Here is a 72,089-nt window from a genome sequence, read left to right as displayed (position 1 = left end):
GACAGCTTCTTAAGTGAAAATCCAGCCTCAAAGAAAACTGTTTCAACAGGTTTTCTCCACATTTCTATTTCAGGAAGCAGCGATATGTTTTCACATTCTATTGCAGTGAAAGAGGACCTTAACGAGTTCAGCAGAGTTGATGCAAAGGGAACATTTTAGGGGTTGGTGGGTTTCTTAAAAATCAGCAATACAGCATAAGCCATTCAGATAAAGGCTTCCTTATTCTTACATACAAACACATCTTCTGGGAGATAATTAATGTTATTTGTTTTCATTTATCCACCTTTATCTTCTACTTTACTGTAGTTTTGTTTCTGGCTGTCCTCGTTTCAGGTTGCAGCATATTTGAGAACTGTAAACGCTGCAACAATGGGACATGGGGCCCCAGGGATGATTTCTTCATTAATGGCAAATACTGTGCAGAATGTCGACCTGGCTGGTCTGGTGGAGACTGCATGAGTAAGTTTTTTCATCCTTCCCATTAGCAGATCCTACGGCTTCACTCTAAATCATTTGTTTTACTTTAAGTGAAATGAATACCACGTACTATATGGTTTTTCCATCTCTGCTGATTTATCTCCATCTTGGGAAAACTGTGCCAACTTGGAATGCGGTCATGCCCAGGAGGTTTTCCATAAGGAGCTAAATGACAAGTCAGGAATCCTATAAAACTATTTAAGATGTTAGTTTTGGACACTGGGTCTAGCTTTTAAATGCAAATATTCTACCAGCGGGCACAACAAACATACATTTAATTAAAAGCAGAAACCTTCCAAAGCTGCTGAATGCATTTGTTCAACATGTCTGTGTGTCTGTGTGTGTTGTGATTATCCTTATTTATGTTGCTGTGTAGGCTCTCTGCAGTGACTTTGAAAGTCTAAATGCAATTACTGTTGTCTGAATGCTAACCAAAACATTTATAAGTGGCTCTTCAAAACAATAATTAAAGAAACTGAAGTAGCTGCCCAAATAAATATTTTCAAAATGAAATTTCTGTGTTTTCCAGGGTGTGGAGGGGTGATCCATAAACGACAGGGCCACTTGGTCCTGGAGAGCTACCCCAACAATGCTAGGTGTGAGTGGACCATACAGGTGGACAGGCCATTCACTATTGAACTCAGGTAAGATATTAAGATACTTTCCTCTGTAGGTAGTTACTGGTGTTCATTTTCCTCTGTGTTAATTTAGAATAGTTAGTAGTACTTCTGTTATAGGACTATGCAAAAGCCTTGAGCTACTCTTCTTTGTATTTTGTGGCTAAGTTCTTCAGGCTTTATGATGATCATTTCAATGTTTTCTTTTGACATTGGCTTCTTTTTCATTTTTTCGGTCCAGTCACTCGACCTATTTTCAGTTCAATTCAGTTTTATGTATACAGCGCCAAATCACAACAACAGTCTCCTCAAGGCGCTTTATAATGTAAGGTAGACCCTATGATAATACATACAGAGAAAAACCCAACAATCATATGACCCCCTATGAGCAAGCGCTTTGGCAACAGTGGGAAGGAAAAACTCCCTTTTAACAGGAAGAAACCTCTGGTAGAACCAGGCTCAGGGAGGGGCGGGGCCACCTGCTGCGACCATTTGGGGAGAGAGAAGGAAGACAGGATAAAAGACATGCTGTGGAAGAGAGCCAAAGATTAATTTTCACAGGAATGTTTTTGTTAAGCCACTTAACACTGACATATGAATCATTCAAGTATAAAAAGGCACCAGATTCAAGAGATGCGCCTGGTGCCTTTCTCAAGTTGTCTGTTATGTGTTTATCTATAACAGACAACTTAGCAACGAAAACATTTTAAATCGTATCTTAAGGCACTTACTAGCAACCTGCCGCAAAAACACATAATTGGTTTATTTAATTGAATATATGAAAAATGTCAAAGATAACACAGTTTTCCAGGCATAAGCTAGAGCTTCTGAACCAACTATAGTTGGTTTAGAAGTTGGTTCATTGGGAATCAACTATGAGGTGTTTACAGAAAACCTGGCAAACCTCAGCGTGATGCAGTGTGTCCTAAAAAATTAGGAAACTGGACAAGTGGAGGGCAGCAAAAGAAGTGGCAGGCCTAAAAAGAAATCTCTCTGCAGCATGGAAAGTCCATGTCTTAAGGGATAAGAAAAAATCCACTAAAGGCCAGACATATGCAATAGAATTTGGAAAACATCTGACTGGCAATTGTTTTGAGCATTTTTCATAAACAGGATCAATACAGTAAAATCATAACTGGATAAAACACAAAGAAACACTATCAGTCACAGATTGGCCCAGACCTCAATTTTATTGCTGCAACGTGATCAGAGAGAAAGGTAGCCAACATCCCCCCCCCCCCCCCCCCCCCAAAAATAAATAAATAAATAAATAAATAAATAAAATAAAAGTTTTCAAGTGTCTTTCAAGAAGCCTGGAGAACTACTCCTTAAGACTGTTCAGGCTGTGCTGAAGATTAATGATAGTCATAGCAAAAATTAATATTCTATCTGTCTCATTGGTTTTGCCTTATACACTGTATTTCCTTATAAGCTTGCACAAATTTCAATAAATTGCAGAACCTATTTTCCATTTTTCTAGCCACATAAAGGTTGGCTCAAGACTTTTTCGGATAGGTTTTGATTATATTTTGTAATGGCAGTCTTATTCATCTGAAATAATGACCTGTAAATCCACTGGTGGCTCTGGTTTTAGCTTCACTTCCATTGTAAATTGGCCAAGCAGTACTGTATCTGATAAACATAGTGACATTTTTATTGTGAAGATGCTAATATGTTGATTTTAAGCAGTTAAAATCTGTATAATGTGCCAACATTAGTGTCAACCACAGTAATACATTTTAAATCAAATTCTTCTGAATTAAAATTAAATTCTTTAGAATTGATGATTGTTGGCGGTTCATAATTAGACAGCCTGCAGCAGGGCTAAAATATTAAATTTAAGGGCTCAAAATCTAAGGTGTTGTAAAAGCAAACAAACAACAAAAAAACAGTGACCCAGTTATTCTGAATAATTTTCAGATTGTCAACAGTAGTGAAGTGCTTCCTACCTGAAAGTCCTTGGAAAACCATCCTACTGTTGCACACCAGCTTGTAAAAAAATTAATTAATATCAATTTAAAAGATATTTTGACAGCAAGACTTCACCAAAATAGCTGTTTTTGATGGGAACGAATAAATACAGAAAAGCTTTGAGTCTGTCAAGTCAAGTCTGATTGGCTCTCAATCCTCAGTTACTGAGATCTTCATTGTCCATCTGCAGTAAATATTATCAACTGGCCTGGTTAAGTCAAATTTCCACTCAGCTGGAAGATGTATGTTGAGGACTGATGGCAAAGAGTTTGGAGGTTTGGAAACCATAACACCATTTTTTTTGGTAAGATTATGGCCTCTCAGTCCTGTGATAAATTTCTATTTCTGTCATTTTCTCCATTACACATACAGATTTTATGGGCAAGTGTTTGTGCAGGTTTTTAGAAGAACAAAAGCTCCATACAGCTAGGTTCAGACCGAGCATGCAGTTCCTGATGTCTAGGCTTGAAGTGTGCGTGAAAGAGACTTAATGATTGCAAGGATTTTTTTTAAAGCTATGTATGAAGTGCTTCATTAAAATTTACAGCCATGATGCATGTGACAAACTAAAGAGAAGGGCCAAATCCTTCTTGAAGGGCAATATAAGTACAGCCATTGTCACATTTTAATAACTTTAACCAAAGTGTGTTTCTATTTTTGAACAGACTGTTGGAAAATGTGTTTCTGCCTGACTAACTTAGTAATTTCCTCTCTAAAAAACAAACAAACAAACAAAACAGCATGTTGATTTGAAATGGAATGGGTTACGCTGTTTATTAGCAATACATCCTGCCTATTACAATAATGAAATGGCATTGATATATGCAAATAATGAGCATTCACAATACACTGAACACTTTGAACTACTAGTTCAAACATTCTTTAGAGGTTTCAAGGCTCACCCAAACCACAGAGTTAATAATAGGCATCTCATTTGATTGATTATTGCAGATAATATAGTCAGATATAAACATGTACTTACCTGTCTTTGCCTGTATCCGTCATGACCTCTAGTGATCCCTTTGCTTTAAAATCTTTTTTTAGTTATTATGCATGAACACAAAGATGAAAACACAAAAATCAATTTTAAAACTAGCCTAAAGATAATTCAAAGCAATTGCCACAGTGATTCTACGGTATAAAAATGAACAGGAAGAAATGGAGGCTGTGAGCTCATCGCTGCCTTTGCTACCTATTGAAGTTCAGGCTCTGGAGGCTGGTCTGGGGTCAGCATGCACTCAGCTTTATCATCAGTCTGGGTTCATGGCTAGCTTTGTGTTAGCATGCTGTTTGTACAGAAGCTCGCAAAGAGCTGAAGTTCTGTTAGCAGTACAATGCAGTTGCTTCTTTCCTGGATGTGGTTTGTACTTTATTGTTGCACTCTGGTCCTGATATCAGCTGACTGTAGCAAAAATGTGCAGGGAGAAAAAAGCATGTTTGGTTGATTTATTTTCTTTCTATCTGCCCGGTATGCAAATAACTGAAGAAGATTTTTCACACAAGATTGTAACACAAGTAGCAAGATTTGTAACTGTAATGTGATTACTGAATTCAGTACAGCAATGCGTTAAATTACTGTATTTATGAAAAGTTAAATGTAAAACACAGTAATGTGTTACTCTGGAAAGCGTTAAATCCAACACTGGCTACAACAAAGCTTTTTAATCTGACTTTGTTGCACCTGACAACAAAAAACAAAACAAAAACAATTCAGAAATCTAGCTTTCTAAATGCTGTGCTACCTTGTAAAAATAAGATTCAGTGAGATGGAAAGGAAAACCATTAAGAACTGCAATTATTTTGTTAACTTTATTCACATCATCAGCATCATGTGGACACAAATAGCATCAAGACAAAAATAATGAATAGCAAATTTTAAGTCTAATGTTGAAGCACATCCCGACCCTTGATTGGATACACAGAAGAGAATAGATGGTTGGATAGCCTTGAGTCATTTGTTCTACTCTCTGCCATTTCAATCTGCCACGATTCTTGTATTTGCAGGTTCATGATGCTGAGTCTGGAGTTTCACCATTCTTGTCACTATGACTATGTGGAAGTCCGAGATGGAGACAGTATCCACTCGCGTGTTATCGGTAGATACTGTGGGAATAACAGACCTGCACCAGTTCACAGCTCTGGCAACAGTTTGCATGTTCTCTTTGTGTCTGATGGTTACAAGAATTTTGATGGATTCTTTGCCACTTTCCAAGAGAATTCAGGTAGGTTACATAACAAAGTAGTATCTCTTCTACTATAAGAACAGTGCTTTTCTCCTTTGCTTTAAAGTACCCTTGCCAATGTACCATACTTCCCAGCTGCAAATCTTAAGCCCTCTTAAATGAGCCGTCATGGAAGAAAGCTATTTTCTTTAAACCTAAAACAAAATCTTGATTTTTAGAGTGAGCTGGAATCTTTGCTTTTTTATATGGAAGAGATAAGAAGTCGTTTATAAATTCTTCATGAACAACGGGGCTCTTTGGAATCACAACAAATACAAACAAGAAAGACGTTTCCATGGTATTTAGTGTCCAGTACCTAATAAAAGCTCCTAATAGTGCATGACTAGCACCTACATTTTCTGGCAAAAGACTTTGTCATGGGTGTTGAGTCTGTTAACAGCCTGTTTACAAACCAAAATGCCCTCACTTCACAGAAATGCCCTCATTCTCAAGGTCTAGAACTCAAAAACAGACACACACACACATGTTACCAATGCCTAAGCCAGATGTAGTAAAAGTAAACAGTGGGCTTTGGAAATGAAGTTTTAATTATTTCAGCTTTGAGTATGATTCCTGGATGTAGCCTGACGTCTGCAGCCACACATTTCAGCTTTCTGTGTTTTTATTTTGATAAAGACAGTCTTTCTGTTTGTACCCTAATGTTGCCTGTATGTCCACAGCTTGCAGCTCTTCCCCTTGCCTGCATGATGGGACATGTATCCTAGACAGTTCTTACTCTTACCACTGTGCCTGTCTGGCTGGCTACACAGGCAAGAGGTGTGAAAATGGTGAGTCTGTAACATAATAGGGGACTTTGGTGAGCAAAATACTGATATTTTGGAGAAAATATATTAAAGTTGGAAATTAAAATAAAATCCATGCATGTTTTAATCACAGGAAAGACTAAACCAGTCTATTTTCCATCTTATGAGGCATTGGAAAGACATGTGTCTTAATGTACTGAGGCTTACAAAATCCCTAAATTATTTCAGTAATTTTCATCTGAAAATCAACACGCCTAGTCACAACGAATTTACAAAGAATTGATTTCTTCCCTGAGGCTTTTTTACTGTTGTTGCTGCCCCAAGGCAGGCAGTGATTCATTTTCACAAGGGAGAGGTTTGTGGTCTGGACTGAGATCAGGCCAGCTGCCTGCTACAGTCATACGGTCGGGACTGTCTGTGTTCATATGTGTTGATTTCAAGTTTCACTGGAAGAAACAGCAAAATCCCAAATGGCCACCTAACACATATAGATGTACAAAATTAAGCAATTTTCTTCTGTTGACAGATAAATAGGGTAAATGACAAGAAACTAACTGAGGAAAGAAGGCAGCAAGAGGAAGTGGACAAGGAGAAGAAACACATAATAGAATTTGTCGAGTGGTTATTGTCAAGACATTTTGTTACTGTACTGCCACTTTATACCACCTTAAATATTTGTGTGCCCTGGAGCTCTGGGGGTACTGCTCCCCCTAAGGGTCTGGTTAAAGTTACCAAACCTTAAGTTTGCCTACAAGGCACTACAAGGTCTTTTAGTTATAGATGTCTGGTGTGTTTTTGTATTCAATACACCTCTCTTAAGATTCTGCAAAAGCAGACTTGGTGAATCCCACATTTTTTTTTTTGGTGTTATTTTTCAGGGCTACATTCAAGTCCATAAAACTAATGGTGAAACAATTCGACTTATATAACAACAGACAGTATTTTCCACTGGAGGAGACACCCATTTAAAAAAAAAAGGCTGTTTGATTTCACACAGTGTGCATTCATCTGTATTCTCACGAGGAATCCTCAGCTGTTAATTTGAATGGAAAAGAGCTGGAAAAACGTTAATGCCTTACATTTTGTGGTGATAATGTAGTCTGTATTTCTGCCTGAGAGTCAGATGGAGAATTTCAAATATGAACCTGACCTTAGCCATATTTTATGGTTTCAGTAATCACCCTGTCATCTGTCGAAAGCTAAAAACTCATTTGGTACAAGACAGTGTGACACTTTATCATAAAAAACAGGAAATGCTTTCTCTTCTTTTTCTTTTCCCTCTCAGCCTCAGTTGAATTTATCTTTGATGCTAATCAGTTTCAGTATGCAGTATATAACTCAGTTTCCAGAGAACTTGTGAAAGAAACGATGATTTACTTACAGTACATGTTGTGATGTGTAATATGTTAGCATTCCACTCTAATGACTCCACATTTATTTAGATTTGTCTGTGAAAACCTTCGCATATAAAAGACAAATCATTTCATGGGAAAAGAGCAACAATGCACACGGCACCTCTGGGCACTTCATGGTTTTTTATACATATTCAAAAGAGGTCAGCTACAGTTTATTTCTCTACTTTTGGTTTGCCAAGCACATTCCTTATCCCTTAAAAGACTGAAGGTTGGAAATGCCGTTCAGTTATAAAGATTATAGGGAGGGTTCTTTGGTTTGGAGCTTAAAAACCACAGACAGTGCATTTCATGGATCTGATCCCACTTAAAGTCAACAACATAACAAATCTCCCGAGACAGCCTCATAGAGATATGATAACTGTTGTCTTAACACATGTTTTGCGAACCTATTTGCAGGCCTTTATCACAACATTTGTGTGCATATTTGCAGCTGTGCTTAATGATTAAGTATTACAGTGTATCACAACATGCAGAAGAGTTTTCCCCGGACTGTTTTATTTTTGCAAGCGGTTCTTCTATGGGACAGTTGCACACAGTATTCCATAAACACATTACCAGTCTCTACTATCCCACTTCGTAAAAATCTCTTTTACAGCAGTGGAAAATTGAACATTTTGACTAAAAGGGCTTTTATTGCATCTATTTCTTCCTTATTTACAAGCCATGTGTTAAAGTCATGCTGTTAACTGTTCGCACTTTGCGATGATGAGTGAAATTATTTATTAATGAGTCTCTGAGGTAGCAGGCAGTGCTTTTAAATCTCAGGAACCTTTTGAATTAGAAAAATTGAGTCTTTGCTTTATGGACTACCTGTCTGACCTGTGAATAGAAAGGAATAGAAAGAACTTGCTGAAACTGTTTGTGTGGTCTCAACTGATTGTTGAGGTATGTTAGAGATGCCTCCTATGCGTTGTAATTTTGATGACTGGACATTTAGTTCGGAAAAAGGGAAACTTTGTGTGTATATAAATAAACCCCACGTCTGTATTTCTCGTCAGTGGTGGGCTGCCGCAGGCCTCCGGTGCCCACCCACGGATCTACAGAGGGTCTGTTTCATCACTCTGGTGCACGCATTACTTTTCGTTGTGACCCTGGGTTTGAGCTGAAGGGGTTTCGTCACGCCATCTGCCTGAGTGACGGAACATGGAGTGCGCCTGCTCCAGACTGTGGTAGGATAATAATACAAATAGCTTTTTCCCTCTTCAAAATAATTACAATTTCATATCTGGGAAAGTCATACAGTATGCGTGTCTTTAGCTTGCATCTGGATGCCATACATATTGCCTCAGAAATGGTGCAGCTCATGGAAAATAAATATGATTTTTTTCCCCTTCCTCCCTTCAGTTCCAGTGGAAAGAGTCTGTGCTCTGCCACCCAAGCCAGCCAATGGGGACCACTTCTTGGTTTATGGGCCCAATGATGTTCTCATTGCATTACAGTACTTGTGCCACCAGCCATATGAACTCAGTGGGGGCTCTCAGAGAACCTGCCTCCCCAATAACACCTGGAGTGGGACTTCTCCTGTTTGTATTAAAGGTTGGAAAATATGTCTTAATAACTGTAGACTGGAGATGGATTGTTTTTTTTAATAGTAAGCTGTTAATAGATGAGAGAAAATGACTCAATGCCTTAGAGCTATTCATCGTACAGGCCAACTTTAAACCACAGTTTGCTAAATTTGCTAAAAGATAACTTCTTAATAATCTCTTTTATGTTTTTCTTCACAGTGAATAACACTCTCAATGAAGCAGAAAAGGACAAAGTAAAAGAAAAGGGCAAAGAGACCGATATTTACAGTAACAAAGATATCAGTAAAACTAAAGAGAAAGAAGAAGAGAACACAACTAGCGAAAACGAAAGTGTTGCCGGAAAAGATGTAAACACTGAGCAGGAGAACACAACAGCAGTCGACGGGGAAGATAAATATAATGGGACCACTCCTGGGAAAACTGTGGTTGAGGGCAGGAATGAAGGAGAGGTAGATACTGGCCCAGAGAAGCCATCTGGAGGTGGGGAAGATAAAGTGACTAGCAAAAGCCCAGATAACAGCCTAGATTACATGGTTGAAGAGAAAGAGCCAAAACAACCTGAAAAAAAAGAAGACACAAACTTTGACAATGGAAAGACAGATGTTACAGAGATCCCTGTGACAAAAGACAAAGGACAGGAAGAAAGTGAAAGAAAAGAAAAACAGGTGAATGGGAAAAGAGATCCTGACAAAGTGGGCCCCAATGACACCAAGCTCAGGACGGTCATATCTGAGGGTGAAAACACAGTGGAAATGCCTGAACTGGAAATGACAAAGAACAACACTGTTTCACATGATACTGAGAGCACAAGTAAAGAAAATAATACCATAGGGTCTCTACCGCCAGGGAGGAAAATAATTCCAACTCGTGTCAACATCACCCTGTACAGAGCAGAAAGTGGGAAACCGAAGGAAAAATCAACAACTGCGAAGGATGAAAAGGAGAAGGATTCAACTGAGATAACAAAGGAGGAGGTGGAAAGAGAGAAGAAAGAAAAAGAGAAAGAAAGGGAGCGAGAAGCCAACCAAAGCTTCACCGGTAAGAGAATCAATGACAACAGCATGAATAATTGAGTGAATAATTATCCGCTTTTATTTGGCCTTCACTCTCACCCGCTCTCTGTTGTCCAGAAAAAAGCTGCCCACCTCTACTTCGCCTTTACCATGGCTACCACCAGGTGGTGCCAGGTTTGGAGCCTGAAACAGTAGAGTTCAAGTGCAATCAGTCTTATGCGCTCAGTGGTGATGTCCGACGCACATGCCAGCCGGATGGCACATGGAGTGGCAAACAGCCCTTCTGTGTCAGAGGTACCGGCGCCTCCTCTGTCTTTTTATTGAATTAATGATCATAATTTTGTTGTTTGGAGATTGGTGAAATGTTTTTATTTCTTTAAGCATATACAAACAGCATTTTTTTTCTTTTTTTACTGGACTGGTATGTAGGTTTCAGACATATTGAAGCATTAGCAGACACTGTAGTGTTTGAGAACAAAATGAACAGTTAATAGATGGTTGTGGATGTTATATCAGTCTATTAAAGTTGTAGATATACAGGCTTGTAAGTCAGTAGTCCGAAAATGCTGAATAAACGCTAATGCTAAATGTTATTAATGAAAGGGTTCTGGCAGTAAAATGATCCATCAGGACTAGAGCTGTAAATATTAATTAGTTCTTAATAGATTTTGGCCTGGATGCCCTGTAGCTCTTTGCCAAGAGGCAAGTGGAGGAACTGTCCACTGGCACGGCTTTAATGAATAAATGAAAGAAACAGGCACAGCCAAAGTACGCCATGTGAAACAGCATTCAAACCATGCCTCAATAATACAATTTAAAGGCTTTTAGGTGAAAAGCATTTAGAAATGAATTTCTAAGAAGGTGGTTTAACATTGTGGGAAAAGCTTCTATTTTATTTTTGCTAAGTGTTACATGTACAGATAGATACCACATGCCTCTTTAGCAGAAAAAATACTGCAGTCAGCAGCCGGTTGGCTTGCATGTAGTGTCACTTTTCCCAATTTTTTGTGCATATTTCATATGAATGGGTTTTTTAAACATATTTGTTTATTTGCAGCATGTCGTGAGCCCAAAGTCTCAGAGCTGGTGAAACAAAAAGTTCTGCCCCCTCAGGTACCATCCAGGTATGATTATTAAAACATCATCTTATATAGAATAACTGACAACCAGAAATATATAGTATTGTGTAGGTATGTATGCCATTTAGCTGAAGAATTAATATTAAGGACTCATATAATGCATTTACTACATACCTTTGGCATATTTTCCCCCTCAGAAAGACACCCGTGCACAAGCTCTACTCCTCAGTCATGGGCCAGCAGCCACAGTTGCACAGTCCCACTAAAGCCCCCCTGGTGCTTTCGCAGTTGCCCCAGGGTTTCCACCATCTTTACACACATATAGAATATGAGTGTGCTTCTCAGTACTACCACCACTTTGGCAGTCCACGTCGGACTTGCTTGAAGACAGGGAAATGGAGCGGGCGCCATGTCTCCTGTTCACCAGGTGAGGGCAGCAGAGGACCACTAGTTGTCAGACATTTTTAATACAGCGATTTACACCCACATAACAATCCTGTGCAGAAATTAAAAATGATGATGTGGTAACTTAGACATAGCGTTTTGATAGCAATTTATATAATGAAGTAATATTTGATGATCATATACAAAAGCACCTTCTAAAAGCATTCTTGTCTCTAATTGCTGACATTGATTAAAGCATTTTTGCACAGCTTTTTTACTCCTCAGTGAAAGCTTGCTAAGACCCTAAGCTCAAATTCACAAGCTGGTATGTACAGCACAGCTGTGACATCAGTGCAATGACAGAATTTTCAATAAAAGATGTCAGATGTAGCACTAATGCCTCTTGTTTCCATAAACAGTTAGAGTGCAGAATACTATAACAGCAAAGTTAAAACACAGCTGATGTAATGCTGCTATCTACACATTATTATTTCATCATATTAAACAGTGAAGGTGAGCTGTGTATATTAAACCTTATATGTATCATGCATTATTAAAGTTGTTAATATTTCTAGCTGTTAATTAAATACTGAATATAGCGAATATAAGCCTATATAAACAACTTATTATATTACTATTCAAGATTATTACTCTTTATTTTCTTTACTGCACTCTTGAATCGAATTCCCTCTCTATAGGATAGATTTGTACCGTAACAATCACAAAATGGACTGCCCTTTTTTAAAACAACTTTCCTTAATACTAATGTGAAAAAAGCACTGTTGTGAGCACTGTTTAATAAAACACATCAACAAATACTGGAGGAAGATTCATTTTTATATGGTGCTATATGGTACTGAGCAAAGAAACAACACCAGATCAATGAATAAAATCCTTGAATAGTCTGCTTCTTTGGTCTGATTTTGTAATTCTGGTGAATTGGTATTAGTGTTTAAGTGTATACGGACAAGGTACCATTCTATGTTATATGCAAACTGTGTACTTAAAGATAACGTTTTCTCACTTCTTCTTTCAGGGAGTCACATTTCACATGGCTCTGTAGCTTTTAAGTGTTTTATATTCTGCTCCATCAATGCTACTACTTTAAATAAAAGCAGTCCCACAGCTCAAAATGTTGACTTAACCTCAGTGCAATTTCAATTTCTCCTGTCTTGTTTTTCCTGCTGTCCCGTTGATAATGGTCTCACCTCTCATCCTCTTTGGCAGTGTGTGGGAAGCATCCAACCTTTGACACAGAGAGGCCAGAAGAGGCTCACTGGCCTTGGCTGGCTGCCATCTACCGCCGCTCCACCAAGGGTACAGAGACCAAGGTGACCAAGGCAGACAGCCAGGCAGGGTCCCTGAAGAAGGATGGTGGAGCAGGAACTGGCAAACACAATCAGGCTTTTGACTGGCAGCTGGTCTGCAGTGCAGCTCTGGTTAACCAAAGGGTTCTGGTCGTAGCTGCTCACTGTGTGACAGATCTGGGCAAGGTTTTTCCTCTGGACACTGCAACAATAAAGGTGGTAGTGGGGAAGCACTATCGTGATGATGACAGGGAAACCAAAGGTCTTCAACACCTGCGGGTAAGCTCTTGGAAGTCTTGTTATTCACACAATCCCTTTTGATAAAACTAAGCATGTCTTTTCCCCTTTCAGGTGGCCTCCATTGTTATTCATCCAAACTATGATCCCAATATTCTTGACTCTGACATTGCTGTGATCAAATTACTGGACAAGGCAAGGATTGGAGAAAAAGTCCTGCCTCTCTGCCTGTCAGAAAACCAGGAAGAAGATTTGACATCAACTCAAGGACTTGTGACCGGCTGGTCTCCAATTCCCGAGTCAAGTTTAGGCCCTGATGAGAAGGCTAGGGTTGGGCTCGTTCACCTTGCTGATGTAGTCCCATGTGAGCAGCAATACGCTCGTAATGGTGTGCCAGTCAGTGTAACAGACAATATGCTGTGTGCCAGCCAAAAGCCCGACTATGGACCATCTAACATATGTCCCTCTGACACTGGGGGAATTCTTGTCCTCCCTGCCCTCTCTGAGAATCAAGTCAATGATAACCGAAAGCCTGGTTATGCACAGGCGCAAGGGGAGAGCAAAGGGCTGTGGAGACTCCTGGGACTGGTGAGCTTTGGCTATGACCAAGGGGAGTGTGATCCTGACCTCTACACAGTCTACACATGTGTAGCCAGCTTTAAAGACTGGATTGAGAGCAATATGAAATAAACGTCTTACAGTCCTCTCCCCTGCTTAATCTCTATTTTAGTGCATTCATTCTGTCTAATCTATTTTTATGCACAAGGGCATTTTCCTACTAAACGCAGAACAAACACTGGACATCACAGTGCTCAAACTGAAGGGGGTGCTAGCACATTAGATGTGCTAATACATCGGCCCTTTATCTGAAGACTTTAGTGTTCAGGTCATTCAACCTGAGATTAAACACTTGAAACTGATAAGAAAAACATTCATCTGAGTATTTGACTGTTAATGGTTTGGACTGTACCCTCTGTTATGTATATATGTTGTAATGTACTGAATTATTATATCAATTCAAGCGACTCCAGAGATGTACATATTTTATTGAAAGAGAAAAATCATGACATTTTTATTAAAGGAAAGGTTGGTGTGGTGAAGCTTGTGAGACTGGTTATTCTTATCCTTTCACACAGTGTAAAAGTCTTTATGACAAATATATTCCATAGACAGATTCGGGTACATTGAAAAAGCACCTTATATTTGCTTCATGAAGCACACAATGGAATGAATCCGGGTCAGAGCAGCACCATTTTCACAACCATAAACATAGCAAGTTATTCACAGATCATTTCCCAAATCAATTACCTCCATTGTGACTTTTCTCTATTATACAACTTCCAAGTGAGTTTGCATAGACAAAAGACCTGCAGCTTATAATGAGTTACAAAACGGGACAGTAAGCAATGCATTACTGTAATTTTATTCCATTTATACACACAGTGAAGCTGGTGAAACACTGCAGTCATACCACATAGACAAAAATGACCTGAGCTTTCATTTCCAGCTGGCTGCAATTGCTGTGTGTCATTCCACCCAATATAATGTTTTAGCAAACACGTTTGTGTTTAGTATAACATCTACTTATTACTGTTCAAAAACTATTTGGCCTTTTACAGTTCAACAGGAGATATTAATAATGCAAGGTCACAACTGGAATGCCAAACTGGTGGAATCCCCTTTTTCTCTTCACAGGAACATCTTCTATCAAAGACTTTCTGTCTTCTCTTCAACCATTTACCAAAGCTGAACAACAGCTTAGCAATAGTCCCATGTTTCCCAGAGGACAGTCCTATCCACTTGTGCTGGGAGACTGTCTGTTCACAGGCCCTTGTAAGCTCACAGGGCATCATCAATAGAGACACGGGCAACGTTGAACCATAAGCTGACTGGCCTGGGAACAGAGGTGTAGCTCTGAACAAAGTACTGGGATAATGATGAGAAAATGCTACCATGAGAAAATAGTTTACACTGGAGAGCCGGAGGGGTAAAATACTTAACACCAGACTTAAAGAAAATGTTTAGGTGTTGATCCAGTTTCCCAGTTAGGCTGATGAGCTTTCTGTGCTTGCTTCTCAGCATGAGAGGAAGCCTTTGAGCTGAAAAGGATGCCCACATACTCCACTGTTAGCATTGTGGTCATAACAAAATGGGACTTCTTCTGTAATGTCCAGAAATGTCTTCTGCATTTACAGTTCAAGCTTTGCTCCTCACATTTTTCTCATAGACCTCCCTAGCTCTCAGTCATAAAGCCTATTTGCTGGTACTAAAGGTAAATTTGAAAAATGTTTGTCAATGTTTAAAACAAATCTTGCTAATGTTACACTATTATTAATTGAACCGCAATTTCCACCTGTATTTATGATTTACTCAGTCTAAACTGCAGTGTCCACACACTACAACAGTTACATGTCAATCAGTGCAAACATTGAACCTCTGTGTTTTTGATTATTGTATCTGTAACAATAATAGATGCATAAAGATGGAAAGCTGTATTGTGCTTACTTGTCTTATTGACTCAATGTTGCACTTCACAACCTACCATGCAATCTCTATCAAATCTTATTTCAGTTTCAGCCTAAATAGTCAATCCAATACTGTGTACAGGGTAGCTAACAAATCAGTGTGTTTAAAATATGATACAAATAAATAAAAATAAATTACTTAAACTGTTCCATAAACTAGCTAATATGTCATTCCTTGAGGTCACACTGAAGTCACAGTCGAGTAATCTTGGGTAACAGATTTGTGCAGAAATATCTGTACGTGAAAACCAAGCAGCTTAAGAAATTCTTAATGTAAGACCCAGACTGAGACAAGTTAAAAGGACAGGGTGGGAAGGCTGAGAGGACAAGAGACATTCAAAGGAAAAATTTTTAATTCCAAGCTCTCGTCCACTTTCCTTTAAGATTTTAAGGACACAACAGTACTCCATCCTGAGATATGCTAAGTTTTCAAATAATAGATTATTAGGAATCACATCACTCATGCAAAAATAATATTTTATGTTGGACTAATTGTGTCATCATTAGCATTTTTCATAGATTTGGCTGAGGCAACATTTGTTCATTCCTCGAGTTAGGCACCTTTTCAATAGTACATTATTGAAGCAGCATGTTTTCATCTTGACAGAGAACGGAAAAAAAGTCAGCAAGAAGGCTGTCTCTTCAAAAAACCTGGAAACTATTCATATACTTTAAGGAAGTACAAGAAAGCCTGCTTAAGAGAGTTTAGGTTGTGTCAAGAAAAAAGATAACCATACCAAATATGACTCGGGATAATCAATTTTTGGGCCATTCCTAATTGAGTTTGTTTGTTTGCTATAAGGTATATTGCACTCACAATCACACCGGAGAAACCTTGAATACCTGGAGATAACTGGCAATGTCACACAGAAGGGCATTAGCTGGCCAGTGAGTTTAAGCCAGGAATCCCTTACTCTGTGCACTGTCATGCCTTCCTACATTACATAGGTATAATTCAAATAAATGGTATTCCTAGAAACCAAGAGCCCACAGCAAGTGGGGCTAATTTCAAAAGGAAGAATACCATATTGCACATAATCTACATGATGCATTTGTGAAAGATTGGTGAATTTCTTGCAGTAAGCCCCTCGATTGTCGATATCATCAATGGCTCTCCCAAAGAGACAAGCTTCTTATTATTTTTCTCAAAGCTATCACCCTGTCCATACTGCTCATTCTGTTCCTGTCAGCAGTGCTGCTCATCAGACACCCCAGACACATTTTCTTTTCTTGTCTGCTCTCTCTTTTTTATATCTTCACAATAGAAGAGATAATACTGATACAGTCTTGGTGTAACTTTAATGGTTTTCTGGTTTATGTTGAATTTTCCAGCAGATCACTCTTTTTGGTCTTCAGTTTGCCCTACACTTTTCAATTTGAAGATGTGAAAAGTGAAACATTAAAATTAAGACTACCTGTGTTAAAAATCAAAAATGTATTTCTGTCATTTCCATTCAATTAGTCTTTACTTTTCCACATCCATGGTGGCAAAGCTGCAAATAGAATTTGTAGAGACTAATTAGTGCTGCTCACACAAATGCCTTTCTGTTTCCAAGCTAGTGGGCTGCTGGATACATACCGAAAGGGTCCCTCAGCTGAAAACATGCAATCATTGTATTGAGTCATGTGTGCAGAAGTGTAATATCAAATCAGTTGAAAAAGTGCTCCGCCACCCCCTCATACCTGACAATGCTTGGTCAGCACTCTGCGTTTGGGATTTTGCTTGCATTACGCCGCATGCACTCATTTGTTGCTTAATAAGCTTTAAATGCAAAGACCATGTTTATCTAAATGTACAGTAACTTCAATGATAATTCAGTTTGATCTATCACATGCTGTCAGAGAAACAGTAACCTTAAGCACTGCTTCATCACTATGTCCCCACTCAAACAAGAGTATTCCCTAACAGATCAGCTTAAAGGGGGTTTATGGATTTCAAGGGCTTTGAACTGACAGGAAACAGCATGCAAACAGCACTTTCATGAGTCAAATCCCACTCTTTAAAGATCAGTCCATTGATCCCAAACTCATCTCAATGGTATTTTGCAGCCAGTGAATTTTGAAAGTTCATTGGCTTTGAAAACAAACTTGTTACAAAGCTAGTTTTTGCCATCATGTTTGAAATATGCTACTTGTACTCGTTCGGGCAAGCCACACCTATGGAGGGGTGAAAAGCCTTCTGTCATAGAGTCCTGTTGAAGCTGAGCAAAAAACAAAAAACAAAAAAACAAAACCAAAAAATAAACTAAAAATTGTACCTGAAAGCAAGAAATCTTGATAAATAAAGACAGAGTTTAAGAAAAATCTGTTTTCAAATTCCAGAGTGAGAAAGGTTGCTGTTTGACAGTCCCACAGAACCGTTAATAGCCCATGGTCTGGAACACTGTAACTATACGTCTTTATCAGCTACACTGAGGCAAAAACATTAAATTGAGGATGTGTCACGATGCCTTGTGAAAGTAAAATATTGACTTGGCTGACCTACTTACTTTATATTTCTATAATGTCTTGTCTTTCAATGGAATCAATAGGAAAATTTTATTTTAGCATTTCTGACATTTTAACTCTTTATTCCTTTCAGAAAAAGGTCTCACGCCACCTTGCATAATCAAAACATTTAGAGAGGTAGAATTGTTTATGCTGTCTGTGGTTAAGTCTGAGATGAGTTATTTAACTTCTTTAGCTAAGTTGTAACTTTCATTTTAAGAGGTTTATTTTAGTATTGAAAATCAGTGTGGAAGATATCACTTTTACAACACTGTGCCCAAACTGGAATGGTTCATGAATAATTGGAAACTTGACACCTTTGTGGGCTTTAAAGCAGTTCAATCAGGTCATCTCAAACAATGTTAGTGAAGGTCACAAATGATATTCTTATGGCCTCTTATCTTTGTGTTTGTCCTGCTAGACCTCAGCACAGCATTCAATACTGTTGATCATGACATTTTCTTACAACCATTAGAGCATACCATAGATATTAAAGGTATTACATTGCAGTGCTTTGAATTATATCTAAGACTCAAATTTGTTCATGTAAATGGTGAGTCTTTCTCATATGCAAAGATTCATTATGGAGTTCCACAGGGTTCCGTGCTAGAACCAGTTCTATTTACATTATACATACTACCCTTAGGCAGTATGAAGGCAAGATATACATCTTCACTTCTATGCAGATGATTCCCAGATTTACCTATCCATGAAGCCAGATGACACACACTACTTTATGTCCATTACCAGAATGAAGGCCAAGAGTCATCAGATATTCAAGGATGTTGGGTACCAAAAAAAACCCTCAAATAATCTGGTGGATTGAGGAGCAAAAGTATTGTGGAAAACTGGAAAATTGTTGGGTTTTTTTATGTGTGTGAAAATGACTACACAGCAAGTGAATAATGGATTTCAAGGTGTAAGCATCCTTAGTTCTATGCCAATGTTTAAACCATGACCGTAATCTGAGACGATTCACCAAAAATGCAATCCCCAATAAGCATTAAAATGAGAGTGGGCAGGATATAGCCAAGATATACAAAAAGATACCACTATAGTCATGGCACAAAATATATGGGCTGAGAAACCAAAAGGTAAAGAGTGTAGGGGAAAAAAGCAACCCCCCCCCCCAACAAACAAAAAAACCCAACACCTTACGGCCCAAAGCTTTTCACCTTATCTGTCAAACACAGTGACAGTTGTGTTATAGGTTTTATATGTGAATAGAAATTCTACACTCGCAATTCTTGATTATTCCTGTAATAATAAATGAATAAACAAGATGAACATGTGCACAGTTCAGCCAATTACAAAAAAAAAAAAAAAAAAAAAAAAAAAGGCTGACATTTTATAATTCAGACAGTCCTGAATCTTAAAGAATACAAAATCTGTAACTGTGCAGTATTTTTGATTTGGACTTCAGGGTAATCTTAAATGTATTATCCCACTCAAAATTAATGGACTACTTCTTTGCCAACAATTGATCATTGCAGTCATTTTCAAGAGAAAGAAAATCAGGGTTCATCGTGTACTCCATTGTAACGATTGTATACTTTTTTTCTCATACTACTACCATATTAAATTTAATTTTAGCTTTGGGCTGAAGATTCTCTGCGTCATTCTTTGAATCTTACATGAAGCTAAATACTAACTAATAACACCTTCTTCTTACTTTAGACTTAGACTGGATATATATTTCACTTTTCTTTCATTCATCTAATAAATATGCTGCAAGTTAGACCGACAACATACAAAATGTAGTGCAGGTCTAATATAACCTCAAGCCTGTGTAAAAATAGGTAATAAAACCTCACATCACCAATAATACCATTGGTGTAGATCAGAAAATCCGCAGAACACCTCATGGCTATCAAAGAATGACTTAATTAGGACACTTTTTGAGGTTAGGTTGGTATTAGTGGGCTTCACTTTAAGGAAATCTAGCTCACATAACCAAAGTCCTTATGAGGAAGGTTTTGCGTGTCCTTGCCGGTAAATCGCGCGCGTGCTCCTATGCATACGCGTGAAAGAAAACTAGAGACTGAGTGGGGTAGAGAGGGTCACAGGGAGACACGGAGAGAAAAAGGGGTACGGTATAGGCTGCATCTTCAGCCAACGAGAGTTGGCATTCCCATGCAGAAGGAACAAAGAGGGGGGAAACGGGTGGAGGTGGGTGGGGGAGTAAAGCGCCGAAGAGTGAGGTGAGGCAGAGCTCATTCAGTGGGATCGTTGAGCTGCGGAGCTCCTCGGATTTTACTAACAGAAAATCCCTGTTTGGTCTGTGAAGCGCTCCTGTCTTGGAACGCGGTGCGCTCTGAAGCTCGCGGTGGCAAACCCTCTCTGAAGCTGATGAAATAAGGTCCTGTAAGGGGACAGCACCAAAAACTTTTTTTCGTCGTGATTTGCTGCAAAGGTAAGACGATGATTGGCATTTATTTTAAACATGCAAATAGCATACGTAAACACAAACAGGTTGATTATTAACGAGTGAGTGGCTTTTCTTTGGCGTCACATCCAGTTGGTTGTTCATCACCACAACTTACAGGTAAACATAAGTAATTGCTTTGAGAAACGATTACAGGTGCACCTGATATACATGCTAGTAGGTAGGTAAACCATTTCAAAAAGCTAATTGGTTGACAGATTTCCATCTCTCCCCCTTTTAATTAACATTTTTGTTTGTTTGTTTGTTTTTACATTCATATCGCAGCTACTCCAAAGGTAAAGTGACAACCTGCAGTGAAAAGTCCCACAAGGCCGACAACAATAAGCTTGAGCTGCAGATTCAATTGCAGCAGTGAAAAGGGCTAAATATGCTCATACTTCTCTTCAGATCGCGAAAATGGCAAATATTAAATGAAAGTCGATTGGACGTGATGTAGACAAACGACGTAAAGAAACATCACAGTGGACGGTTAAAATTAAACCCGGCTTTGCGATGGTCAACACTTTGATACCTAACATTTCTGGACACAATTCTGAGGATGGCCCGTGAGAAAAAAAATAAAACAAAACAAAAAAACATTATTCTAATTATCTGTCAGCTGAGCCAAAAGCAGCACTCTGTGAAGGTGGCTGTTCTTGTTTTCCTTCATCCAAACGCGAAACGATTCCCATCTTGTTATTGTTTAGAGAAATTCAGATGGGTTAAGCGCAAATCACATAGAAAAAGTAGATTTTATTGTAAATAGGTGCTGTGACATATTTTTTACAGCTCCATTATAAATTTTGGTTTGACACCAGGTGTAACTGCGTACTAATGAACAAACCCTGTTTTTCTTGTGTGACCTGTGTAGTGATTCTGAAGATAAAGCCAACAAGTTGTAGCCTGTGTTGCAGCTTCTTATAAAGTATTTTATTGTGAAAAATCTATTCGTAGCCTCGTAGAGGTGTCGGCAGCCTCTTGCATTTACAAGACGACCATGCAGTTGAGTAATATATGAACTCCTCCCTTAAAAATAAAAAACAAAAAACCCGAAAATATCTTATAGCGAGCTGTCGCCCCCCACCGCTTTCCCCCCTTCTTACCTTTGGCTACAAACGCCACCCCCTCTGAAACCAATCCTTGCAGCACTCTTCCTTTTGATATCAAAAGGAATGCACATGGGCGTTGGGGTGTGAGCACACACAAACACAGTGTTTTCCAATCGCACCATCAATGTCACCATGGAAACCAATTCTCTTGGCACTCTCAGTTGATCGCCTTCTGCATTAGTCTTGGATGGTCTTGAAAACGGTTACAGGGTTGTTTATGGATGCTTCTGTCAAAAGGATGTTGATCAAACCTAGACAGGGTTTGGTGCTTCGCCTGAGTTCAGAGAAGTCTATATGTTTGGGTTTAATGGGCATGTTTTCTTCCATCGGTGGGCCTTGTGAGAGGAACTGGCTGTGCCATGAGGAGACATGATTGTTGAGGCCTTGACCTTCATTGTAATTGCTACGAGAATCTGTAAAGCAGCTGTTCATGCAGCTGATCCATATTGGCAAACTATTGCACTGTGGCATTTTTCTGCCTTACATGACTGAACCTGACACACATTCAAGGCAAACCCACACATGCAGCTGGGGGAGGGAGGGGGGATCTTTTATATTTGCAAGCATATGTCTTTATCATGTCATGCGGTTTCACACTGTGAAGTGCAGCCATAGCATTTCACATAAATGAAAATTTGCATCCACATCAATGTTTATATGATGCATATATTTAGCATCCACTTATACAGAAGAAATTAATAACACGTTTTTCTAGGCACTGCATCTGTCAGTTCAATTTTGAATCTTCCTTTCCTGCATTTGTTAGGAATTAATTAGGATCAAAAACTAATTATTTCTAGGGTGTTTATGATTTTTTGTTACAAGACAGAAAATGAATTTTCTCTCTTTCTGTGCTTTTCAGCTCATATAAATGGTCAAAGTAACACTGTTGAAAAGACAAATATTGCAACTTTAAAGACAATTTTGCAATGACTATCAAAAATGTAAAATTTTAATAAATATGTTTAAAATATGTTTTAACTCTTGGAAGTTTGGAAGCTCAAAACATGTAACAAAGGAGTTGCCAGTTGTCATGCATGTGCGCGCACACACAAAAAACACGCAGTACAGACACACACATGCACATCAAAAGTTCCTGCAGCATGGCCAATCTTGCTCTAGAAGTGAAACAAGTCAAAAGTATATTTTGCCAAAGCTGTTATCCTTAACATCTGTCCAGATGCTACTTTAATTAGTGAAGACAACATTCATTGCCCTCAGGGCAGGACAGATGTTTAGGTTAACACTCACATGCACATACACGCTCACATTGTTGTGGAGAAACCAGCTGAAGGCAAATCATGGCGCCTTGTCAAAAGGTCCATGTGTCGATTGACTGATATCTTCTTCAGTGACTATCCTCTTTAGTGCAAATTAAATTCCACCAATCAATCTCAATAGTTTTGAAACTTGATAAAGATCTGTTGTGCTTCAGAATTATTAGAGAAGGAATCCAGTAGATAGATTTGTGTAATGTACTCAGTTGACTGGGAACAGTGGACCAACTAAGCAGTCAGCAGTATTTAGACATGAACTGATTCAAAGAAAATTCAAGCTAAGTGGTGGAATGAATAAAAACAAACAAAAACAAACAAACAAACAGGTGAAAAAACACCCACTGAAATCCAAAAGCACTTTAGTTTTTGCCAGACAAACTGAGGTTTTGCACTGTGAGAAGTGTGAGGTAGAGTGTGAGAGAGTTAACATGTGGGAGTAATAGAAAGATAAAATGCTGAAGAGGACAGAGAATAATATATAGAACTCTTTGTTTTTAAATTGATAAATGATGGAGTGGGTGAGCAAGGGAGAAGGTGGGGTTGTTTCCCTTCCTTGAGACCGAGAGACATTTTTCTCTGAAAAGCGAATCCTGCCCATGTACGCAGAATTCAAAGAGCTCCAGAAGCACTTAGAAGATGGGGCCCATGTCACCTGTCTGGGGCTGGGCAAGTCAGACCTGTTCTCTTATCTGTTTGGAAAGGCTTGATTGAAGACACTGAGAAAAAGTGCGAATTAGAATGGGATGAAAAAGGAGGTGGAGAACGTGATGCAAAATGTGGAAGAATGAAGGAAAAATGATTTTAGATGAAGAAAAAAGAAAGAGAGGAAACAGGTGAACTAGAGACCAGTCCACAGCAGGAGGACATCCACAGAGATGTGTACCTGTGTCCATGTGTGGTTGTGTGTCTCCATTCACCCAGCTTCTCTGTGGTCTCGCTGGCAGTCTGTGGCATCTAGTGCTTGAGTAATCCTCCTGGGAACATTCAGAAGCTGCCAAAGTGCCATCCAGCTCCTCTTTTCACTCTTTACCACCCGTGCTTGTCTATCTCTATCTCTCTATCTCTCTTTTTACACTCATTCAGCACTCCCCCTTTTCTTTCTCTAGCTGTTGCTTTTATTCCAGTCCTTCCAAATTACAGTAATATCACCCAATTTCATTTTTTTACTCGATTTTACTGTATTTGTTTGCCAACTTTTCTCTCTGGGCTTTGAATCGTGATTTGTCTTTTTCTTGTGGCTCTATCACAGCTGTGAGTCTTCCCAATATGGGGAAGAAGGTGATTCATCATCTGTTTTTTTCCCTTTCCCTCTTGTAGTTCTGCCTATAGAAGCAATGTTTTGGTTCTCAGAGAGCTGGACAGTTAAGCCTTTCCCATGGGATGACCAAACAAAGAGCCCAGCTCCCTTCACTTCTGTATGACTGCACAGGAACAGAATCATAGGCATTCACTAGCGGGACTGCTGCTGGGCGGCAAAATGATAGATCTCTGCTGGCCACGAATGAGGCACTTCTTCATTTTTGCAATAAGACACCAATATAAACTGCCCAATTAATCTCTGATGATGTGCCAGGGAAGAAGCAAAACCACCCACGTGCTGCCATTTAAGTTTACAGTTTATCTCATATAATGTAAATTTTGTCTCAGAATAATATTTTGTACCGCTGGACTAGAATTCTCCTTAATGAGGGTTCTGACAGCAGAGGTAAAGAAAAACACCTTAACTCCATCATACAAAAACAATACAGTGAAAAAAGTTTACATTTATTTAAATATAGTAAAATTAATTGTACAGTATTATTGGAATTTCTGCCATCACAGCGTAAGGCCTTTGTATATGTGCTGGAAAGGTGCTCTATAGGCTACTCATAAACAGCAACAAAGTAAAATGGTGCTACTTTATGTACTTTTTTTGTGCTTTGCAGGCTGGTACATTGCCTCATTGCTACACTATTGTGAAATAAAAAAATTGTAATAGTGGCTTATTAAAATTCATATCATGTAATTAGATGTCATTTTAGCCTTCTAGTGTAATTTAGTGCTTTGCTGTGCAATGTTCTTGGCCCTGTGACCCATTACTAAACTATCTGAATTTTGGGTTTGGTCCCATCTGGTAGACATGGGTCAGAAGTTATTGTTAGATTATTCAGGATGTGTACTGAAAGCCTGCCAGTGCCATCACATTTTGAAAGTTACATAAATACAGAGAAGTTTCCCTCACATACTGACTTGATCTGCTCTGCCTATTATATGCAAATCTGCAGTTTTCGATTCCTGTTTTGACCTATATTCTGCATCATATTAGATAACTGCTCATAATTAATATTGGAGGTCACCATACTAGCTGGGGGGGGAGGGGGGGTCCACATGAGGATTGAGTCAGCATTTACTGATACAGCAAAGGCCTCATCCCTCCCACTCGCTTCATCACTGCCACTGTCCTCCTCCTTGCAAAACTTCAAACCACCCACATCCCATTGGCACCTGCTACACTGGAATTCAGGTCAGCAGGGGGAGTCACGAAATTACTCCAATAGTGATTGGTAAAGGGAAGAAGAGGCAGGATAGAGGGGGTCTCATTTTCTTTCTTTTTTTTCCTTCCTGGCACCAAAGACCATGCCACTATGAACAATCATCCCATTGTGTGGCGACAAAAGAAACATAATTGAAGCAGATTTAGAGCTCAAAACAAATAAAAGACTTCATCTGAACAGTGATTTATCGTGACAGATTCACACTGATTATCAGATGGAGCTACTTTTGGTTTATGCAACAGCTTTGTTAACTTGATGTCAGATGCCTTTGCATTTTGCAGAAAGTAGCATCCAATCGCAAAAATGCTCAACTTTCAATAACAATAATAGAGCTATTCCATTAATCTGTAGATTGAGACTTTCAAAAACAGTTCTGTGTAACTAAAAAGATGCTAAAGAGCCTTTGAACTGTTAAAATACATTAATAACAAACGTTTTTGTTTAACCTGTCTTTAGGTTTAGGAAAAGTCTCTCGTATCCCACTGGATGCTCCTTTTGCTGTTTACATTTGTCTACCTATCATTTCTATGTTTGATACTTGAAATCCATGTTTTGGAAATCAAATCTTACTGAAACACAGAGGGGGAAAAACATAAAAATAACACAAAAACGACAAAGAAACTGTCTAATTGCCCATTTCACCCACTACCCCTCCCAGTCTCACCCACCTTCCTCTTCCTTTGCCCCTTTTTACTATTCCACAAATCCTCAATTAAGTGCGTAATGGGCCTCAGAGGCAGGTTTGTGTGCTTCTTTGTTCAGCCTTGGGGGATCGACTGGCATTAATGTTCCTCTTGAGTATGTAAATAGCCTGAGCTGTGGGAGCGCAAAGCAGAGCTGCTACTTGTCTACTTAATCGCAGCGAGCTCCATCACTTTCGGACATTTTAGGGAGCTGAAACAAGACATGCATGAGAACTTCAGCACTAAATACAATACCCACACTTAGAAGAGTAACCTCAGCACCCATGTCCACCCCCCAATTCTTCCGGACACCCCCCCCCCCCCTTCTTTTTTTTGCTCTCTCTCTCCTGATTTCCTCAGGACCCTTTACTCTCACCCTTTCTACCTAACTCCCCCCCAGACCTGGCAGTGGCCCTCACCCCTCCTACTTACACAGCTCCCTGACCAATCCTTCCTCTGCATGTGTGCTGCTCCCCACTGCTCAGCCTATCCCATCTTGACAAGCTCCAGTTGATAGACCCAACAGTCTAGTTTTGTTTATCTCACCCACTTGTCCAGCGGAACACACAACAATTGCGTTCATTGCCTGTTTGTCAGCCCCCTTTTCAGAACTAAGAGAGGAGAAAGAGAGGGTGGGGGGATGAAAAAACAAAAATGGAGGCAACAATTAAGTTTTCCCTCCTCCCCATGAACCCTGTGCGAGCGGTTTCCCAGCTCTATATTCTGTGAACTAACTTGGAGGCCTGTAAAGTGGCCCATTATTCTAGTAGGGTTGGCGTGTTCCAAGAGCGGATTGCCTCAATGGCCGATGAACACAGAGAGGGTTTTGTTAGCAGCGTTTGGCTCACCACATTATGCACTGGTTAATTAGGAGCTCTATCTATCTATCTATCTATCTATCTATCTATCTATCTATCTATCTATCTATCTATCTATCTATCTATCTATCTATCTATCTATCTATCTATCTATCTATCTATCTATCTATCTATCTATCTATCTATCTATCTATCTATCTATCTATCTATCTATCTATCTATCTATCTATCTATACAGTCTTCTAGATATCTAGACATATACCCTGAAATCAACGTCTACCTTGTAACATTTATGGATTACACAGACCTGTTGGTACATTCCCACTGACATCTTTGGGAATCCTTGTTTCCTCATCCTGAAATCCAAAGCAAGTTTACGATCTTCTTGCAGGCTACGATTTTTATGCACGTGGGATTTATGACAGTGGAAAATTGCTGAAAATTATTTTGCCCAGAGCCTGTGATAATGATTGACTGTCACTATATGCTGGCTTTAATAATTAGGTTGTGGAAAAAGTCTATGAGAGAGTGCTCACCCTCTACGGCATTCCTTTGTTGCCTGTGACTGAAGAAATATTTACATAAGTTTGACAAAGTGTGCATGACTTTAAAGGAAAAACGATGAACCAAAGAGTAGCAGGAGACTCCATGTGGCTTCACATGTAAAAAGTGTTAGTAGTAAGCAACAGCTGGCTCCTGCTTTTCAGATTCAAAGACATGGCTCTGAAAGAATAGCGATAGTAAAGTGTTTCTTTATCTTTAATAATTGTAAATTTGTAAAATTCTGTTTATTTCAAAAAAGACCTAAAATACTCCAGTTCATGGAACCAGGACCAAAAAAAGCTCAAGATAATCTGCCTTGGCTGAAAATATCCCGTACTGTATCAGTATCTTCTATGTGTGTGAGGAAGAAAAGAAGAGAGAAACTTAGGTAGAGACAGAGAGTGATGAACAGGAAAACAGATATACGCTGAGACACTGAAAGTGAGCAGCTGACAGCTCGGTCACACTTCCCTGCTCTCCTGATACGCTTCCATATTGCGTCCCTGATGATGTGCATTTTCCTCAGGACACACACAGACATAGAATGTTCTTAGTAGATTATTACATTTTCAACTAATGAGCACATCTTACCGAAATGTGATTTTGCTAAGAACACTGTAACGGCCATGTGTACATACATCTATTTCAAGTTTTATATGCAGATAACATATGGCACATATCCAAGAAGTACAAGCATTTCTTTTGGTTGCACAGACACTAGGCACTGGTTTCATTGTTGAAGATAGTTATACCTGCGGTATTATTATCTTACTGTTAGAGGTTAAAATGATTTCCATGCTGTTTTTAAGCAAAATTTAATATAGACTTGTAAAATTTTAACCAGACTTTGCTTGTTATTTAAATGATCCAATTCATATAACATATAAAAATCTACACAAAATATTTGTCTTTAGGACTGAGTCATATGCTAGCGTAGGTACAAAATGTGCACGTGGTATCTTGGCTGAGCTGGATGATGTAATGAGCTGTATGTGTGCAGGCATGCCCTTTCAGTCAATGCTGCAGGGTGGTGTGGGGAAATCAGGGTAATGGCTACTGTTTCAGGCTATGCTCAGTCCCTATAGGCTGCACTGTTTAATTAGTGAGAGAACATCCATCCTCCTTTGTCCTCCTATTGGCAAATCCATACCCGGACTTTAACCCCCCTCACCCAGCCTTTGATTCATGGAACATGACCAGCAGACGTTTTCTGTGTTGACAATGGCATTCCATATTCAAATCAAATTTTAAGTGCATCCTGTCATTTTAATTCATTTCAATTTTAGAGTGTGTCAGGTGAGTCTAGTGATGTATGAAACATGATTTGCGCAGTAATCCAATTTCACAGGGCCAGCTGCCTAACACAGATGTCAGCTCGTCATGTGTCCACAGATAACGTGATAACAAAAAAGCCCCTTGCCTACAGTAAATGTGGAGACATGCTGCTCTTCAAGTGATTACTTTCCCCTTCACCTTCACTGTTTTCTTATTCGCTTGCCATTCCTTTCCTTTGTCTCCATCCTTACCTCCATGATGAGTGACGCCCCCCCGTTTCCTCGCCCTTCCCCCACTGCATTGTTATGGATCCATCTCGATGTGGCATTCTTGCCATTTAACCCCTCCCCTCTTCCCTGTCATCTGCCTCTCAGCCGTGTAGCGGGTATATTATAGCGGTGTTTGTAGTAGGGGGTGGGGTTGTCCTGCCTTACTGGCTCATTTAATGAGCTCCGGTGGGGATCGGACCAACGGCATGAAAAGCTGTGTGTTGAAAAATGGGATGTTCTGTTAAACAGATGCGCCTCTGCTAATGATAGTGCTGTAGCATCACTTCATATACAGCATGAACACAGAAACACTCTTAGGAGGCGGGAAATGTGTGTAACCCATCATCTGCTAGGGAGGTTTGGAGCGGTAGAGTGAGAGCATCTCAGGTGACTCTTCTTTTTTTGTGAACTTAGAAAAGAGTTGGAGAATTGGATAGGGGGTACTGAAGGAGCGGTCACTACATAGCTGAAATTTTCACAGTTAAGAGTCTAAGAAGAATGTGAGTCATAAAAACTGAGACTTGGGTTATGAATATGAGAGGTTTGAGAATAGTTGTTTGATGTTTGGCCTTTTTAAATAATAAAAATAATCCAACATACTCTGGGGTGTCACTACGTGTCCTGTAGCTCCAGCAGTAAAGAGGTTGTGGTGAAATAGATACCATCAGACTAAATTCCCTGTCAGATATTATCCAGATGAATTGAAGTCACCTCATTCATTCCTGTGACAACCATGACCCTGCATAATGGGCCGTTAGGACTTAATTACAGTGGGACTTTTTCGCATGTGCGATCTATAGAGACTCCAACACAAGCTTCGGGATTCTCAGAGACTCTCTAATGAGTGCCTCATTATGGACACAGAGTTGTGCTAAACAAAAGGAAACCTTAGGGAATGCTCCTTCATGCACTGCCAAGATGGCGATACACTGTGATTTTAAAATATAATGAGAAAAATGGGAAATTTGAAAAGAGAAAATCTGTCTTTCAGGTATTGAATACAAGAAATTGAGAATTTTATCTCTCAGGAAGGACATTAATTGAAGAGGAGAGTCATCACTGTATTTGTTGGAAGCACTGAAAGTCAAAACTGACAAGCTCCAGTCTGTGAATTCATGTAAAAAAATTGGTACAATTATGACAAGTATGAGTTTTTTGAGCTCCTAGTAGTTTCAGTATGGGCAGTAACACCATGTGACAATCTCAGGGTCAGCTGTGGTAAGTACTTGGTAGTCTGTCAGTATTTGGGAGATCTGTGCTAAGACCGGAGGCTGGGTCACTGACCGTGGTACTGAATACCAGTGCTTAGGCCTACAAAGGCAGGATGCCCATATGTTTTTAAGGATACCCTTGTTATTGTCACCAGATCTGCAGCACTATATTGATAACAACACGCTTTAAATTTCTGTTGCTTTTCTCTTATTTGTACTGTGAGTAAAACTTCACAATTGCAGAAAAGTTTCCTCAGAATTTCCTTTAGAACACGTCACCTGCTTTCCAGTCAGTGATTAGTGACTTTGATGAATTTCAACATAAATATATTTTATATTTATGTTCAGAGACATTTACCTTTTTGTCTTTCTTGTGACTATAAGCTCACTGCAGGGTTAACTTTGAATAGGCCTAACACAACTTTTTAAGTGTCCCACTGAGTGACTGTACACCTACTCTCTTAAATGAACAGAATTGAGAAAATTTAGGATCACCAACACTAAAATGGGAATGTCAGAGGTGTAGCATGCTTTGGAAAACAACATTCAGAAACAGCTGAGTCACACAAATATGTAAAAAGACAATGTATAAAGATATTATGCAGAAAATGCATAATCTTTAAAAATGTTTATTTGTTGGAGAATAGCATACTGACTGTGGAAGGAAAGCACAGTGTCAGTTCTGATTTGGGATTTGATATTTAACACATGCAGTTTTGCATCAGTATTGTTTTATTGGAACTTCCACTTGATTACTTTTCTCTCTGTGGACATCTCTATCGATACCTGTCCCTGAACATATTAATCCCAACCATGTAGGGATACATAATCTAGAGGTGCAGTGTGATAAAGCCTCTCTTTCTTTCGAGTCCTGGAAATTATCTCCCACTTCTTATGCACAGCACAACCTGGAGTGTTTGCTGAGAGCTTCCTTTTGAGGGGCTGGTGGTGGTCACAGCTCCTAGGCAGCCAGTATGTGTGAGCTCATTTCTTCCCACTGTAATGCAAGTGACTGTGAGGCCCAAAGGGGGCAGATATATCCGGAGCCTGGCCCTGCTCCAGTTGCCTTTACATCACAACATATTGTGATGCACCAATCAAGAGAACGGGGATCGGGCTCCTCGAGAGACCAGTGGGAAACCTGTATAATGGGCAGTCTGTGCTATCACATGGATGATAACAGCCTGAATTTGACCAGTAATCACACAACCAGCCTCTAATGCAAACTTCTTTAGTTATTAGGTAGACATATTTTATGACTGGCACCATATGTCCACACAGTAGCTCAAAAATTATGAAGCAGCACAAAATGCCTCATGAAGTTTGTTTAAAATTTTTTTGAATGAATGAATTTGAATGAATTTTCTTTTATGAGATAAAGATAAAACTTCAATCTTTTGAGCCATACATTCTCTTTATAGGGTGTTTGTGAAGGCCGTGTGTTTGTATGCTATGTATGTGTGTGGCTGTGAGCTTCCTCCTTCCCCTTCATCCTCTTCTCTAAACCACAGAGTGTTGCCGGGACAACCCCTCGTGGTCCTTGCTGCATCGCAGCAGCCCTCAATGCCAGCGCTCAGGGAACCTCCTCGCACTGGGAAGGCTGCATAAAATTGGGATAATCGCCGTCGATTATGGGACACAATGAGCTGCTGCTTCTGAAAGATTCATTCATCCTGGAAAAAGAGACTGTGGAGGGGGGAAAGAGAAAGGGGCGCATTGGTCCCTCCGCTGCTCTCCCACGGTGGGCACAGGCATGACATCAGTGGCCTGAAAGAACTGGCATTCTGGACATGCCCACTGCACTCCCCTCTTGCTATACCCTTGCACCCCCTCTCATCTGAATTCCCCCCCTCCTTTTCTTGCTCCTGCCAGTTTGGATGCAGCGCTTGGCCGGACGAGTTGGGGCCACTGCCACTGTTTGCGTGTGAAACAAAGCCCCTCAGAAGGAAGAGAGAGGAAGCAGAGAGCTTCACATGGTACCAGCCAAAAGCGGGGATGGCTGCCTCGGCCTTCCCCTCACAGGCCCCTCTTTTGGCTGAGAAGTGCTGGTGCGACCCCAGTACCCCCTTCTCCCCTAGTGTCCCTCTTACTCCCCCTTGTAACCCCTTCTTCTCTGTCCTAGCCCCTTGCTCTCATCCCGAAACTGCACTCTTTTCCCGGGAGAGCCCTTTGAATAAGGATGACATGTTAAGGGATTTAGGATGAGTGATTTCTCATGACACAACCTTTACAGACAGAGATGGCATTCCTCTCGCTTTTGTTGTGTAGCTGGTCATTTGTTTGAAGAGGAAATAGCTTTCCAACACATTTCCCTAATTAGAATAATGTGATACTGCTCAATGCCATGTGAAGTCCCATGCTGCTGGGAGACTAGAGGGAAATCAGCGTGACAGCATCCTCACATGAATCACATAGGTCAATTGTGCTTTGGAGTTCAGTTTGGAGTTTTATTGACTATAGTGAGAAGACGTAAATATCTAAGCAGGGGTGTGTGACTTGATTAGGTGGAAATTAATTTTATAGATAGATAGATAGATAGATAGATAGATAGATAGATAGATAGATAGATAGATAGATAGATAGATAGATAGATTAACCAGTGTATAATGTGGTGAACCACATATCCATCTGGATATCCTCAAACCTCTAAACAGCAGAATTATGTATGTTAATCGTTTATTCTTTAATCATCTTTTCCCACACAAGGGTTACTTACAAAGCACTACTATATTGTGCCAGCATGATCATGCTCATCTCCAGCAGTCTAGCCTGTCATGCACTATCCATGGTGCTTGGATGTGTCTAGAAGCATGCTCTCTGTGGGGATTACAGTGTTCAGGGACTGTTAAGGACCCTGAGGGATTTGAAACATAGGCTCTGATACTAGCTCCTCCCTCCATTTCTTCTTCTTAGTTATTTATTTACTTTTAGGTTTGTTGGCTGTGCGTCTGCGTATGATATGTGTGCACGCGTGAGATTCGTGAGTAGCTGGTCGTGGGTGTTGGTGGCAGTGGAGTCAAGGGGTAGGAGGTGTGGTGGTGGAGGGGGGGTGGGCGGTGGGGGATGTAGCAGACATCAGGATGGGGCCATTCAGGTTGCTGTGTCTGTGACTAAGTCTGTCGTCTGGACTGTGTTGACTCGCTCCTCTCTGGATGTTGCGGAGGAGTTTGTGGACAGCTGAAAGCAGGTTGCTGTCAGCAGAGCAGAGGTGTTTTTAGCCACCGGCTGTACCTGGGATCTTATCTGCTGACATCAGGCAACATATTTGGATGGAGCACTTGCACGCCTGCTAACACTTTCTTGTGCCGACTCCCTCTTAAATACCAAAGACTGGAGATTTGATCCTGGTCAATGTATATAGCACTTACCTCAACTCCCCCAGAAATGAAGTAAGTACTATGTATTTCCATTCATATCATAAATATTTACTCCTTTTACTTTTTTTTCTCTTTTTTTACTCCAGCCACTTATTGATTTTTAAGTTTTATTTTTATATACAATGAAAAACATATAGTTTTATAGTTTTCATTTTATTCACAACTCCAGTAACTCTTCATGGCTTTACAGTCCTGTAATGCAATTAATCTGACTAAGCTCTCAGCCAATTTTAACCGGTTTAGAACATGATCCCATTAGTGACTGAGAAGAAGAAGCTGTTTGTGGGTGTGTGGGCTTGTACAGGTCTGAAGGTCTGAAATATGGTTTTGTACTGAACATTTAGTAAAATCTGATTATACTGAAACAAAAGTAACTTTTTAACATTTACACTTTCTAAAACAAGATGCCCAGTCCCATCTGATTGTGGACTTAAGTGTGAAGCTTCTCAGAATTATTTGTTAGGGCACAGTAATTAATTCGAAGCTCATGAAATGTTAATAACAAGAAGAATGTTCCATCCAACAAAATGACTCTATAACACAAAAACACCTTGCTATTTCCTCCTGGTGCAAATTGATAATAAATAATGCAGCTGCTGCAGTGGCTGTAACTCTTAGCTATATTTTTCCACATTCATCCGTCACTAGGTCACCCAAACCTGCTCTCTCATTTGTCTCTGACTTGGTGAAAGAAGTGTTAATGAGAGGATTACGGCAGAGTATCGCCTGCTTCCTCTCATAGTGCTAAAAATAATGAAAGGGAGAGAAAAAGGGGGACATTCAATTAGCAGCACTCATCACTCCCGTGGAATAGGATTTTTATATAATAGTAATTTTTTAATTTCTGGGGTTTTATGAATTCCTCGAGTTTTTATCTAAAGTATGAAATCACACCAAGATAGAGTGCAATGTGGCTGCTACTTGCCTGCTGTTTGCATGTATTTTCTGTATTTCACACGTTGAAATTAATAAGAGGAGCTAGGAATCATCCATCTGTGTGCCTGGAAGGTGACCAGGTGGTCTTGTTATAGTCTTTCAACATCACAATGCACACACAATGGGGGAGGTGCGTGTAACTTAGAAAGTGTGTGTTTTTATGTGGAATTGTATGCATACACAAAAAACTAAAACCTAAAAAATCATAATAATAACAAGGCTGGCTGTGAGGTTCCTCTCCCAAAACAACCTCTTGATTCAAGCTCTTTATTGCATTTGTTAAAAGCTTTAGCTTTGACAAAGAAAGAAAAAAAAAACTTGACATCATCATTAATATCTCCAAATAACATAATCTTCACCACTGAAGCTTCCATTTGTGTTTTTTAGACTGTGAACCCCACGGCAAGGGGGAAGGTGAGGGTCACTTTATTTCATTTTTTCTGTTCTTGGTTATCCATCACACCAGAATTTGTAATGGGCTCATTGAATAGCAACAAAGTCCATAAGCAGACAAAAGATATATCAAGCCAAGCAAGTTAATTTTGTATATTTTTTCTTTAACTTGATGCTGAGGGATTAGCATAAAGCTATAGTGCCTGTTATTTTCTCTTTTCTTACATGTTTTAAACACATACCTAACTGTCACATGACAGACACAGCTGGCTCCCTTCTCATTAAACAAATGCATTAACACCTCAGTGGGACTACGGAAAGCTACTCTGGGCTGCTCATTATGGAAAATTGTGTTTTATTCAACACAAAGCTGCTCTCAAAGCATTACCTGTGAATGTGAAAACTGAAATGATAACTGAGAGATAGAAAGAGAAAGTCTAAACAGATATATTATTTGATAGTTAGGCATTTTTTGTCTCGTACTCTTTTTTTTTCAGTGCAACAACATTGTTAAATTAAGGCTCTGTTTAATCTGTGCATTGTAACAATTCCTGAAAAGTCTACCAACATTTTCCACAATTAATTTTATTTTATCAGAAAAAAAGTTTCACAGTTTTTGCAAAACTCTAACAAAAGTCTGCTCTGAGAAAATTGGGGCTACACAATCGCCCTTCAGTAAACTGAGATGAGATACCCCAAAGGACTGTGATTTCAGAAGCAGCAGCTTGTAGTCAGCTTGCATCTTTTGGAATGCTCTCTTAACCATGAACAAACAGTGTTCGAGTGACAGCTTGGCAACGCTTGAATGCTAAACATTTTTCATCACACAGTGTTTTGATTTGAGCTATAAACAGTTTTCAAAGGCTCCTGTATGTTGTTGTGGAATCAACAGAGCCTTCTTTCTCACGGTGGCCGCACATGACAGAATATGACCACAGCATGATTGCTACAGCATGGACATCAAAAATGTTCTGTGGTCAAGTGTGTACTTTTCACATTGTCTGACTTGATGGTTTTGATTTTAATAAAAATCACTTGTTCTTTCTTCATATCACAGTGCCAACAGTATGCCTAAACAAGTGGAGGTAAGGATGCACGAGAGTCACCTGGAGCCCATTGAGGCCAGGCCCCAGTCGAAATGTGCCCAAATCTGCTCCAAAATGTTCAAGAACCTTCTTCTCACTCTCACTGTCCTTGGTAAGCCCCCTCACACTGTTTTTTCTTTCAATTACTTTTTATTATTATTATTGTGTTTTTGTTTTGTTTTTTATCTCGAGAGCCTAATAAAAAGCAAGGCGGACTAAACACAGATATTAACTACCACTGAGTTCAGTCTTATGCTAGCTCAATTATATGTGTGGAGGAGATGCCATCTGTGCTCAGACAGAAAGATGACTGAGTGTTCTGAACTTTCCCAATTCTGTGCCACCTGTTGCTATCAAAAGCTCTGTGCTGTACTGGACATACAAACAGCCTCTGGTGATGCATGAAAAGTGCTGTCATCTTACCACAGGCTGATTAGGGTCCAAAGCAAAAATGTTTTTAATAAAGGAAGAGATGTAAAGTCTTAAATTAGATTTGTTTAAGCTGTAGTTCTTTCTGATGGTTTGTTTTTATGTCGTCTCTCCCAGTCATATAGTCTATATTTACAGGACTCTTTAAACTGTAAATTAAAAAAATATGTGTACATTTGACTTATTCAGTTTCTTACTGCGTTGCACTTGTATGGATGTGGGCTTGTGTGAGCATGCGTACTGTGTACATCCAATGGCACCCGGCTGGACGCTCACAAAGCAAGTGAGCCAGCATGATCATTGATCATCTGTCACTTGGCAGATGAAACCTTGAAAGGGAACTTGTAATTGCTCCAAAGGGAAAGCACAGGAAATCAAGTGCCATCCAAAACCATCGGGTGTGCAGAATCCACAGGATGCTGCTAGACTGGAGGATAGATTAAAGCGCTGAAGACAACTTAGGTTTAAAAAAAAAAAAAAAAAAAGCTGGAGGCCTTGTGATCAGTTTGTGTTATGAAACAATATATTGGGCTGTGTTATCTTTGGCAGCGGAAGTGCAGCCCCAGGAGGATGTTGGAGTTTTGTCTGGCCTAAGAGAGACAGACACAGAGGCCAACCACCAGGCCTGGTAGGCAGGGGAGTAGGGGGGGGGGGGAGCATACAGAGGTCAGCTTTACTTAATGGCAGGAACAGTGTGTGGCAGGAAAAGAGTTGTTGGTTAGAAGAGACATTATGGCTTTAAGGGTCAACAACGATTTTGTTTGAGAATAGATGATCTTTCAAATGTCACAATATTCAGGCTATTATAGACAAAATTTGTGCCTGAGATTAGAGTGAAACGTATCTTTTTATCCATCATTTATTGAAGCTTTTGAAAAAATAATTTTTTTTAAAAAGAGTTTGCTGAGATGACACGTTTCACCAGTGAGTCTGACATGCTGCTCCTCCTCTCTGCTTCAAAGAAATCTGATCTTAATCCTCCACGAGCTTTGCTCACTGTCAGCAGGTTTGCATTTTATTTTCACAACACACTGCCCTCCCTAAGTATCTAGCAGATGCCTTTCACCAAACAACTGAAATTATAAGGCTGGAAGCTAAGATGTTACTAAGATGTTACTAAGATGTTACTAAGATGTTAATACGATGTCTTTGAGAACAAATCATTTGAGAATTATTTATTTCATAGTTTGATATTTTCAAGTAGCCAAGATTAAATTCATAGCATTTTGTTATGATTTATTTGCATTTAATATCTGACTTACTTAAAGTTGGCTTGGCTTGGCCACTTTGTTTCTGTATTTCACTTTGTTTCTCTCACACAAATTCATATTTTGGGATTTTCCACCTTTTTATTTTTCTTGTTGCACTTCAGGTGTGATCTTGGGGGCTGTAGCAGGGATGCTGCTTCGTGTTGCTTCCCCAATCCACCCAGATATTGTCATGGTGATTGCTTTTCCTGGAGACATCCTAATGAGGATGCTGAAGATGTTGATTCTGCCACTCATTATCTCCAGTTTAATCACAGGTGCAGTGTAATTTATCACACTCAAATATATTAGGAATTATAAGTTCCTAATTTACACCTTTTGCTGCTCTAATACACTAAAATAGACTTGGTGAAAAAGTCATAATGCAATAAGAAAATACCCTTATATAATCTACTAATTGTCTTTGCATAGCACAGCCTTCATGTCTTGCAGCATTGAGTCAACATTTCCATTGGATACGTTCTAGCAATTAACAGGCAAACATGATCTTGCTTGCTTTCGGTGCAGGTCTAGCCGGTCTTGATGCCAAATCTAGCGGTCGCCTGGGCACCAGAGCTATGGTCTACTACATGACAACCACAGTTATTGCTGCTATCCTGGGAGTTATCCTGGTGTTAGTCATCCACCCTGGCAACCCCAAACTGAAGGAGAATCTTGGCGAGGGCGAGAAAAATGATGATGTGTCTAGTCTGGATGCCTTCTTTGATCTGATCAGGAACCTTTTCCCAGAGAATCTTGTGCAGGCTTGTTTCCAACAGGTAACGGATTAAAAGGATTTATTCACAGTCTGAAATTCTTTGTGAGATATCTGAACACATGAATGCCATCCCATCACTTATTAGGGAATATTACATAAAGTCATAGAAAATAAACTTGTGTATTGGGACATGTGTAGGCTTACATTCATAAAGTGTTTGGAAGAGGCCACCAACAGAAAACTACAGGGGTTGATGCCTGATAAACCAAAACAATTGCACGTACAATACAAATTTTATTTATATAGTGCCAAATCAAAACAACAGTTGCCCCAATGCTTTTATATTGTGAAGTAAATACCTTTCAATAATAGAAAGAAAACAGAGAAAATCCAAGCAATCCCTCATCGAGCAAGCGCTTTGGGGACAGTGGGAAGAGAAAACTACCCTTTAACAGGAAGAAGCAGAATCAGGCTCAGGGAGAGGCAGCCATCTGTTGGAAGAAAGCCAGAGATTAATAACTAATTAATTACTAATGATTAAATGCAGAGTGGTGTATAAGATAAGATAAGATAAGATAAGATAACCTTTATTAGTCCCACACGTGGGAAATTTGTTAAAACATATAGTGAGTGAAAAAGGTTATTGAAGAAGAAACACATCATGGGAATCCCCCAGCAGCCTAGAGCTAGAGGATTCAGGGTCACCTGATCCAGCCCTAAAAATATACTTTATCAAAATGGGAAGTTTTAAGCCTGATTTAAAAGAAGAAAGGGTGTCTATCTCCCAAATCCAAATTTAGAGCTGATTCCACAGAAGAGGGGCCTGAAAGGTGAAAACTTTACCTCTCATTCTACTTTCAAATATTAAAGGAACAACTCGTAGGCCCGCAGTCTAGAGCAAAGTGCTCTAATGTGATGTTATTGTACTGTAAGGTCATTAAGATAAGATGCGGCCTGATTATGCAAGACCTTGTATATTATAAGAAAGATATTAAATCTGATTCTAGATTTAACAGCGAGCCAATGAAGAGAAGTCAGTGTAGAAGATATATGCACTATCTTCCTAGTCCCTGTCAGTACTCTTGTTGCAGCATTTTGGATCAACTAAAGGCTTTTTTAGGACATTCGAATAATAACGAACAAATTCAGCCTAGAAGTAATAAATGAATGAACAGTTTTTCAACATCACTCTGAGACATGTTTCTAATTTTAGAGATATGCTTCAAGTGGAAAAAAGTCCTACATAATTGTTTAATATACCCATTGAATATCCTGGTAAAAAACAATTCCAAGAATTGGAGGTCAAGGTAATGCTATCCAGAGTGAGCATTTGCTTACTCTGGATAGCACTTGCTGCAGGTATCTCTTAACTAACTGGTGTGTGTTATGGTGTATGTTCATAGGTAGATTAGAAGTTTAGTATCATCTGTATAGTAGTGAAAATGTTTGCCATGCCTTCTGATGATACTGTCTAAGGGAAGCATGTATAATGTTAACAGAATTGGTCCTAGCATGGAACCCTGTGGAACTCCATAGTTAACCTTAGTGTGTGAAGAGGACTCTCCATTTACACGAGCAAACTGGAGTCTTTTAGAGAGATCTGATTCAGAACCACTGCAGTGCAGTACCTTTAATACCACAAAAGAATTTTTAAAGCAAAATATTTTAAATGTCATTAGCTCATTAGTATTTATGCTTAATGCTTAATTTCTTTCAGATTCAGACAGTCACAAAGAAGGTGGAGGTGGTTATTGAGGAGGATGTCAATGCCACCACTATGGAGGGCCTAGTGGCTAACATTACAAAGGAGCCTCAGTACGTCATCAAAAAGTCACTGCAGTTCAAAAGTGGCATGAATGTTTTGGGTATGTAAAACTCTCTGCAACTGAAAACATATAGTAATATAGCTGCAGTATGTGGCCTAGTAACATTAAGCAATACTACGAATGGTGCTTAGAACTAAGCGCTAACATCAGCATGCTAAAATGAAGACAATGATGAAGCTAAGATGCTAATGCTAGGCCGGTGGCAGGTAACAGAACATGTATACATGTTGAGCACATTCATCATCTTAGCCAGCTTAGCCATCACCATCACAGCATTTGCTAACGAGCGCAATACACAGAAATACAGATCGCTGCCTGATGGAAATGTTCTGAATGTTTTACAGTTGAGACATTTCCATCGAAACCACAATGCAAAGAGAACAAGTCGGGGAATAATCAAAGTCATTTAGATTAATTCCCTCGGCACCATATTGATTTAATATCATGGAAAATAGATGTTCAGATATTTCAGATACTCCAGTCATACTCTAGAGTCATGACTGGGAATCGGTTTTGAATGTTGCAAATATCTGGACAGGTCTATTGGTTTTTAAATGGAAACCCTATCATCTTATAAGAATTCCCTGATGCTGGACACATCTCACCCTTCAGCACTGGTGGTATTCAAAATGTGACACATTTATGATTTTTTGTCACAGGTCTGATTGGTTTCTTTATTGCATTTGGCATCTGCATGGGCAAGATGGGAGAGAAGGCCAGGCTCATGATTGAATTCTTCAATATCCTCAATGAGATTGTGATGAAACTTGTCATCATGATCATGTGGTTAGTGTCACTCAAGATTCCCATTGACTCATTTTAAAACTCATTTAAGTCATTTGAATAAGAAATGACTTAATTTAATGTGTTTTTTGTTCATTCCAAGTTATTTCTCAAGTCACTGTAACACTTTGAAAGACAAAAGCTTGCTTATAACAGGAAGATTTTAGGAGGGTTAACTATATTACTATGTTGCTAAATGATTAAACATATACTTTTTCTTCTCATCAGGTACTCTCCCTTTGGTATTGCCTGTTTGATTTGTGGCAAGATCATTTCCATTAAGGATCTGGAGGTTGTGGCTAGGCAGCTGGGCATGTACATGGTGACAGTGATCATTGGCCTCATTATCCACGGAGCAATTTTCCTCCCCAGCATTTACTTCGTTATCACCAGGAAAAACCCCTTCACCTTCTTCCTGGGCATCTTCCAGGCCTGGATTACTGCTCTGGGGACAGCCTCCAGGTTAGCATCAGAATGGTGAAGGAATTGCTGTCTTAATATTTGTGCAAATGGTTATACATTTATAATCCAACTCGTTTTGCTTTTCCCCTCCAGTGCTGGTACACTACCTGTCACCTTCCGTTGTCTGGAAGAGAATTTGGGTATTGACAAAAGAGTCACTCGTTTTGTGCTCCCAGTCGGTGCCACCATCAACATGGATGGAACTGCTCTGTATGAGGCTGTGGCTGCCATTTTCATTGCCCAGATGAACGGTGTACACCTTGACCCTGGTCAGATTATCACTGTCAGGTCAGAAAAAACACGGCTTTGCACTTAATATTTAACATCCCATCCTAGCTTACATATATATAAGAATGGGTTTTAGAAATGGAGTCCTCCAGAATGGTTGCATATGTGTGCAGTTCTTCCGTTGAAGCTATTCTTAGTAACCAAAGTAAGACTTGCAGTTCCCAATGTTTAAATTGTTTAAACTGAGATAAATGCAGTTCCCACAGTTAGATCATTATAATAAAGACAAACTCAGCAGAAGTGTTGTGGCATTTAGTGGTGAGCTGAAAAGAAATTTAGAGTACAGCAAATTAAGCACCCAGAGGAAGCAGCCATATGCCCCAGTCCCTTGTCTCATGTTAAGTAGGAAGCTAAGCAAGAATTACTAGTCACTCGCTGTTTTCATCGTAACAATCTTTCCAAAATACTCTTATACAGGGCCGTGCAGAGACGTTTACAGGGGCGGGTGCTCAAAGCTAAAAAGGGGCACATTGAACCAGGCTGAATAACAACAACACACATTCATCAAGAATCTAATATGGGATCGCATCATACTATATCACTGTTGTGAGGCAAAGCAAACGTAGCCTATATTTTACCTGATGGGTACAATGTTGCTGTTGAGGGGTTGCTGCTGCTCCTGCTGCTGATAGTGCTGGAGGGCAGGGCTGTGTTGATCTGAGACTGTAGACATTAAAAAGTCCATAGGAGAGATGGTAGCTGACTAAACAAGTGTCATGAGATAATAACAAAATGCAAAGATTGGTGACAGTGCTTGGAACCATAAGGCAACAAAAAACTGAGAAATAAACAAGGCTCTGCCTGTGACTCACTCTTTGCCTCTCTTCCTCCTTCTATTTCCTCATCTCATCTATCACTCTCCACTTGCTGTCCATCTGAGAACAAGGCACAACTTGCTATTGCAATAAACTATTATTTAATTATCCACACTTAACAACTCTTACACTTAATCTATAATAAAATGATGACAGAAAAATGTTATAGAAGCAAAACATTTCAGTTGTGCTTATTATTATTTTTATACTGGAATACCTCTCCAACAACTGGTACATGTGTTAATGTTACCTGTGCTCTTTGTAATCCAGCTGCTGAGGGATTCACTGCCTTTAGTAGCCTCACACAGCTCCTACTGTTTCCTCCTCATGTCCTTACCAGGCATGTCTGGACAATGTTATATCATGAGTAATAATTTAAAAAATCCATATACATAAAACACACACATGCATGCACACACAGTGACATTTTAGACCTTCTTCAGAATACTGTATATACTGTTGGCACAAGTTTCCATCATGGTGCTGATCCAGAATCCTTCCCTTATTATTTATTACTAGAGCTACAATAATAAAGCAATGAGGGAAAAAAAGTAATAAATATGAAATAATGTATTTATGATGATTCCATTCGTTTCACTATCCACTCTGTGCAGGCAGAAAGCTTATTACATTTTTAAACTGTAGAGATACAATAATTTTGCTGCTGTAAAATCAGCATTTTGTCTTATTTAAAATATAAATCTAATATAACCTGTTGTTTAATGTATGTTCTTTAAAATACAGCGTGTTTTTTAAATATTATAATTATAATAATCCATAATTATGTGGACGCATATTAGATCGTTTTAAGTGAAATATAATCCCTCCAGAAAGGCAGGAAAAGCCCTGTAACTTACTTTAAAACTAAATATGTTCCCTAAAACAGTGACAGAGCTACAGACCCATGACAGCCTTACCCAGTGAGCCAGCAGCTATGACCAGCACTACTTGTGCAGTTAATAAAAGGACAGGTAATGTTTGTCGCGCTGTTACACACACAGCAGATCCTTTTATTTAGCAAAACTGTGATTAATAGTTAAATATTATTGTTGAGGGGCACAGACAGGACTCCGCACGCACACACACATTAAAAAAAAAAATTAAAAATTAAAAAAAAATTGCCTCAACAAAAGGGCACTTTAGGCACCCATCAGGAAAGGGGCGGGTGCTCAAGCCCCTCCCCCCCCCCTCTGCACGTGCCTGCTCTTATAATCCAGTGATCTGCAGATAGATGACCTTGGCTCTGACATTTTTATTGGATGTAAATCCATGGACCTTCAAATTAAACATCCAATCTCTCTTTCATCTCTGTGAGCCTCTGTTCATAAAAATGAAGAACCTACTCTGGTGCGCCTCAGCCTAAGCACAGCAGAAATTGAGTGCCTCCTTTTAACTGTGAGATGCAGAGGATGTAATGTTCATTGGTGTTTGGAGAAGTGCATCAGGGTGTGAAGAATGAGGTTAGGCAAGTGGTTTTGGAGAATGTTATTGAGTGCCGCTTTCCCATATCTTCACCCAGTCTGACAGCCACCTTGGCCAGTGTCGGGGCCGCCAGTATTCCCAGTGCTGGCCTGGTGACTATGTTGCTGATCCTAACTGCTGTAGGCCTGCCAACCCAAGATATCAGTCTCCTGGTTGCTGTCGACTGGCTGCTGTGAGTTTGATAAAAGAAAAAATTATATTGTGGTTACATTGTACAAGGTAATTTTGCCTTTGCTTTTGTATTAGGCTTTTGCAAACCCTTTACTAGCATGCAAAGCCATCTTTCATGCTGATTTGTGTCTCATCAGTGATCGATTCAGGACCTCAGTGAACGTGGTGGGTGACTCCTACGGTGCAGGCATCGTGTACCACATGTCGAAGGCAGAGCTGGATGAGCTGGATGCACACATGGCAAAGTCGGATGACATTGAAATGATGACAAAGACCCAGTCTTATTACGATGACATGAAGAACCACCACGAAAATAATTCCAACCAGTGCGTCTTAACCGCTACCGATACCACAACTGCTAGCGCCACTGCTAACAATTCTGTTGTAGTAGATGAATGCAAGGTACATTTAATGCTTACAAACATAGAGACCTGTATATAACCCTCTCACGTGTTGCATGCTCACCCTGCACCTTGCTTGAATCTGTTTGAGTTTTAAGCATTGCATCTTTGTTTACATCATTGTAAACTGTAAACCGCTGTTATTTTATTTCAGAAGTGAAGCAATGGAACAATAGTTGGATGTATGCATGTGTTCATTTCTCTGGAATAGCAGCTTTGCTGTTGAAAAACAACAACAAAAAATTATAGTTTATGTCAAAATATTATTCAGCATCAGTACATATGAATAAAGGATCAAATTTCTCTCCCTGAACAGTTAGCCTAATCTGAATACTGGAGCCAATTGGGGGTCGGCTCCAGTTCAAAAGGCAGAGCAAGATAATCCTCATTATGACACTGAGGAATTATTTACCAGCCACCTTTATCAAAACTTCAGAATACATGTATTAATAAACACTTTAAAGAAATGTCTTTTGACATAATTTTAAATATTGTTATGTTCAAATTATTGTCCAGTGTGGCGTATTCTGCATTTTCTTAGAATACAGCAGATTTTAACTGTTAAATGGGAACATTTCCAAAGATTTCCCATTTTCTGTAGGATTTTATGATACAGAAAGGGAAGTGCTAGAGCTAATTAGCAGTTCATATATTCCCTACACACCAACTACGAAACTGTCAGTGAGTCATTCCCTACAAGGGTTTTTTTTTTTTTTTGCATTTTGACACCATCTATTTCTGTCCAGTGTGAGAAATATGCTGTGAAATCTAGAGGGGAGAAGGAGCTCCGGAAATGTAAAACATTTTAAATCCAATATCTGAATGTATTCCAGTCTTTTAGAATATTATATGTAAGTTCATAATGCTTGTTCTCTGACACACACAGACGGGCGGCAAAGGTCTACTGATGAGCCTATTCATTTATTAAAGGATGAAGGGCGTTACCTAGCAACGCTGGTAATCTTTCGCACAAGCAATCTGCCCATGGCAAAAAGTTATATCCTCCTTTCTCAGACTTGCTTTATTAATGGACACTTACATATGAATGTTACACAAAACCTTGCTACTTCCAGTACCTTCCACACCACTTTTCCCTGTTTTCTGTTCTGCTTCGCCTCACTTACATTTCTAACCCATTTCAAGTGCAATGAAACGCCGTAGATGCTTGCAGAATAGCTAAAACGTAACTATGCATTCATTTGGTAGTGTTCTTTCCTTTTTTGTGTTATTTGTATATTTTGAATTTAAAATGTATTCATTTGTCTTTTTTTTTACTGCCTCTTAAGTTGGTATTCATCATAAATTTGTGGTCCATTCCCAGGTCATTAAAAGAAACTGTCTAACTCATGTTAGGACTACCACGAGCATGCATGAACATCAGTGGTTTTCCTGCAGTTCCAGTGTTCCCTATTGCAAAATAGCAATTCTGTCTATGTAGGTTTCAAGTGCTAAAGAGGGCTGTAGTCAACCAAAGAAAATCTCCATTAACTGAAATTGGTTCTACCCTAAAACCTATTCATTGGTCTTGGGGAGAATAATCTTTTTTTAGATGAACTTAATCAGCTCCACTGTACTGAGTGCATTTTGCCTTATTAGCCAAAATTATTTATAGATAAATAAAAATGTTATTAAACAAAACCTCGTTTAAATTATTTCAAACTCTTCATTTTGTACTAAAATAAAAACAACAGATTTGCAGCCAACCAGCATATACCAGTGTGCATCCACATGATTTCAAACCATATTAACTGGTGATCCCAGGACAAAAATGCAAACAAGCAACATGCTCTGACCAATAAGTTTGACACCTCTCCAACTGTAATATAATTCTTCTGTATTGATGAAAGTGAAAAATTCATATTTGCTTTGGTCTTGGTGAATATGGTCTTGCTTTGTTGGTCTTACTGCAACTGGCAGATGCTGGTCCCAAACCTTTTGCTTTAATACACATAACAGTTACAGTTTCTAACATGCACATACTTATAGTCTCAAGCATTTAACATGAAAGATGTGTGAAAAATTTAGCCTTAATAAAAAATGTAGCCACACTGCCGACTTTTTTGACAGGTATTACAGAGCTAATGCTGAGCAAATGTTAAAAAGCTACTCTTTTCAAAGTCTCTATCCAAAGTGATCCTAACTGGAAGTTTTTGCTCCAACCATTAAAAATGAGGGAACAGTACTGGAACGACATTCTCCTTATGAAAGTAACATCAATTAGAAAACTAGTAATTATTTGGTCAGTTAACTAGTTGTTCTGGAGACTACAGCCCTACAAAGCTCTATAGCTAAAAGTAGTCAAATTTAAATAAGAATGTTGTATACAATATTTTAGATTATAGACATCATATAGCAATGTAGACTGAAAAAGTAGTCGATCTGATGCGTTATAGGCTTTAAGAATGTGGTGTTATTCTAAGGTCTTTTGACCAGAGTTTTCTTTTTTCTTGGATCCACTGTTTAGATCTTCTGCTAACTTCTTACAGGTAACCTCAGCCACTAATGGCTCTGCTGCGGAGTGCACGCTTGTTGAGGAGGAACCATGGAAACATGAATAATGGCAGCACAGAGATCCCCTGCTTCTGGGCTCCACAAGCTTTCCTGTCTGGTGATATACGAGAATGAATGAAAAATCACATGAACAGAACTACTAATTGTTCTTTTTTATGTAGCTTACTTTTCTTTTCTTTTCTTTTTTTTTTAAATTAGTTCCTATAAAATTTTAACTGTCTATCTGACTGATATATATGATACTAATTCACTTAATTGTGAAATGATAACATAGGCATACCTCACATGTTAGAGCGCAGTTACGTCCTGTATAGCAGATACTTGCACAACATACTTCAAGGCTTGGAGGGCGAAGGAAGGGAGAAAAACAAAGGTTAGATAAGCTATTCTTAGCAATACATCCTGGTCTCCTATTTGTATGAGGAGTGAAGAAGCAGAGATGCACTGAGTATCTTACAAGTTTCTTAAAGGTGACACGTTATTATAGTGTCAAAGACAAGTGGGAGTTGGAGCATTATTCACGACAGCCAATGCAATTTGTAATGAAATCCCCTTCTTTCCATCCCTGTCAGTATTATCACAATGTGTGTACAAGGCCACTGCTTTTTGTTTTCATCCCAGCCTCTCATCTAAGAACAAAAGTGTCTCTAAAGTGCTTCTTACTGCAATTATAGTTACCCAATATTACTCAGTATCCCTGTGGACCAGAAAACTGATAAAGGGGTCAGGGAGAACAATAGTGAACAGGAAAAACATGCTGAGCCTCAAAGCACCCAATGGTTTTATTTTATTTTATTTTATTTTATTTTGTCTACTGTGTAGAAAAGGGATCTTTTTCTTTGTGTCACCCATTGGGTGATATTTAAAGCTAATTTGTGTGTGTGATAGAGAGAGAGAGTGCTAAGGTCAAAACATGACCAAGTCAATTAAAGGGACCAAACAGGCAGAAAATCAATCAGCTCACAGAGGCCTTTGAACTGTCACCATGACATCCATTTTCTTAAACTATCCATTTATAGCACAACAAGAGATAAAACCTTAAAATCTAAAGCGTTGCCCTAAAATTAAAATGTATAGAGTATCGGTTTTCACCAGAAACAGTAATTTTTTAATACCAATGAAAAAGACATTTCAATCAGTTTAAAAATAAATGTAAATCTAAATGGCATACCTACTTAAAATATTGAATAAAATATATTGAAAATAATTTTTTTTTTTTTTTAAAAAAAGCACAAATCAGGCCAGAATGTGAGTGCAGACAATAATCTTTCCAACTTAAAAAAGAAACTACTTTAAAAATAAGTGAGATCAAAAGATATCCAGGCTTGTCATGTTTACTCTAACAGGGAAACATAGTTTAATCCTAAAATGTTTACTTGTTTGTAAGACCAGTGTTTCCTCGAGAATGGCCTCTTAAGAGCACAACTTTAAAAGCTTTGTCTATGAAAAATGACAGCAAAAGTCTTTGTCGAAAGAAAGTTATTCTATAATATATGACAATACAGTGAGCACACGTTTATTATTTCAAACTACATTCCAGTGGCCGAGTGAGCCTGTGAACCAGTGTACTAGAAAGCACAGACATAGTTATTATTAAACACTGGCAGAGCACAAAAGGTGAACAGCTAGAAACGTTTATAAAAAGAAATTGAGAAGGAAGTAGAGCAGCACTCAGCTGTCAGATGGATTCTTGGCTTACACAAACAGAGACAGATCCTCTCTGGGAACACCTGCCAGCTTCTTGTTTTAGCCAGATCTAAAAAGGTAAACAATATATTTTTGCCACCAGAGCTCAAGACTGTTTCTACAAACCCTAAATGCTGCAGCTGTTTATCCATAAAGTGGGAAGGTAGTTGATGAAACCAGAATATGAGAACGGACATGCACAGTTATATGCCAGGATGTTCCAGTTATCAGGTAATACACATATAATCATCTCATAGAACTAAATGATTAAAAACAATATATGGCAAATACACAAACAAAGCAGGAATGCTGTCTGTTATCGTTTTTTGGGTGCATGTGTGAGGGAGGTGAAACTGATGTCAATGTGAATTTGATTTCTTTGTCAGCACTGTATTCTTCTCTCCTCTCTTGTTTCTTTTCATCCGTGCTGAATGACCTTGCATTGAAGGTGTTCAATTCAAACAAATGCCAATTAAAGTAACAGTAGGAAACTTAACACAACATCTAGTGCAGCGCTCTGTCATTTGTCTATTTTTATACATCACGATGAGCGTGCAGCGTTCTGCTCAACATACTGCATAGACTGATGTATGTACGCACCATCTTCACACTTTTCTCCAAATGCACACGTAACAAAAATGCAAAAATAAGTAAACAAACAAACACATGGAAGGTCAGTACATTTGTAATTGTTATGAGTGAGTACAGCACTGACACTCTAACCTCTTGTGATCTTCTCGACACACACGCACAAACACACATATATATCTTTATATACATATACAGTGAGTAGCCGACAGTGTCACCGATGGGGATTGTGTGTTGGACCAATATTATGTTCAAACTCACGGTTTTAGAAGCATGAATTAAAATAATATGATAATTATGTTTTGCACCACTATCTTAAAAGCATGATATTTTGAAGTGCCTCCTTGCACTTTGTGTACATATTGTAGGTAACAGATGCTTTTTGTTTGTTTGGGTTTTTTTTTTTCCAGGGGATGTGGGGGTATCAAAATGGTACGTAGAAATATAGTTTCATTGCTGTGACATTTATAAATGTAATCCTCTAGAGAAAAAAAAATCATCCATGTCACGAGTAAAATTAGATTAGACAAAATGTATAGAGAGGAAAATATGTCATAAATTGCTTGTTCTTTTTTATTCTCTAATACCTGTTAACTAGCTGTTTTAATTAACTGTCACATTCCAGCATATAAATATCTTTTTTTTTAATCTAATGTAAGTGTTTTGAATGTTTCCTCCATGAAGATATAAGCAGTGTGAATTCATTTTCATTGTATATACATAAATATATAATTGTTCTGTTCAGTGACAATGCAGAATTCTCTGGAAATTATAGTAATCCTGCAAAAAAAAAAAAAAAATTCTATTTGCATGAAGAAGAGAAAGAAAAAGACTGAGAAAGAGTGAGATGAGATAAAAATAGGCATGAGGAAGTTTCTGGTTTGATGAGGGGGTCAACACGAGTTATTTGGGTGGGAAATTATTATTATAAAGGTTAGTGATAAGACACAAAAACAGGGGAAAAGGTCAGATTTGCTCTGAGTGTAGGATAGTAATGAATCAAACATAGCCTAAGAGTTGATATAAGAGAAAGCTCAAACTTCAATTGTATTCAAATGCCTGTTACAGGATACAGCAACATTCCTCAGGTGACTCATCTAAACACATTTTGTCTTTACAAAGGAAAAAAAACTGGTTTAGTCTCAGACATGTTTGTTTACCTGGTGCATTTGAAGACATGGACATCTATATCATTTAGATTCCATGTTGGCATTTCCATAAATCACATCTTCACACATTTGAACTCTGTCATGTCATCAGTCTAGGATGTTTTTAGGAATACTACTTAGTAAGCTGCCTTCACTTGACTTGCCTTTTTACTTTCTGCACAGAAATGATATGCACGCACAAACACCTGGAATCGCTTACCTAAATGGTACTGACTACATGGAAAATAATTGGCACAGCAAAGAGCCAGCATATCTTGAAGCCTGTGCTTTTCTCCTGAAATGTGTCTTTTTGAAGAAACTCATACACTGAGCTGATGACCTGTTACACTCCTGCCTACAATGTGCTTTGCAGATTTTACTTTTCTAGGCCTTCCCTCTTTGTAAAGCTGTTGTTATCTTGATGTAAAGGCAGAGGTTATGTGTGGGTGAAATTCACTGTTGAGAAAAAAAAAAGAATACTTTTCTCAGTTTATGGTATACATAAAAATCTGTTTCTACATATCAATAAGTGTTGTACCTTTGGTGTACATATACAAATATAACTAATAAATGTTGATTGATAACTAAATTGCAGCTGTTTTGAGACTTTCTTCCTTTCTTTGTTTTACAACAATTTTTGCACAAAAACAAATAAATGTATGTTATTTTGTGTTTAGTTTTTATTAACTAGTTGTTTTAGTGTAGTATTACTGTATAAACATTTCCAAAGAGTGCTGAAACACAAGTAGATTTTATCTTTTATTATTTTTGATTAAGAAGGCAAGGGAGAAAATAGACAGTGAAGTATTTACTGCTTGTTTTAAGCTACTCTATCCCATTTTGCTATTAATATTAATCTTATTAATCTTCAGATTAAGGCAACAAATGCTACACATTTTTTTAGGTGGTGAACTTGCTAAAGAAAAAAAAGGAACGGATTTGTTGAACCCATTATGCATTGTGAACAAACTCCAAAGCGTCATTGCTTCTAAGCCTATGTGGGAATCCATCAGATAGCCTCCTGAATTAGCCTCTGGGCAACTGGTGATTTTGTCGGGCTTCCAGTATAACTAGCTGATGTCTGGAGCCAAGATTTCAATTTATGCCAGTTTCTGTCTTCCAGCTGAATACAGATAAATGTGATAAAAGCTAATGAAAAGCTAAATCATTGGCAGAAGATTATTGGTGGTAGTCCCACATCCCAATAGTCTTTATAGACCGTAGACCCAATAGTCCCATATTGGGTTTTACATAGAGAAATGTTGTATGTTCCTTTTGTAGAGGTAGTGACTCAAGTCTATATAAGTAAGTCATTACTTTTGAAAATTGGCCATTAAATAGAGTGACAGTAGATTTCTGCGGCTTTTTTGTTGTTGTTGTTGAAATATAGAGCATTAAACACATAAAATATGACATTTGTGTTGCAGAATGTCGCACAGTTTCTCTTTCTGTTCTTAAATATTGGGTGAATTAAAAAAACTGAGAATGCACCTGATTAAGGCTAGAAATGGTTTACTACAAATAAACATAGACTGTATATAAAAGATGAACACTTTTTGTGAATGAGTCTTTCCCCTCTTTTCAATGTTTTTTCTTTTTGCATATTCGTCACATTTACATGATTCAGATCATCAAACAAATTTTGATATTAGATAAGATATAAGATAACCCAAGTAACTATAAAATGCCATTTATAAATTATAATTTCATGTCTTCAGGAGGAAAAACTATCCTACCTGGCCCTATGCTTAATCAATAATTGCCCCATAACCTAATAACTCGTGCCACCAACAAGAAACTCCAATCAAGTATTTGTGATAACTAGCAAACTTTTCACATTTTCGCCTTTGAACTCTCCCATGGATGCCATTTTTCCACTGTCTTTCTTAAGGTTGACTCATGAATGCTGACCTTAACTGAGACAAGTAAGTTCTTTAGATGTTGTTCTGGATTCTTTTGTGACCTTCAGGATGAGTTGTCTGTCTTGGAGGAATTCTGGTAGGCTGGCCACTCCTGGGAAGGTTCACTAAAGTTTTCTCCATTTATGAAGAATGCCTCTAACCAGGGTTCCCTGGAATCCCAGAGCCTTAGAAATTGCTTTGTAACACATTCCAGACTGCTAGATGGGTTATTCCATCTCAATTAGCAAATTTTTAGAACATTTTCTGCTCGACCTTCTCCATTTTGCATAAAAATCATAAAACAAGTTGCTGTGCTGTAAATAAAATATGAAAAAAGTAATCAAGTTGTTCTGTCTAGTATTTGAATATAGACTAATAAAAGGATATTACATGTACAGGTAGGTTTGAATAGTATATTTTTTTACCCCTTAAAAAAGAAATCATTGTTTAAAAACGACATTTAATATTTACTCAGGCTATTTTTGTCTGTTATTAACATTTGCTTTATGATCTAAAACTTGCAAGTGTAACAAATATGCAAAAAAAGAAAAAAAAATGAAATCAGGATGGGGCAAATACTTTATACAACACTGTAAATAGATGAACCACCCCTTAATAACTATTAAAACTAATTCTGATTCAAGGGCTTCTCCATCAGTGTCAGTGAATTAGACAGTGTACTGTGCAATAAATGCATGGAAAAAAAACCAGTAATACTTCTCTGTTGTCATTGTGACTACACTGCTTGCATTTTAATCCAGGAAAGAAGCCTTCTCTGCCTTTCAAAATGGCCGTCTTTTTCTCTTTCTGACTTCTGTGTAAACATGTTCTCTCGTCACAGTCCTGGTACCATGGAAACTTCTCTTCCTGTTATGCAGCGCAGTGTAACCACTTGCATTTCCTTTCTGGCTACACCGATCGATTGCTCCCTTTGTCACTACACAAAAAGCAACAGTAATTACGGAGGGAACACCCCATTCCAGCAAATCTGTTTATGTACACATTTATTTAATTCAAGACTTTACAAATTATTTCAATGACATGCGTTATTCTGTCATAAAGCTGGCTACTCTAATACATTTGCTACATCTCTTCAAAGCAAATCATTTTAGAGAAAAAAGGAGGAATTCACAAACCTAAATCTGTTTGCAATTCATAAAAAGGTTGGCGGACAGGAATTGATCTCGATAGGAAACAATGTATATTTTAGCTTTGAGAAGGTCAGTAGAAAAGAATGCAGCATTTGGTTTACATGTAGAGCAACTGGCACATCAGGCTTGAGCAAAGCACATAAGTGTCATCATTACAAACCCCTCTCTTGGGAACACATAGACAGTATTGTTGCAGTCTTTTTCTCTTGAAACAACCTTTCACATACAGTACAAGCATATGTTATTATGTGCAATTTGGTTCAGTATCCAAAGACAGGCACCTGTCACTCGTGTGGCAAATTTGGCATTGGAAATGGTTAATGTGGTATATGGTTAAAGTCAAATTGTTTCTTTTGTGCTGTCCTTTAGCCCCAATGAATGTACACACTGTGTATATAGTATGGTTACATCTTTACTATGATTCTTCTTATCCTCAGGATAACATCAAGGTATCCTCATATTTGCAACTCAGTATAAATGTACATTATTTTAACTGACTTCGGTGATACATAAATTTTGGATGCCTTAAATTAACTTTGACTATTGCAAAATCACAATTGTTTCATAATTGCATCCTCAGTGTTTCTCTGAGATACAGCTTCTAATTAAATGACCCTCGGAAACCTCCTTAAAACAGGTACTAAACCCTTACTATAAACAAAAAAAACAAAATAAACAAAAAGACACATGGAGCTATTGCTAAGTCATTTTCAATATACATACTTTATATACAGAGATCAAGAAAAAGCTGCATAAATTAAGGTAGTGACATCCCCAGTTTTCTTGAACATGGAAAAGAACATTTCAGTTCTCAGGAAATGTTTGAAATATACACAAGCCATTAACAATAGCGAAGAAAATAAATTAAATACTTGGGGGGCTGGTGGCCTAACATTATTGATGTAAGTTAAAGAAGATAAATCACTTCTCATTGCTGATTTCATCTTTTCCATTTATCCTGAATTGCAAATTTTGGGATCCACCTTATCTAAAAGAGGTGAACATTATCTAAATTTGCTGTCACTCCTCATGCCCCCTATAAACACTTGCGCCTATGGCTTTATCATCAATAAAGCATACAAATGTACAAACGCGAAAACTAACAAAAAATACATTTACAACCCCTGAGCAACATTCAGTCTGTGCTACCAGACAAAATGTTGCCCGTAAAAGACTTGGTCCTACCTAGAAGCAGCTGCTTCAGACCCACTAGAGTACTGAAGCCAAGCCTCAGCTAGACAGTCTCTGTAACACCCTTCAGTGCTTGCCACCAAAAGCAATTTTATCCCCTAGAAACTGGAGCCCCTGCCCCCACCCATCTACTGTCTCGATCATCTCCTCACTTTGACACTCCTCCTCTAACTGACTATCGTCTGCACGCGCTCATCCCTCATGCCAGCTGCTCTTTATCTGTCGACTCTCCCAGAGTGATGACAGTGAACTCCTCTGTGTTGCCGTTCTCTTGGACCTTCTCCTTGCTCATGAGGGTCACCATTTCCTGGTTCTGGGAGCCAGATGCCGCTGCTCCATTGCCTTCACCTGTGTCTTTTGTGATCATCAGGGTTTGCGTCTTGCCGCACAAGCTGCCAAAGCACATTTAGATACATATATAATTAATGTCAGTTTTTGCAATGCCTCACTGTGTAGTATATAGAGGGGTGTTTTACTAGGTGTTAATTGTCAGTCCTATTATGATGGTAATCCAAGTCATACCTTTTTCTCTTGGCGACAGCTGCACATAGAAGAATAATAATAATGACTGCCACAATCACTAGAATAATAACAATCCAATCTAGAAGGAGACATAAAAGTTAGGATTAAAAGGGGTAAAAATCACTGTCAGTCCAGAGTGTAAATAGGATTGCACAGTATTACATAGCTGCAATGACTCTTTATATGGTATATGTGAAATAATTTGCTTACTTGAGTCACTGTTGCTCGGTGACTTAGGCTTTTCAGTAGAAACTGCCATGCGACCTTTGCCATCTTTTGGGGGCACTGATTTCAACAAAACAAGAGATATTCAGTTTAGATCATCCTAGATATAAGCCATTTATTGGCATATAGATGTCTCAAAAATAAATATGTCTTAAATATTACCATTCCCATTTAATTTCCTTTTCTCTGTGAGTGGACCAGACTGGTGTGCATTACTAGATACTACAAACTGCAAAAATATCAGTAAAGCTGTTTCCCCCTCTGCATTATCTCTCCCAAAGTGTCACTTATAGTACTGTTATTAGGCCTTTAATTAAACTTATTTGAGTTAAGGTGTCAGTGCCTTCAGCAAATAAAATTGTACAACTCAAACTAACACAAGGGGGCGTCCTAAGTTCTAAAACTTACTTTAGCCATCCCCAGACCTGTTGCATGAGATGTCATTATGGTACATTATGACAGCATTTTTCTATGTTAAGTTATAAAATTATAAACAATTTGACATTATTGAAATTAAACATTATCATTTTTCATTATTCTATCTTTGGAATATACAAAAATAGAAGAATGTAGGGCAAATAACACATGACCTGAGTTCAATACAGTCTCTAGGAGAAATAGGCCTTGTATACTATGGCAAAGCATTATACTGTCATTATATTTTATCAGTATAGATTATCAAAATCATGAAGAATACATCTCAATCCTGAACTGAACTGTATTCATATACAAAACTCTTTGTTCTGAGTTTTGTGCTGTATGTTTTTCTTACATTTTGTTGTGGAAAAATATTCGTCATGACTCTTTGTCTCACCCCCAAGAGGAGTTTGCATTTCCTTAGTTGTTGAAACTGTTGTATAGGGTTCCAACTCATTCGACATCCCCCCTGATCCATTGTCGATTTCTGCAGGACTGGAAGTGGACTGGACTGGAAATTTACTCATACTGATGGTCTCAATCTCTTCAGTAGTCTCTGCACCAGGACCGTCAGAGAAATTCTCTGTAGTATTAAAAGTTGGCAGAGTTGGGTTTGTCTCATCATCAAGAGCTTGAGGTGTAGTTGTCTTTGTTTTAACTTTGGTTGATGTTGGGTTTTCAGGATGCAGGGAGGAATCAGAAAAGAAAGAGTCATGCATGGTTATAACGGTTATAACGAAACATAATCTTTTACATTTTTTCTTCTGGGATCACTTTGATAATATTGAGTATTAATGGACATCAAAAGTAACTTAAAGTGACTTAGCAAGAAGCAAGCAGAAGATTCGTTTTGTTTAGAGGATTTCAATTTTCTTTGCTTACAGTTTTTCAAATAAATATGCAATGCTACAAAATGATCTTTCATGTTAATGATATCCCACATTCACACATGTATCCTGCCTCTCATTCTATAGAAGCTGGGATGGTCTCAAACTCCCCAGTGCCTTTAACTGGATAAGTGGAAAAATTGGTGAATGATTGGATGCTAATGATATATGCCAAAATGTATTGTGACAATTAAAGGCATTCTATTCTATTGTTCTGTTTCATTACATCCCAAAAGTGCTCTATTGGACTGAGATCCGGTGACTGGTGACCTCGTTGCCATGCTTAGGAACCAGATTTAGATGATTTATGACATGCTACGTTATCCTGCTGGAAACAGGCATCAGAAGATCGGTATACTGTGGTCATAAAAGAATGGACATGGGCAGCAAAAACACTCAGGTAGCCTGTGGTGTTTAAATAATACTCAGTTGGTACCAAGGGACCCAGAGTGCCAAGAAAATATCAGGGGTGGAACGTGAGGTGTTCTTCTGCTTCTGTAGCCCATCTGTTTCCAGGTTTGATGTGTTGTGCATTCCTTGGTTTTTATGTTGCTTTCCTACCAGCTCAAAGCAGTTGTTCTCATCTGACCTCTGACACCAACTAGACATTTCTGCCCAGGGAAACTGCTGCTCACTGGATATTTCATCTTTTTCAGATCATTCTCTGTAAACCCTAGAAATAGTTGTGTGGGGAAAATCCCAGAAAACCAGCTTGTCTGATACCAGCAACCATTCCACCTTCATTCAATTTGAACTTCTGCAGGTCATCTTGACAATTTCTACCTGTCTAAATCCACTGAGTTGCTGCCATGTGATTACTGATATGGGCAGCCAGGTGAACAGTTGTACCTAATTAAATGGTTGGTGAGTTCATCGTACAGTCCAGATACAGATTATCATACAAGGCAGTAATGATTTAGCCATCACCATTCTATAGCATTACTAATATGACTTTGGTCATTATACACTATATTGCCTTAAGTATTAACTTGTCTACATACATGTGAACTTGAGTGACATCCCACCCTTATTCCATAGGTGTGCTTTAAATCTCAGTGCTCTTCTGTCATTCTGCCTTTCAGACTTTGATTCATGCAACCCGCCTCCTCCCAATCTCCTCCTCACCCTGGTCACTCAGAACCACACCTCACCACCTCATTTTCATCTTCATCACCACCAGCTTCTACACTCTGAGGGTTCCTCTCCTAATTCCTTTCACCAATGGGATTCTGTTCTGCTGTGATGGATCATCGGAGGCTAATCACCAAATTTCTTAATTAAATTCTGTATCATAAAAAATGTTCACGTTCACTTTTTGCAAATAACCTCTCCTTATGAAGAGGTCAAGCATTCCCTATGAATGCTTGATGTATTAAAGCAAGGAGAGAGGGAATGGGTTTACTTTGCTTACCTGGTGGATTTTTGGGTTTTCTCAAATCAAATGCTTTGGTGCAGTTCTTCTCTGGTCCAACTGACACAAAAGGAAGCAGGAAGAAGACATCACCAAAAAGCCAAGTTCAATTAAATCTAGACTGCAAATTTACAAGACAATTTGTATGCTATCGTTTGACTGCAGCTGGGTAACAGCTTAATTCATTTTGGTTAAAGTTACCATTTTCATCAAAGCAGTAGACATCATATTTCTCATCAGGCTGTACTTTTGAATTAATAATTAAACCAATCATGTTCTTTGAACAATTTTCGTGGCGCTTGTGTCTGAGGATGGCGATGCTCATATTGCTCATCCAGCCGTTCCTAAACAGATACAATAATATTGTTAGTAATATTCTTATATTAAAATGATTGTACATTTGTTAATGGTGGATGCAAACTATCAAATTAAATCATGCTTAAACACATCCCACAACTAATAGAATTGATGGGAAGGTGGTTTCCTCAACTGGAGGGTTAATGATGGTCAATGGTGGTAATTTTTATTTGTGCACATTTTAGCTAAAGGGACACACACAAAAAAAAAAACACACAAGAGGACCCAAAAGCATCACATGATTTAAATTAGGGTCTATATTGCAAAATCAAAACCAAAAATGAAAAAAAAAAAAATCTCCAAAAAGGTGGGATCCGAGAAAGAAGAAACTAAATTTCAGTTACAAGAATTTAGCTTGTAACTGTGAATACAAATACACATTTTTAGAAAAATGCTCGTTGATGCACCTGCAGGTTTGCATAGATGCATTATAGGCCTCCTGGACTTGTTCTAGGGTTGCAATGGTGCTCTTCTGTTCCTCACACACTTTTTCAGCCATGTCAAAGTCCAAAGAGTGACGTTCATTTCCTTCAGCCCGGAAAACTCCAGCAAAACTGCAGGTTCGGACAGTCACTACAGGGAGAAACAGAAAAAAAATTTGAATCGGTTTTACTGGTTTGATCTCTATTCACTACATAGGCCACTTGCAGTAACACATAGAGAATACTTGTTATTTGGGTGAAGGGATTTGGAGAAAATTACAGCAAATCAAACAGAATCGCAATTAAACATGTAGTGATAATAATAATAAACTACTAAGACTAATAATACTTACACTACTGATAATAATGATAATATTTTTGTATACAAATGTATCATGACTAAGGTAGTACAAACAACCACAACTATAGATTTTAGCTTAAGAGCTCACACATCACAATGTATGCTTCCTACGCCTGGAAAGTACACAAAACAAAACAAAAACATCATTAAGTAACCGCTTCGTTAAAAGAACATTTTTTTGGCCTAAACATGCTTTATGTCTTTACAATGAATCCACAAAAAAGAAAGTGTCACAGAGTGCCATACACTATGTGTTCTGTGCCATGTGAGGTAATTTGTATAAGTTAGTCTTCAGCAAAATGAAGCAAACTTTGTGATGCTGACATGCAAACTAAGGTTAGCAAATGAGCAATGAGCTAACAGAAATTTGTGCACACATAGCTGTCATAGAGCCACAGGTGCACGGTGTACACACACACACACACACACACACACACACACACACACACACACACACACTGTAACCGTTGGTATTGGCAAGAAATCAATTTTAGAATTTAAGCACCTGGAGATTTTCATGCCATGAGCACGACTGAGAATGAGGGAGATATTTGCATACAAAAATTCCTGTGTAAGTTTTTGAAAGTTAGCCTGAAATTTTTTTTATGAGAAATTACAATCTCAACATCAAAATAATCATCAACACCATGAGAAACAAAAGCCTGAACAGCTGATTCAGACTAAAGAACAACAACAAAAAAAAGATAGGCAGATTTGTGCAGCAAGATTCACAAAATACAAATGCGGTATCTATTTAAATCCATGTTGTTCATGTACGGAAAAAAAAATCTTCTGTTTTTCTTCTGTTTGATGCTTGTTTAAATTTGTTGCCATAGTAACATGCATAATGCCTTAATCACACATCACACAGGAAAATGACGCACATGATTTACTATCTTAACTTCCTGCAGTCAAGTGTGAAAGTGTTAAACTGATCATACTGTTGCTCCTTGTTCCTTCCTTCAGAGCAAATGGGTCTCTTGGAGGAGAAATATGCAATAACCAAAGTTAGCTGATCAGAAACTTGTTGAAACTATTCCACAAAACTAAAAATGAGACCACACCTTCCTTGTTAGTTGCAGTAAAAAAGTAAAAAGGTAAAAACAGACAAACCAGAAAATCTTCTCTATAGTGAAAATCAGTAAAATACTCTGGATAGACTCTAAAACACTCTTTGGCAACACAAAATGCAACTTTAAAAAATGTCTTTGTACAGCAATACAATGCTCCTGCAATCAATACAACATGAAATAAACCAGATCACATTTTAGCTGTAGTACAGGGGTGTCCAACTCCAGGCCTCAAGGCTCAGTGTCCTGCAGGTTTTAGATCTCACCCTGGGTCAGTTCATCTGAATCAAATGATTAGTTCATTACCAGGCCTCTGGAGACCCTAAAGACATGTTGAAGAGTAATTTAGCCATTTAAATTACTGTGTTGGATCAAGGACGCATCTAAAACCTGCAGGACACCAGCCCTCGAGGCCTGGAGTTGAACACCCCTGCTGTACTATAAAAAAAATTAGTGAAGTTGTTTATTTAGAGGCAGTAAAAAATAATTGTAAGGATTTCTGAGACTTATATTGCAGTATATAAACAGAAAAAGACATACTACCAGGAAATATCTAAGGTACATGGATTCTTCAAAATGTATTAAAAAGTATCATGTGAAACCTCATCAACCATAGCTTTATCTTTCATAGTGACGTGAGTGCACAGATTAACAGTATCTCAGACATAATACTTGACGCAGTGCTTAATGTAACAGCTTACAGCAATAATCATAAATCAGACTCGTATTCTATTTTATGTTTTATCAGTGAAGCAAAATATGATGTTGTGCATCTGCAAATCATTTGGAGTAAACTGCCCATAAGTAGCCTAATGTCAACACGTTCAATGATTAGGGAGTATATCTGCAAACATTAACCAGCATTAAACTATAAAGTTGTATAACTCGTAAATCATTTTCATTAAAACACCTTGATTCTAAGCCACGCTTGATAAGAGAACCTGTTAATCATTCAATTTTTCATGTAACCGTACTGTAAAGTTACCAAAAAGAAAAATATTAATTTTGCTTTAGTGTAAACTTCCTTTTCTCCACTCCAAACATTGAGATACATATAAAATTGTTATTTTTAATTTGATAGCATGCTTATCTCCTTGAAATAAAGACAGGAGACTTATAAAATGCCAGATATGATTAAAAAATAGGTCCACCCACTTTCCACTGGCTGTTATGAGTAAACAGAGCACTAGCAACAGACGGAAGTTGAGCTCTCTGCTGTTATAAGCAGTTAGGCAAAAAAAAAAAAAAGCAATGCAACTTTTATTGCAGAACAATTTCTGATCTTTGCCCTCGCTAACTCCCTCGCCACCACCACTTTTTTATCTCTCACTTTCACACATATGCACACATACACCTGAAAGAACTTCAGAGTTTGCTGCCACACGGGACTTTATTTCTCGCAAAAACACACAACTGCCCTGCCCAGAGAGATCAAAGCGGGCATGGCTCTGTGCGATGAAAAAGAGGCTGACATGAATCTTAGAAGTAATCATTAGTATGCAGAGGGAACAGTCATGGGTGTCCCTATACAGCCCAGAAACCTGTTGTGCCAAGGCACTGACTCTCCCAAAGGCTCTATTGTCACCTAATGGAGTTGAAACCAAGGAGACTGTGAAGTCTGTAGATACAAAGCCTAAGAGAAAGAGAGCTTTAGCACAGCTTCTTGCCAAAACCTCCAGCTGCTGTAGAAGTAATTGACAAGCCTGACTCTCAACCCTCACTTTTTTTCCTGCTCTCTCTCATTTTGTCTTGTTTTCTTTCATTACTCTCTGCTTGTCTTTTCTAGGGCAGCAATAAAGTACAATTTGCCCCCTGCGCACAGGTGCGCAAACAGACAAGCGCATCACAGACACACATGCGCAGGAACAGTCACTGATAATTTCTTCTTGGTTTCACATGGCACGCCATGGAAAACAGGAACACACGCACACGGGTTGTGTTTATTTTTATTCTCTTATCCACATTTTCTGAGGTGCACTTTACTGAAAAGGGAAGCAGCAGAGTCGTGCAGTGGTTAGCGCTGGCACTTCACAACAAGAACACTGTGGTTAGCTGGGGGCTTTCTGTGTGGCGTTCACATGTCCAAATTTATGCACGACAGGTTGATTTGTGATTCTATATTGGCCGTAGTTTTCTTTTTCACTGAGAGGCCCGTGACACACTGGCGGTGTGTCCTGAGTTTACCTTTCCTCTCACTCTGTGACAGCTGAGATAGGCTCCAGCCTCCTGTGATCCTAAGTGAGATAAGTAATGAAACCTTGCACATAAAGTATGACACAACATTTCTAAAAATATTAATTTATACGTGGGAATTCAATGCTTGAACAGAAAATCAACTGCACGTGTCCCACGACCACATTAGCATCCATTTTATTCATCAGCTATTTGTGAGAGAGGGTCCTTCAGGTCATAGCTCCCACAATGCTCCAGTATCCTGCATTCTCACACTTGAGTAAAGTTGCTCTGTCAGCGTCTTCCCCTCCATTCGTCACAACAAAGGTCCAATGGGCCAGTGGGACAGGTGATACACAAGCTCTTATGAAAATATGCCTGTGTGCATGCACACACACACACAAGAACACAAAATGAAGGTCACAAGGACTGTTATTATCTGACTTTCACTCTAAACTGTCATTTCCTTTCCCACCTTCAGGCTTCCTGCACCACCTACCCAATTCATTTTCCTTTAAAAACAAAAATACCATATTTATCAGATTTATCAACTCTGTCAGATGTACTTTCACACCCTTTCACAGCCTTTTTCTAAACTTTAAATCTAAATAAAAAACAAATAAAGTTGAATAGAAAAGTTAAAAAAGTGGAAGTACCACACTATCTCTTGCAGAAGTCCTTTTGATTGGCTGACAGAGGGATAAACCATCAAACTGATACATTTACAAGAATCAATTTTAAACACATTTTCATGAATGCCCACATTTTTATTTTTTATTCAAGAGTTTTACTTGAGCTTTTTTCAAGAGCTTTCTGTTACTCATGAAAAAAAAAACCCTTTGTCTCACATTATGGGAAGTAAGTGGAAGTCACTTCTTAGCTTACATACTGTATGATGTAACAGGGAAATTCATTTAGCTTCCTCTAAAAGTCAAGAAAAAGCTCTAACTGTCATCAGGTATTCTTTGTGTTTTAATCAAAACAAATGTTAAAAAAATCTAAAAGAAAAACTTGCACAGTTTCCTGTTTCTCCATCTGTTTCCAGCCTTTATTCTAGAGTTAACATAACCAATGTTAGCCTAGCTTCACTCAGCAAACAAGAATCACATCAACCTTATTCCTAATTGTGCAAAGGCATAACTTACTTTATCTCTCAAAATCTCACATTCAAGTATTATTCACATTTCCATTTCCTGTGTGGTACAAGTTTCAGCTGAACCACAGATTAGCTGTGTACATAGAACGTTTTCTAAGAAAGCATGCTTGTAACAAAGACTTTGATGCATAAAAGAAAGACAAAGAGCAGAGGGCACATACTAATAGGAAGGTTGAAACATGTAAAACAAGAAAAAAAAGGTGAGCAACTCTAAAACTTATAACAAACTGTAATGATGCATGGACACGGAAACTCATTCATACCAGAGGTTATATTGGTGGAAGAGACATGTGTCTGGTGGTACTCAGAGCCTACAAATTACAAGCCCTCTTTGTGAGTGCCTGCACTGGAGCTTTGACCATCCTTCACCTCAAAACCTAACACGAGCACCACAGCAGGGGTTTCTAAACCAAAGAGGCAAATACTCAGCCACAACCCACTTTAGGCCAAGAGCATGTACATTATGGAGACTGCTCTTGCTCTTTAACAAAGGCTACAATGTTTCTCTACCTGAGTGCCTTATTGTTTCATTAGGATCAATTGTCGATCTTTACCTATTGATAGATATTTACGAATGATCACATATGAAAGATTTCACACACTCTCACCGCTGGATGAATTATTGAAAAGCAGCAATAGATTTGATTCAATCTAAACATGGGTCTTACTGCATCCCTGGCAAAAGGCCATGCAGTTATATATTAATTTAAACTGATCAAATAAATTACATGAACTGCTGGGTAAAAAATTAATATGACAGCCTTTAGGGCATTTGCAGCCATTACTATGGACTATTTATATGATATATTACTTATAAATCTTCACAGAACCATTTCCTGAAGCCACGCAATAACTATCTTTAAAACTATCTAGATATCTTGTGGATGTCTGGGGTGGTCACTGGTCCACAAGACCTGCTCTCATTTCTGTGCATGTGGCAAAAAAGATGTTGTCTGGATCAGGATGAGTAGTAACCACTGCAGGACACTTAAGTTTCCAGACACCAATTACTCTGACACTCAGACGCTGAGATACAGACGCAGACACACATGCACACAGCTCACAGCTACACAATCCACAACGAGTCTTGAGGGGCAAACACATGTTGAAGCACTATGGGGGAAAGTGGATCCACCCCCCTCCTCCTTCCTACATGCACTTGACTTCACATACATGAGCGGTTCAGGTAGGTAGTCTCATATTTGCCTTTAAATCCGGGTCAAATTCATGGCTTGGTGTTGATTGTTCTCTGGCGCAGTGCCAAAGGCAGTCTCTAAGAACAACCTCACCACCAGCTCCTGAGAGAATAAGCCAGACAAGCCCCAGACCTGTTTGATTCTGTACCAGCTTCACCTCCTGAGATATACCGCTCCAAGCAACAAATCCAATCAAAACCTTACACAGAAATAGCATGTGTGACAGAGACAAAGAAAAAAGAGACAGACAGAGAGACATTGCCAGGGTGATTACATCCTTTGTGTTAGAGGATGTAGCATTAAGCGTGGCAGCAAAGAAAAAAAAATCTCCTTCTGCTTCTACTTTAAAGCTTCTGAAAGCTAAACTGGTCATCCAAAACCCCGATAAGGTTCACTTGCCAGCGTGCAAACAGAGAGTGAGCAAGAGCGCCTATCTCCTTTGTGTCTATCAGGAGTCTCGGACTGCCAGACTGTCTGTGCTGGTGTTGCTCACACTCTCTCGCCGGCATCTACACATGCATTCTACAAGCAGCAGAGCAGAGTCTCTTTCTTTTAAGTGGTGTCTTTTTCCACAGAGTAATAACAGTGTCTGGTTAAAATCTTCTCAGAAACTCCTGCTGCCTGAGAGACCGGTACAATTTAGGCAAAATAAGAAAAAAAAATCCCCAAACAAAGAGAAATCCACTGGGAAAAAGGCACAATCTCCTCACCTTGAATTTCTGACCTGGAGGAGGCCAGTAATCCCAACATGACCCCCAAGATAAGCGTCCACATCCTGGGCATTGCGATTGCTGATGAGCTGGGTGAGCAGCAGTAAAGGTGTTTAACAGTTCGCCTGTGGTCCCGTCTTCTTTCAGCCAGGAGTGACGGTTGGTGTGTGTGTGTGTTTGTGTGTGTGGGTGTGTGTCAGAGTAAAAGAGAGCAAATGAGTAAGAGAACAGAAAAGAGAACAGAGAAGAAACCTGGTGCTGTGGAGGAGAGTTGCTGTGAGTGTCTGGTAGCTGGTGGAGCTGACTCAGATTGTACCCCAACTTTTCAATTCTCTGCCTGAGAGACCAGTGGCACACCACGTAGAAGAGTGATTCATTTGAGCACACACCCTTGTGCCTCTCCCACACTTGCCCCACCCCCCTGCTGCCCCACCTCACACAGACTCCCCCTCTCTTCCTCTCACTTGCTTCCCGTTTCTACAGTTTGCAATGAATAAGATGAACGTCATATCTTCTTCTGTCTGGCTGCTTATCCTCTCCCTGCTTCCCTACCGCTCCGCCGCCTCGTCTCCTAGCACCCCCCAACTTCCCCTTTTCGTGTTCTTGACAGTTTTAAAAGAGCCCATCTGTTTTCTCTTTAATCCTCACTCTATTGTCATCAGATTTTTTTGCTTCCTTTTTTGTCTTCTGCTCCTTTGCACTTTTTCTGTCTCTATGTCTATTTTTTTTTGCCTGCGTGACCAATTATAAGAGGTCAAATCCATTTCACAGACACACCTCATCATCAGCTTCAACTTCTTACTGCACCTTTATCTCTCTCTGTGTGTGTCTGACATCTGCCTTGAACACTGCAAAGATACAGATCCATCAAAGGAAATGTGTTTAAGACACAACTTTATTAAAAATCTGTGTACAGAAAGCACCTTGAAATTTTCACTTTTCATGCAATGGTGCCTGTTAACGCGGAACAATGTGCGGTGCTATCTCAACAACTAGAGGTTTCACTACCATCATGAGAAACCTGTCTCAATTCTATCTTTAGGTTTAACATTTTACTTCATCAGGATGATGGATAAAGCCATCTCAGGTTACCGGAATCTCCCCAGTGACACATCTTGTGATTTTGTATGTGATTGCGCAATATCTCAAGTAAACAGTGCGGTGAGAAAGCACAAGTGACTGTCTGTGTTCCCAGGAGTTCCATATCAACCATAAAGTATGTCTAAAGGCTCAGCATGGCCAGTAACTCTGTAGTCATGGGAACAGAATTCAAATAATAAGTGACCTGGCCCTTCAGTTGAACACCGTTATTAGTGCATTATTTTATTACTTTAGCTTTTATATCTTACATCTCAGCATTTTCCCACTCATTTAAATCACAATTTGGCTCACAGTTGACTTGCAGACTCTTTTACATATGCTTTTCAATGTGAAACTCCTTACATGCTTTAGCGGTCCAACACAGGAAGTGTAAGGTTACCATTGTACCAAGGTTAAGTGTCAACAGCTCTAGTAAGGGTGCAAGTGAGGCAACAGTTGGCACAGCAGCACGGTGTACTGAGTAAAATGCTCACCAATCATTCCAACATGCCTGAAATAAAACTCTACATCTTAACCAGCTCATTATTCGTACCGTCGTTGTACAAAACACACAGTCCATTGTAGGCGCCTGTGAGTTATTCTTGCATTCGAGAACCATATAAAGTATATCTGAAATACTGACTTGGAGACAGCACTAACTCAAAAGTTAAGAGATTACTAAAGAAGTTCTTAGGAGTTGGCTGACATACCAAAAAATGTGAGCATTGTGCCTGAGTAGGGAGATCCCCATTTGGAATTGTCCCATAGTTCAAGTTAAGTGAAAAAGGAGACTGAGGTGCAAAAGAAAACATACAGTAAACATCACTATCACGATCACCCTGTGCTTTGAACCCATATTTCATGGCCATTCATGTAATAGGTTTTGAAATATCTTTGTAATTGGCAATTAAGCTGAGTGATCAACCAACTGGATGTTGCCATCCCTAGAGTCAAGTGTCTAACATATGCAAAAGCACAGAATATACCAAGGACACACAAAGTCTTAATTCTAATCTCTAAACGACATCTCGTGATTTGTATTCAATGATTTGTATAGGTATAATCTCATGATTTGCATATGATTAGCATGTAAGAGAAGCATCAATTGGACTTATTTTTGAGCAATGCTATTGCTACATCTGATGGAGAAAAGCTGAGAACTGAGCCCATCCTTGAAAATATATATATAAATTAAATTATTAAGTTATTAAGTTTTTGCTGCTTATCTATGCAAAAAAAAAATAAACAAATGTAACTAGGTATCTGAGTTATTCACACTCCTACAGCACAAATATAGTTTACTTCCTGTTTTACTGTTGCCATAGTGACATGACAGTTTATCCTACAAGACAGAATGCAAGCAAACATGTTTGCAATGCTAGAAACCATAAAAACCCCTATTTATTTCAACTTCTTTTTTTACACCTCATATCACAGACGCATTTCCTGCCTTGCCTGGTGTGATTAATATATCTTGCTCTTATCCTTTGACTGAAAATGGGCTATACTGACATTTAAAAAATGAAACATCGCTCAAATAATCTGAAAATAAAACTGAAATAATGATGATATCAGGATGGCATTCCATCCAGATAATAAAAATAGTCAAGGTCCCCCCCCCCCCCCCCCCCCCCCAAAAAAAAGAGAAAGAACAGGAGAAACAATGACAACAAGCTTCTGAAGACCAAATGATTGTATAGAATGATCAAGAGCTGTCTAGCATGTTTCCTTCTCAGCACAATGTCTGCCCCAGTCTCACAGGAGAAACAACAATGATTTAAACTGAAATGATGATCCACTGCTTTAATGAATAGTTGGGTCAATGAGTAACATTTGCCATGACTGGTGAAGCCTCTCTTAAACAGCTGTACATACACACAGTCCCATATAAGCTAGACTGAGCCAAGGAGAGGCTAACTTGGTCAACACTCCAGCACAATGGAATGCACAAAACTCTCAATCACTGTCAGTTTATACAAGTAAAATAAACTTGCTCTTCCTAGTTGAACCCATCGTGTTTAAGAGCTCGTATGAACATGAAAATGGGCTAATGACTAAGTGGGTCATATTTCTCATTCAATCATGATTTAGGTTGTAAACCCTATTCATAGCCACATAGGCAGCAATGATGGCTTGAAAAATAACAAATTGCAGATAACCTTCAAGGGTTATCATGTGGCTATTGCTGGTGTATGGCAGTGAAAAGAAAAGCAAAGAACACAAAGGTACACTGGGGAATACAATATATGAGTAAATCCCTAATTACACATCAGACTCCTGAGTCACTGATTATAAAAAAGGGAATTTTCCCATGATGTTTTCTAAATGAAGTCACACACATATGCTGACACCGTGTTTGGGAATCCTTGTGGTAATTTAGGCTGCCTATTGGCGACTCCTTAGCATTCCTTTTAGGCAGCGTGCCTTTTTCCTTTTGACCAGAGCCGTTACTGGAATTTGAGCTAAAAGAGACTGCAAGATGTCCAAATAAGTGCAGAGTAGTGAGACAAAAATTCAACATTCACAGTCTAAACACGTGGTGAATATGAGTGATGTAAAGTATGTGGTGTAGTGAGGCTGTACAGTATGACGACCACAGGAACTCTTTCTAGATTTGTGTGTGTTGTCTCAGCGTGATGAAGCTCATCTCCTGGTTGGCTGGAGCTAAACTCTGTCAAATAACAAAAAGCAACTTGCTAATAACCAAAGGTTATACAAGACCCACCACATTCTGCAGTCAAAAGGGCCCTTCATCCCTGGTACCACCACTTTGTAATATGTTGAACCATTTTTTGTACAGCTTATTTTGACACTAAGGTTCTGTCAGTCTCATTTATCAATATTGCTTTTTTATATATATATATATATATATATATATATATATATACATTTAGTATTTTCTTAGTTATCCCCTTGCAACTGTTGAATATTTGTACAAATTATCTGCGAGTGACAAAAATAGCAAGTTTGTGTTTTAACCCAATTCTCCCCAAAACAACTATTCTTTCCCTTTGTCTAATAAACTTAATAAAGTTAGGAGGTTGCTAGGACTGTGTCCTTGTTGTGTATTTCTGGCCGAGCTCTGCCTCACCCTGCAGAGTGTCGAGCTGAGTGAGCTCTCCCAACATCATGGGACCATGACTGGACCGCTTCAAAAGGCTGGGCTTTGCAACAACAACAAAGCAAGGGCTTCGCTTCTGTTTGGGTGCTGGGACAGCAGAGACTGTGTTTGGATAGTGAGTGTCACAGCATACTGTAAAGCCAAATGGAATGTCCTGTGTCACCTGTACCCTCAGTTTGCATAATGATAAGCCGCAGTAAGTCTCATTCAAAATGTTTGCAGATATCTCTCGGTTTCTGGGAACGCTACATGTGTTTCCTTTCAGAAGAAACAAACAGGATGCTTTAAGTTCAGCAGCAACTTACACCTTTCGAAAGAAATGACATCAAGTTCTAAATGTGGCATAGCTCAGAAAAAGGAAGGGGAAGTATACAGTAGTAGTGTTACAGCTGGGTTAAGCAAACAAAACATGCATCATATTTAAAAGAGGATTGAATAAAGAAGTCCTGGTCGTAAGGGGAAATGGGGAGACCAGAGGAAATCCTGTCAACAATGGTTGAACAAACTTGAGCATGAGATAATGTGGATGAGAGCAACCCTCTTGCCAGCTGGGGTGATTAGCCTGCCTGCTTGTACAATGTAAATCTGCACTGCATGTGGCCCTCTCTATATAAATGACCAGAATAAAGCAGGCAATAAAATAGTGCATTACAGAAGATGTAACCTTAACGGTTTGCTTTAAATCATGGTTTCTGGTAAAAAAAAAAGAAAAAAGTCTTAATTTATACTTCCAATAATTATCTATTTCTTGACTTGATAAAGAAATCTACATCTCCAGGATTGGATGGCTTGGGGAAAGGGTGGGATTCAAACTGAAGAGACTGCAATTCACCCTATGCTGTTTTTTTCCTAATATAATCAAGATCTGGTCCCAATCCCTCATTATATGCAGCTGAAAACCCTCAAACATGGAATTCAGCCATTACAGCTTTTTGGACCAAGTGCCTGAAGGACATCCAAGAGGTGCACACTTGTTCTCTTTGGTCTCCATAGCAACTGCCTCCAGCACTCAGTACCATGCTGTGTGTCCACTGGCCTGACCTACACATATGCCTGAGCCCCTGTATTATCTTCAAGACCCTGCAAACTGTTCAGCAAAACCTTAGTGGGAACAAATCTAATTCTTGCTGTCGATGCAGCTCCCTTATCCAGCTGTTACATATAATAAGATCGTTGGGCAGAGATTGGCGGGGTGGCTATCAGAGGACTAAATGTCAGACTGTGCAAAAAAAGCCAAGGAAATGTCAGAATCTGTTTTGCTGCAGAGCTGATATCTCGAAGTGCATTGTTCAGCTGCTTTATTTAACAGATCCAGCAGTTGTCAAACTGATCGAAATCTGTTATATAGCATGAAGACCGAACACAGCAAGATTTCCCCTCATTGACATTCAGTTCTGCAACAGTGATGCACATATAAAAAGATATATCATAATATTATAGTCCAATTCAGGGGTAGGCAACTCCAGGCCTCGAGTGCCGGTGTCCTGCAGGTTTTAGATCGCACCCTGGGTTAACACACCTGAATCAAATGATTAGTTCATTACCAGGCCTCTGGAGAACTTCAAGAAATGCTGAGGAGTCATTTAGCCCTTTAAATCAGCTGTGATGGATCATGGACACATCTAAAACCTCCAGGACACCGGCACTCGAGGCCTGGAGTTGCCTACCCCTGGTCCAATTCATCAATGCATTCATTCTATACAAATATTTGTATAGATGCTGGTGCTTTTTATGGATCAGTTGTGCTGCATTGGACTTGATATTTAATGATCTGTAAAGGCACATTATCTCTTCTCAGCATATGGGTAAATTGTGCATAGTGATAAATACTCAGCAGTGAGATCAGCACAGCTGACTTGCAAAACTATTTATATTCATCATCATTCATACATTAAAAAGTAATGGAGATGAAGAATGGGTTTGACCGAGGCTGAAATACTATCAGATGTGGTGATATAGTATTCAGTTTCCTAATAACCTAAATATAACTGACAAAACTAAATTAGTCGATAGTGTTTGTATATTAGTCCTGCATGTCATGTATTTCTGTTGTCTTGCTATTTATGTTTCCTGCACAGTTGGTGTGGAGCGCCCACAATTTTATGGTACATGTACAATAATAACAATAGGCCACTCAATTCTATTCTAATGTTGACTGTCACGACTAGTACATCTCTGTGAGAATGTTGATGAAAAGTAAAGTTTTTATCCACATGCCGAAA

General features: G+C 38.8%; 3 protein-coding genes across 6 annotated transcripts in view; 2 read left to right on the top strand and 1 right to left on the bottom strand.

Moving 5' to 3' along the window:
- Window positions 1–14,032, top strand: part of pamr1b (peptidase domain containing associated with muscle regeneration 1b) — a 23,748-nt gene extending 9,716 nt beyond the window's left edge. The window contains exons 3-14 of the mRNA XM_063481200.1: window positions 334–459; window positions 1,007–1,121; window positions 5,070–5,287; window positions 5,968–6,075; window positions 8,465–8,635; window positions 8,811–9,002; window positions 9,194–10,033; window positions 10,126–10,302; window positions 11,066–11,132; window positions 11,285–11,514; window positions 12,699–13,057; window positions 13,130–14,032. Coding sequence (XP_063337270.1) covers window positions 334–459; window positions 1,007–1,121; window positions 5,070–5,287; window positions 5,968–6,075; window positions 8,465–8,635; window positions 8,811–9,002; window positions 9,194–10,033; window positions 10,126–10,302; window positions 11,066–11,132; window positions 11,285–11,514; window positions 12,699–13,057; window positions 13,130–13,705 — 3,179 coding nt within the window. The 3' untranslated portion in view covers window positions 13,706–14,032. The remainder of the gene's footprint in view (window positions 1–333; window positions 460–1,006; window positions 1,122–5,069; window positions 5,288–5,967; window positions 6,076–8,464; window positions 8,636–8,810; window positions 9,003–9,193; window positions 10,034–10,125; window positions 10,303–11,065; window positions 11,133–11,284; window positions 11,515–12,698; window positions 13,058–13,129) is intronic.
- A 6,199-nt stretch (window positions 14,033–20,231) lies between these two features.
- slc1a2b (solute carrier family 1 member 2b) lies at window positions 20,232–50,994 on the top strand. Of its 3 annotated transcripts, none has more exons than XM_063479959.1 (11): window positions 20,232–20,440; window positions 35,935–36,074; window positions 37,764–37,916; window positions 38,167–38,417; window positions 40,074–40,221; window positions 40,842–40,968; window positions 41,194–41,427; window positions 41,521–41,715; window positions 44,050–44,184; window positions 44,321–44,585; window positions 47,071–50,994. In XM_063479959.1, the coding sequence occupies exons 2-11, from the start codon at window positions 35,945–35,947 to the stop codon at window positions 47,140–47,142; spliced, it is 1,710 nt and encodes a 569-aa protein (XP_063336029.1). In that variant the 5' UTR covers window positions 20,232–20,440; window positions 35,935–35,944; the 3' UTR covers window positions 47,143–50,994. The 3 variants fall into 3 exon arrangements, with proteins under 3 accessions (XP_063336029.1, XP_063336028.1, XP_063336030.1); XM_063479958.1 differs by lacking the exon at window positions 20,232–20,440 and adding an exon at window positions 33,257–33,560; XM_063479960.1 differs by lacking the exon at window positions 20,232–20,440 and adding an exon at window positions 33,259–33,560 and having other exon boundaries at window positions 44,321–44,509.
- A 2,427-nt stretch (window positions 50,995–53,421) lies between these two features.
- Window positions 53,422–66,011, bottom strand: cd44b (CD44 molecule (IN blood group) b). 2 transcript variants are annotated; one of them, XM_063481198.1, is made up of 8 exons: window positions 65,667–66,011; window positions 58,987–59,152; window positions 58,424–58,566; window positions 58,223–58,282; window positions 56,280–56,582; window positions 55,493–55,567; window positions 55,283–55,361; window positions 53,422–55,152 (listed from the first exon to the last, which is right to left on the bottom strand). In XM_063481198.1, exons 1-8 carry the CDS (start codon window positions 65,737–65,739, stop codon window positions 54,960–54,962), a joined length of 1,092 nt encoding a protein of 363 aa, XP_063337268.1. In that variant the 5' UTR covers window positions 65,740–66,011; the 3' UTR covers window positions 53,422–54,959. The 2 variants fall into 2 exon arrangements, with proteins under 2 accessions (XP_063337268.1, XP_063337269.1); XM_063481199.1 differs by having other exon boundaries at window positions 56,322–56,582.
- Between the last annotated feature and the right edge of the window lie 6,078 nt (window positions 66,012–72,089).

This window comes from Pelmatolapia mariae, linkage group LG7 (genome assembly GCF_036321145.2).
Source record: "Pelmatolapia mariae isolate MD_Pm_ZW linkage group LG7, Pm_UMD_F_2, whole genome shotgun sequence".
Classification (NCBI taxonomy): domain Eukaryota; kingdom Metazoa; phylum Chordata; class Actinopteri; order Cichliformes; family Cichlidae; genus Pelmatolapia; species Pelmatolapia mariae.
The sequence above is the reverse complement of the archived record's forward strand: the minus strand, read 5'-3'. Positions and strand labels throughout refer to the sequence as shown.

Bases quoted from the DNA above. Each gene is read 5' to 3' on its own strand.
- slc1a2b (XM_063479958.1), top strand. From the start codon at position 33,523: ATGTATATAGCACTTACCTCAACTCCCCCAGAAATGAA. The intron at 36,075-37,763 runs GTAAGCCCCCTC...GTTGCACTTCAG, and splicing joins TCTCACTCTCACTGTCCTTG to GTGTGATCTTGGGGGCTGTA. The intron at 41,716-44,049 runs GTCAGAAAAAAC...ATCTTCACCCAG, and splicing joins GGTCAGATTATCACTGTCAG to TCTGACAGCCACCTTGGCCA.
- cd44b (XM_063481198.1), bottom strand. From the start codon at position 65,739: ATGCCCAGGATGTGGACGCTTATCTTGGGGGTCATGTTGGGATTACTG. The intron at 58,567-58,986 runs GTGCATCAACGA...GTATCTGTTTAG, and splicing joins GCATCTATGCAAACCTGCAG to GAACGGCTGGATGAGCAATA. The intron at 55,153-55,282 runs GTATGACTTGGA...GTGCTTTGGCAG, and splicing joins GCTGTCGCCAAGAGAAAAAG to CTTGTGCGGCAAGACGCAAA.